The 71,224-nt window shown below is 34.0% G+C and overlaps 6 protein-coding genes and 1 long non-coding RNA gene across 21 annotated transcripts; 5 read left to right on the top strand and 2 right to left on the bottom strand.

Moving 5' to 3' along the window:
• The first annotated feature begins 19,477 nt into the window (after nucleotides 1-19,477).
• Nucleotides 19,478-24,516, top strand: LOC146931153 (sorbitol dehydrogenase-like). Of its 13 annotated transcripts, XR_015006610.1 has the most exons (8): nucleotides 19,483-20,026; nucleotides 20,546-20,670; nucleotides 20,953-21,189; nucleotides 22,576-22,639; nucleotides 22,725-22,835; nucleotides 22,960-23,103; nucleotides 23,366-23,617; nucleotides 24,190-24,516. XR_015006610.1 is itself a non-coding variant. In XM_085702631.1 (5 exons), exons 2-5 carry the CDS (start codon nucleotides 20,668-20,670, stop codon nucleotides 23,402-23,404), a joined length of 393 nt encoding a protein of 130 aa, XP_085558757.1. In that variant the 5' UTR covers nucleotides 19,480-20,026; nucleotides 20,546-20,667; the 3' UTR covers nucleotides 23,405-24,516. The 13 variants fall into 13 exon arrangements, 5 of the variants coding, with proteins under 5 accessions (XP_085558757.1, XP_085558758.1, XP_085558759.1 ...); XR_015006611.1 differs by lacking the exon at nucleotides 22,576-22,639 and having other exon boundaries at nucleotides 19,478-20,026; XR_015006609.1 differs by having other exon boundaries at nucleotides 23,366-24,516.
• A 3,397-nt stretch (nucleotides 24,517-27,913) lies between these two features.
• On the top strand, nucleotides 27,914-32,343 carry LOC146931154 (cytochrome P450 84A1-like). Its single transcript, XM_085702628.1, has 3 exons — nucleotides 27,914-28,902; nucleotides 31,440-31,692; nucleotides 31,821-32,343. Exons 1-3 carry the CDS (start codon nucleotides 27,967-27,969, stop codon nucleotides 32,186-32,188), a joined length of 1,557 nt encoding a protein of 518 aa, XP_085558754.1. The 5' UTR covers nucleotides 27,914-27,966; the 3' UTR covers nucleotides 32,189-32,343.
• Nucleotides 32,344-33,201: 858 nt separating this feature from the next.
• MEE12 (maternal effect embryo arrest 12) lies at nucleotides 33,202-37,339 on the bottom strand. Of its 3 annotated transcripts, XM_085702636.1 has the most exons (6): nucleotides 37,159-37,339; nucleotides 36,953-37,028; nucleotides 36,038-36,673; nucleotides 34,829-35,560; nucleotides 34,572-34,705; nucleotides 33,202-33,804 (listed from the first exon to the last, which is right to left on the bottom strand). In XM_085702636.1, exons 3-6 carry the CDS (start codon nucleotides 36,618-36,620, stop codon nucleotides 33,280-33,282), a joined length of 1,974 nt encoding a protein of 657 aa, XP_085558762.1. In that variant the 5' UTR covers nucleotides 36,621-36,673; nucleotides 36,953-37,028; nucleotides 37,159-37,339; the 3' UTR covers nucleotides 33,202-33,279. The 3 variants fall into 3 exon arrangements, with proteins under 3 accessions (XP_085558762.1, XP_085558763.1, XP_085558761.1); XM_085702637.1 differs by having other exon boundaries at nucleotides 36,038-36,639; nucleotides 36,953-37,339; XM_085702635.1 differs by having other exon boundaries at nucleotides 36,953-37,339.
• Nucleotides 37,340-39,506: 2,167 nt separating this feature from the next.
• Nucleotides 39,507-42,570, top strand: LOC146931156 (fructose-bisphosphate aldolase 1, chloroplastic). The gene is made up of 6 exons (XM_085702639.1): nucleotides 39,507-39,757; nucleotides 40,552-40,821; nucleotides 41,128-41,237; nucleotides 41,347-41,437; nucleotides 41,678-41,947; nucleotides 42,053-42,570. The coding sequence occupies exons 1-6, from the start codon at nucleotides 39,575-39,577 to the stop codon at nucleotides 42,329-42,331; spliced, it is 1,203 nt and encodes a 400-aa protein (XP_085558765.1). The 5' UTR covers nucleotides 39,507-39,574; the 3' UTR covers nucleotides 42,332-42,570.
• LOC146931157 (FT-interacting protein 4-like) lies at nucleotides 42,473-46,640 on the bottom strand. The gene is made up of 3 exons (XM_085702638.1): nucleotides 46,526-46,640; nucleotides 46,288-46,367; nucleotides 42,473-45,350 (listed from the first exon to the last, which is right to left on the bottom strand). The coding sequence occupies exon 3, from the start codon at nucleotides 45,340-45,342 to the stop codon at nucleotides 42,985-42,987; it is 2,358 nt and encodes a 785-aa protein (XP_085558764.1). The 5' UTR covers nucleotides 45,343-45,350; nucleotides 46,288-46,367; nucleotides 46,526-46,640; the 3' UTR covers nucleotides 42,473-42,984.
• Nucleotides 46,641-50,532: 3,892 nt separating this feature from the next.
• LOC146931158 (fructose-bisphosphate aldolase 1, chloroplastic-like) lies at nucleotides 50,533-53,483 on the top strand. Its single transcript, XM_085702640.1, has 6 exons — nucleotides 50,533-50,784; nucleotides 51,565-51,834; nucleotides 52,027-52,136; nucleotides 52,265-52,355; nucleotides 52,616-52,885; nucleotides 53,017-53,483. The coding sequence occupies exons 1-6, from the start codon at nucleotides 50,608-50,610 to the stop codon at nucleotides 53,293-53,295; spliced, it is 1,197 nt and encodes a 398-aa protein (XP_085558766.1). The 5' UTR covers nucleotides 50,533-50,607; the 3' UTR covers nucleotides 53,296-53,483.
• A 1,050-nt stretch (nucleotides 53,484-54,533) lies between these two features.
• Nucleotides 54,534-55,276, top strand: LOC146931159 (uncharacterized). Its single transcript, XR_015006615.1, has 2 exons — nucleotides 54,534-54,671; nucleotides 54,773-55,276. It is a non-coding gene; the product is annotated as an uncharacterized LOC146931159 (long non-coding RNA).
• The last annotated feature ends 15,948 nt before the right edge of the window (nucleotides 55,277-71,224 follow it).

Raw genomic sequence — 71,224 nt, forward strand, 5'->3', positions numbered from 1 at the left:
TTTGAAATTGTTTTTAAGTGATAAATAAACTCTTGTGTTAAAAGATTAAGATTAAAATTTTACGTGGTTACTTAATGTGTGCTTTTGAGTATATTTCATTAAGGACATAAATTCAAATCTCACACACATGTTAAAGTCATGCGTCCGTTGATAGTAATCATCAAACTCTTCATGTTTCAAAGAGAGTGCGAATATAATTTCAATTCAAAGAATAATTAAGAAAGAATGTTTATTAAGAAAGCTTGATGCAAATAAAGGATAAGAACAAAGAACAAATATGCGCCCTTAAAAGCCAAATAGCAAATGTCAAGTCAAGCATTTATAAGTCATATTTATCTTTCAAACATGAGTTGAAAGTAATTCCTAAAGAATATGATGAAGAAGCCGATGCTAAGCATGTGTCTTGGAGGACAGACAAGACAAAAGATAAATAAATAATATCTTGGAAAACAAGTATACAAAAATAGTAAAGAAATGATGACTTGGTGAAGATGAAATTGATGAAGTTATATTTTGCATCAAACAAGATAAGTATTTGTGTATCGTCTCCACAGGGAATAGTGCGTTATCAATGACAGTTTAACATCGATTATCATTCAAAGTATTAAGAGTACTTGTTTGTTTGAATTGAAATGTAACTAACTAAACTAATTGCAAAAAGTAAAAGATGAGATAAATAAGGATTGAAACTTGTTAGGAGTAGCGTTCCTTAACCAAGCGTCACACGTAACCTAATGATCCATACGAATTCTAGCTTTGTAAACAACATTATCACAATCAATTCTAAACTACCCTTCGTGTCCAAAGTGATATAATTATTTCTAAGTTATCGTTTAAACATTCGTGTCCAAATTCCTTAAACGATAACAAAGTCGATCGGATAACCTAATCGACCGTGTCCAGCCTGGTTAAGTTATACGAAAGCATTTAGCTCTTGATTATGGTGATTATCGCAAGATTAACAAAGATGTCAAGTAAGTTAACCTAAGATATATTGCTATTCTAGCTCAAGATTCAAGAGTTTGTGTCCAAATCATCTTTGAATCTCATTGAAAGCATTAACACAAGAATAACAACAATATTGAATATAAATTGCTAGAACCATATATTGCAAGATAAAAAGGATTACATGTTTAGCAAGATCAAGTACCTCTCATCCCAACAAAGGGTATTTAGCTACTCATCATCATGGAAGCCATGCAAGGATGGATTGAAAAGGAAGGATTCATTACACTTGTGATGTCTCAACAAAGTATTAAGATCCAACTTCCAAAACCAATCTTACTCAATGAAGAACTACCTTACTTCTCCCTATGAAAATATCTAAACTAAAACCTAAGAGAAGCTAAGAAAATATCAAGCTAAGATATGATAAGATATTTACAAAGAATAGCAAGTGGGCTATTTATAGAATTCCCACTATGCTTGAGCTCGCCTCGCGAGCAGACTTACTCGCCATGGCGAGTGCTGTTTCCTGCACCGTTAAGATTCTGCCACGTCACCCTGGGAGGGTCAAACCGCCCTTACTCGCAACGGCGAGTAGCTCTGCTCGCCTCGCGAGCAAGGGGGTGCTCACGGCTTTGTGGCTTGATTTGAAGCTCGCCACTGCGAGCTGCTGTGCTCGCCTCGCGAGCAGTGTAGTGCTTGCGGCCTTTTGCTCTTTTCTTGGCTTTTTCATGCTTGCTTAGTGTCTTGAGGTTAAATCCTGCACAATTGGGTAAAGTAAGGCAATTAAAGCGTAATAAGGCAATTATCACTTTTATCTCGGCTTTTCCTTAAATTTCTTGCAAAACAAGTAACAAAAGTGCTTAAAATATAACATGAAAATATCACTTCCTAGCACTTATCAAACTCTCCCCAACTTAACTCTTTGTTTGTCCTCAAACAAAAGATTGAAAATCAAACAAGTTAATAGAACAAGACACAAGTACAAAAGGTTTTGAAAACTTTCTCAGATAATGATTCAAAATGAATGTGCGTGCAAGGCTAAGTTTCCAACTAATTTAGAATTCTACTACTAACATGAGATGAGTCCTAAGTACAAAGTTCATGTCAAACATTTCAAAACAATAATATATTTATTTACGAACCACACCTAACACACTTCTATGAAAGTAAATAAACAATTGAAATCAAATGAATGAGGGTTATGAACACACATCCGGCAATCAAGTTAACATTCCAATCAAGTTATGTGTCCATCCAAATATTATTTCAAAAGGCATAAAGAACATGGATCAAAAGGTCTTTGAGGGTTATAACTTGGCTTGGCTACAAAAGAAATGTCATATGTGGGGCAATTGAAATCAAAAAGCCTAACAATTAGGAACATTCCTTGTATCAACCATTAAATTTCACAACCTTTCCTACCAATCATTACAAACCCTTGGTGCTTAAACATGAAGCACTTTGATCTTGACAACTTATTTTCTTTTTGGATTTTTCTTTCTTTTTCTCTTTTTCTTTTTCTTTTCATGTACACATTGTTTTTCTTTTCTTTTGTATTTACAACAACATGTTGTCTTGATCAAAGATAAATTTACACCATAGTACTTGACATAAGATTTACATCTACCTTCTCTCCCCAACTTGAATCAACAAATACCCTAATTGAATGTTCCTCTACTCTAAGGCAAAAGGGACAAATAACATTGAGATTTTAGGGTTCAACAATTAAAAACATATCAGAGTCCTAAAGTGCGTCAAGAATGAACTGAATTTTGAAAAATTTAAAGGCAACTTCATCAAGCATTGTGCTTATGAATTGACAGTTCATAATTGATGACTCCGATTCATTTGGCTCAAGTGGGTTAGCAAATACTCGCTCTTCTCACAAGGTAGGCTATTTGTGGTCAAGTAAGTTTCACTCAATAACAAAAATGTGCCTTGATCACTTCCATGCCTTCACACAATTTAAAACAATTATTGGATTTAACATAAAACAACCGAGTTAAACAATGAAAGCCGGTCTCCTTGCATATGTACAAACATTTGAGGTTTCCTCACTTTTAGCTAGTACTAAGTGGTTCACAAACAAATAAATTATTATAAAGAACTAAATGAAATGAAATTTGCACAAAGTACTCGTTCCATATTCGAGTAAAAACCTAGAAAAACTGGAAACTTGTACCTTGGCTTTGCGCTATTAATCGTAACTATGAATCAATATCAATCATCTGAGAATTGAAATTTAAGCTTTGGCTATTAAAACCACAAGGTACTTGATCATACAAAAAAATATATATGCTAAACATGAATTTAACTAATCATAATACGAAAATAAATAATACTAAGATAAATAAAAACATCACAATACTAATTAAATTAAATGTGCCAACGAAACACAATACAACATAACACAATACGATTGTACTAATACAAAAATAAACTGAGTCATTAGTGCTAAATCAAAACACAAAAGAAGTAACATTGTTCAAAAAGTATCAAAAGAGAAAGCAAATGAAATATAAGGAAGACAGCAAGAAATGAATGAAAGCTTGATAAAATCACTCTATGAAGAACTGGCTTTCAAGACTTTTCCTCCTCCTTAAGATTGCATATCATCATCCGAGCCATCGTGAGAAGATGTAGCACTCGGTACATTTGCTGGATCATCTCTATCATCATCCTCATCACCACCTATATCTTCTCCCATGGTTGCATTCTCATGCCCTGCAAAGTCTCCAACCCCTCCATATGGACCTGGCATGCCCTCAGGCCAATTAACATAGTTCTGAAAAGCCTGTGGTGTCATGAACTGATCCATCACCTCCTGTGGGTAGCCTACTTGCTGCTGCATGACATACTGAGATTGTTGGAAGTAGGTGTTTGCACGGTTTTGAGCTGTCAGCATATTCCAAGTGTGCATATTGCTTTGATGTTGCCACTGAACGTAGCTAGCAAAATCAAAGGCAGCAGTGGGTTGGAATGGCATGGGTTCTTCCTGTGGAGGAGGTGCCCGAGAAGATGAAGCTTGCTTCCCCTTACCTTTATCTTTCTTAGATTCACCCATGATGAAACGGGTGATGAAAATATCATTGATGGGGTTGCGAATTTTCTCATGAACGGCGGAAGGAAGCTTCATACCGGTATCCTTAATGAGCCCCATGATGAGACCAGGGAAGAATAGGCGGGCTGCTGGCTCACCCTTCCCTTGTAAAGCGACTTTCCTCAATTCCCAAGCAATGGTTCGAGCTATGTCCACTGGTTTGCCATTAAGGATATAGTAAATGAGGGGGCACACTTCCACAACACAATCGGACATGTGGCTACTTGGCATGACATTGTAGAGGATAAACTTTTGGATTATTTTGGCCGGGTTAGTCATGAATTTGTATTGGCAGCGGTGTTCTCTCCCGGCTTCACTCTTGTCATAGTTGAAACCCTCAAGCAAAAGAAATCGTTTGATTTCTTCATGAGTTTCATCAACCTTAAAGTGCCCCAAGTTTTGTTTGGTGTGAAATTCATCATACTCATGGTCATGGGTTAGTTCGAAGGGATTGCCAAGGTATTTGTTGATGGCTGCCCTATCAAATTTAATGGTGTGACCCCGGACAACCGTCTCATACGGAAAGATATCAGTGAGGGGGTTTTCAGGAAGAGCATTGGCGTAAAACTCACGCACAAGCTCAGCATTTAGGTTGGTGATGGGGTTACAAAGTCTATCCCACCCTTGGTCTTTCAAAAGTTTAGCAATTTCCCCATAAGGTCCGTTAGGGCTAATGTTAAACACTCTCTCAGCCCACATGTTTTGGTCGAGCAACTCGACATACCTCTCCTGATGAAAGCGGGATTTAAATCTACCCATATCAAAACTTCGGTTTCGGGAGGGTTGGGGTGCAGAGGCTTCACCCTTCTTTCTCTTTTGAGGATTCTTAGGAGCCATACCTGCAAAACAGCCAGGAAATCCATACACAATACAATATAACAGTCAAAAATCTGTATGGAAACAAATCAGCACAATTGGCATCACTAGAACTTCAAACCAGAACAAAAATTTTCAGGTTCTGAAGCTACTCGCTTCGCGAGCAGCTCTACTCGCAGTGGCGAGTTAGCAGATGAATTTCTGGGTTCAAGATGGACACTCGCCTCGCGAGTGATGAAGCTCGCCACGGCGAGTAACCCAGAATTTTTCAAAATTCCATTCTTTTTTCAACAGTTGTTCAGTTTCATGAATTCTAACCCTAAATAAAGCATTTTCGACCCTGGTAATGACCTAAAGATGAATTGAATCATGCCTTTGTTTTGTAATTCGAATTTATGCCACAAAACCCTAATTTTTATTTTTCAAAATTTACAAAAGGGTTAACCAAAAGATGGTGGTTTAGAGAGAAAAGCAATACGAAATTGTGCATGATTCTGTTTCATCTTAGGCATCTGGGTGCTAAATCAGAACAAAAGTTTCATCAACCTTCAATCTTCTAATCCTAGGGTTTACATGCATTCAAAATTGAAAATAAATCTGAAGCAAGAAGAAATGATTCAAACCTGTTGGAAGATTAAATTGATGCAAGTGCAAAATAAACAGAAAAGAATGAGTGGCCTTGTCTTGACTTTGATTGAAACTTTGAAGATTTAGGGTTAGTGATGGTGTTAGAGAGAAGAATGTGAAATTTTTTGATGAGAGAGAGTGTAAAAACGAAAATGATAAGGGAAAGATAAAAATGGGTGGTTTAAGGAAAATAATGGGGGAGTTAATGTGAGTTAGTGGCCTTGGGATGTGTAACTGCCCAACTGAGCTTACTCGCCTCGCGAGCAACACTACTCGCAGTGGCGAGTGATTTGGTCATTTGACCATTTTGACTACCAGTTTGCTCGCAGTGGCGAGCAGTTTTACTCGCCTCGCGAGTTGTAACAATTTTGAATTTTTGGCTCCTGCTTTGGATGTTTTGATGCATGCACATGACTCTAATAACTAATATGCCTTAAAACGATAAATAGACTTACAAAGTTGGGTTGCCTCCCAACAAGCGCTTGTTTAACGTCGTTAGCTCGACGCCTTTTTCGTTAGGGCGGCCAAAATGAAACGGACAATACATCATCCTTTGTACTCCTTTGCTTTGGGAGGAATTCCATGAACTTTAAGAACAGATGATGTGGAGTCCATGACCTCCTTAACATTGGTTTGAACAAGGTGCAAATTTCATCAATGATTCGATCGATTTCAACCTTGTTCATCTTCTTCCCTCTTGTTACCATTAAATCTTCCTTGATTAGTAACCGTTCCTTTTTCTCAACCACCATTGCTTCTTCAATATCAACAGTTGTAACTACCTCATTGTGAACAACAATTTCTTCAACAATCTCTCCGACTCTCTCTAACATGTTTGGATTATTTTCTTGTTCTCTAAGAGTGGATTGATTGTTGGCTTGGTTATCCATGATTTGTGTAACGCCCGTCTTAATTATTCGATTATTTAAAAATATATTTATATATATGATTTACGTGATTTTCATGATTGATATGTGTGAATTTTATGATTCATGAAGTTGAGTGGGTTACATGATTTATAACTGCATAATGTGGAGTATTTTGTTGTGGTGAAGTTGCTAGGTTGTTATGACTTATTTTATTATTAAATAAAATAAGATTTGACAAATAAAATAAAAATATTAAAAATTGGGCTGTGTGGTGAGATGAGCAATTAGTAGTGATAAGAGTAATTAGGAAAGATAAATAGACAGACATAAGTTAAGAAAAGTAGTACGTACGTTTTTGGAGAAAAAGTCAGAAAGAGAGAAGAACCAAGGAGAGCTGCGATTCTGCTATTATCAGGTAAGGGTGAGACTAATTTTCAATATTATTAAGGGTATAATTCTATAGGATGAATTTAGCATGATTAGGTTAAGTTTTGGTGAGAATTGAGAATTAGGTTTAGGATCAATTTTGATGAATGAATCAAGAACAGATGTTAGATTGATGCAAAATTAGTGTACAGACCTTAGATATGACTTAAGATGATAATTAGATGCTATTTGGATGAAGGAATCATGAATATAGGTGAAAAGTTGTGATTTTTAGGTTTCTGGCCGTACTGACATTCATCGCTCGCACCTGCGAGCAAGAACACTCGCATCTGCGAGCTAGAACCCAGAACTCGCAACTGCGAGCAACACAACTCGCAACTGCGAGTGACCTGTGAGCTCGCAACTGCGAGCAGAATAACTCGCCACTGCGAGTAAATACGTAGGAACCCAGAATGCACACTTTGCTCGCCATTGCGAGTGAAGTTACTCGCAACTGCGAGTTAGGCTGTTAGTTGCCCAAAATTGTCCCGATGCGATCCTTTCGCACGTATAGTCTTGAGCTGACCTTAGAAGTAAGAATGGGGGTGATTTAGAATGTTTCCAGATGTTACAGAAGTCTGTTTATATGACTGAAATGATTAGTAATGTTGCATGGATAATGTTATGATGTTTTTATGATATTATGTTGATGTAATCCATTCCTTAAATGATGTTGAGATATTCCAACACTGTTATATGTTGTAAATCTGTTGCTGTTCATTGCTGCTGACCTTTAATGTCTTGAGATTGCATGAGTCGGTCTATGTTGCAAGAAATTAAGAAGTTGTCCATAATTATGAGTCGTATGAGTCGTTCATGATGTCGTCTAAGTTGCTGGAAGTTTGAGTCCATTGCATACTCATTAAAGTTGGGGGCTTTAGGCCCGGCAGCCTTTGTGCTCATTAAAGTTGGGGGCTTTAGGCCCGGCAGCCTTTGTGCTCATTAAAGTTGGGGGCTTTAGGCCCGGCAGCCTTTGTGCTCATTAAAGTTGGGGGCTTTAGGCCCGGCAGCCTTTGTGCTCACACGTTGAAGAGCCTATTATGCTCATTTGTTGTTGATTGGTACCACATGCATTTGCATATCAAGAAGTTCATGATGTTAAGTTGTCAAGTTGTTGTTGAGTTGATAGAGTTGCATGGTCTAAGATGAGTTGTGTTGTCGAGTTGTTGTTGAGTTGATAGAGTTGCACGGTCAAAGATGAGTTGTGTCGTCAAGCTGAGTGTTAAGTTGATTATGATTGTGATGAAAATTAGTAATGATATTTGATGATTGTATTTGTTATGAAATGAAATATATACTGATTGTTAATTGTTGACATGTTATTAATGTTTAAGTTGTTAAATGCATTTTATTGGATTATATGCTTAATGTATTGACTATGAAATCTCACCCCTTCTGCGTATATGTTGCCTCGACCGTGGGTAATGTGCAGGTAATAAAGATTAGAGGCGTTCATGAGTGGACTCTCAGTTGGTGTCTAGGTGCTCTGATACGTAACGGGATGGGGGCTTGCTTTTACTTCTATTCCTTACGTGTCTCTTTTATGAACTAATTTATGAGATTTTCCAATAAGGCCTGCGTGCCAAGACTTTTAGATGTTGAACTATTTTCCGCTGCAACAATTTTAAGATTTTCATGATGTTGAATTGAAAAGATAATTATTATTATCCGTTTTATGATTTAAATGAAGTATGTGACATTCCGTTGTGATCAAAATACTCTGATTTTAAATGAAATTTTTATGTTGGGAAAACGGGGTGTTACAATTGGTATCAGAGCAGGTCGGTCCGTCCGGCCAAGTAGTGAGTCGAGTTGTGTCCTTAGCAGTTGGAATACCACTATTATGATATTCTAAACGTTGTGTGTTGTGCAGAGAAGAGACCTGGAGGCTGCGAATCTTATTTGCTATAAGAGGACTAGAATGGCTGGAAGAAATGATGCTGCGATTGCTGCTGCTTTGGAAGCTGTAGCCCAAGCTGTGGGACAACATCCAAATGCTGGTGCTGGTGCGAATGCGGATGTGAGGATGTTGGAGACCTTTCTGAGAAATCATCCTCCTACCTTCAAAGGAAGGTACGACCCTGATGGAGCACAGACGTGGCTCAAGGAGGTTGAGAGAATTTTCAGAGTTATGCAATGTACTGACGATCAGAAGGTGCGTTTTGGAACGCATATGCTGGCTGAGGAAGCTGATGACTGGTGGGTGAGCCTCCAACCTACCCTAGAGCAGGATGATGCAGTTATTACTTGGGTTGTGTTCAAGAGAGAATTCCTAAACAGATACTTTCCTGAGGATGTTCGCGGGAGAAAAGAGATCGAGTTCCTTGAGCTAAAGCAAGGAAACATGTCGGTGACAGAGTATGCAGCAAAGTTTGTGGAGCTGGCTCAGTTCTATCCACACTACACGGGGGACAATGCTGAGTTCTCCAAGTGTATCAAGTTTGAGAATGGTTTGCGTGCTGATATTAAGCGAGCCATTGGTTACCAACAGATCCGTGACTTTTCTGCTTTGGTGAGCAGATGCAGAATCTATGAAGATGACAGCAAAGCTCATTATAAGATTATGAGTGAGAAGAGGGGTAAGGGCCAACAAGTCGCCCAAAGCCTTACAGTGCTCCTGCTGACAAGGGAAAAGGAAGAGCTAATGATGAGAGGAGGTCTAATAAGAAGGATGCTGGTGCTGAGGTTGTTTGTTACACTTGTGGCGAGAAAGGCCATAAGAGTACTGCTTGTACTAAGGATATTAAACGGTGCTTTCGTTGTGGCAGTAAAGGACATACACTTGCAGAGTGTAAGCATGCGGACATTGTGTGTTTTAATTGCAAAGAAGAGGGTCATATTGGGTCTCAGTGTACGAATCCGAAGAAGACTCAGACTAGAGGGAAAGTGTTTGCTTTGACTGGTACTCAGACTGAAAATGAGGATCGTTTGATCAGAGGTACTTGTTATATTAACAATACTCCTTTAGTTGCTATTATTGATACTGGTGCTACACATTGTTTTGTTGCTTTTGATTGTGCTTCTAAGTTGGGTCTTGCTGTGTCTGATATGAGTGGAGAAATGGTCGTCGAAACTCCAGCTAAGGGTTCGATGACTACTTCTCTTGTTTGCTTACGATGTCCTTTGTCTATGTTTGATCGTGAATTTGAGATTGATTTAGTTTGTCTGCCTCTGAGTGGAATGGATGTAATTCTTGGTATGAACTGGTTAGAGTACAACCATGTTCTCATTAACTGTTTTAGTAAAACGGTGCGTTTCTCTTCTGCCGAAGAGGAAAGTGGAGCAGAATTTTTGTCTACTAAGCAGCTGAAGCAATTAGAACGTGATGGGATCTTGATGTTTTCCTTGATGGCATCCTTATCATTGGAGAATCAAGCAGTGATTGATAAGTTGCAAGTGGTGTGTGATTTTCCTGAAGTTTTCCCTGATGAAATCCCTGATGTACCACCGGAAAGAGAAGTTGAATTTTCTATTGACCTTGTTCCGGGAACGAAGCCTGTGTCTATGACACCTTACCGTATGTCAGCTTCTGAGTTGGCTGAGTTGAAGAAACAGTTGGAGGATTTGCTAGAGAAGAAGTTCATTAGACCGAGTGTTTCACCTTGGGGAGCGCCGGTATTGTTGGTTAAGAAGAAAGATGGAAGTATGAGGTTGTGCATTGATTATCGACAACTGAATAAAGTGACTATAAAGAATAGATATCCACTTCCTAGAATTGATGATTTGATGGACCAGCTGGTGGGTGCACGTGTGTTCAGCAAGATTGATTTAAGGTCGGGTTATCATCAGATTAAAGTAAAAGATGAAGATATGCAGAAGACGGCCTTTAGGACGCGATATGGTCATTATGAATATAAGGTGATGCCTTTTGGTGTGAGTAATGCGCCTGGCGTGTTTATGGAGTATATGAATCGCATTTTCCATGCATTTTTGGATCGCTTTGTGGTTGTGTTCATCGATGATATTTTGATTTACTCTAAGACAGAAGAAGAACATGCAGAACATTTGAAAATCGTTCTGCAAGTGCTGAAGGAGAAGAAGTTGTATGCTAAATTGTCTAAGTGTGAATTCTGGTTGAACGAGGTAAGTTTTCTGGGCCATGTTATTTCTAGTAGTGGTATTGCGGTTGATCCATCTAAAGTTGAAGCAGTATCACAATGGGAGACTCCTAGGTCAGTTACAGAGATTAGAAGCTTTTTGGGTTTGGCAGGATACTATCGGAGATTTATAGAAGGATTTTCTAAGTTGGCACTTCCGTTAACACAGTTGACGTGTAAAGGTAAAACCTTTGTGTGGGATGTTCATTGTGAGAACAGTTTTAATGAATTGAAGAAGCGTTTGACGACGGCTCCAGTTTTGATTTTGCCAAAACCTGATGAACCTTTTGCAGTGTATTGTGATGCGTCCAAATTGGGCTTAGGCGGTGTACTTATGCAAGATGGTAAAGTTGTTGCTTATGCATCAAGACAGTTGAGAACTCATGAACGAAACTATCCTACTCATGACCTTGAGTTAGCTGCAGTCGTATTTGTCCTTAAGATTTGGAGACATTATTTGTATGGTTCGAGATTTGAGGTGTTTAGTGATCACAAGAGCTTGAAGTATTTGTTTGATCAGAAAGAATTGAATATGAGACAGCGGCGGTGGCTCGAATTGTTGAAAGATTATGACTTTAGCTTGAATTACCATCCGGGTAAAGCTAACGTTGTTGCGGATGCCTTAAGTAGGAAGAGTTTACATATGTCTGCTATGATGGTGAATGAATTTGAATTACTTGAACAATTTAGAGATATGAGCTTAGTTTGTGAAATGTCGTCTCGGAGCGTTAAGTTAGGAATGCTGAAAATTGATAACGATTTCTTGGAAAGTATTAGAGATGCACAGAAGGTTGATGTTAAGTTTGTGGACTTGTTGGTTGCTAGTAATCAAACTGAAGATGGTGACTTTAAAGTCGATGATCAAGGTGTGTTGAGGTTCCGAGGTAGGATTTGTATTCCAGACAATGATGAGATAAAAAGGATGATTCTGGAAGAGAGTCATAGGAGTAGCTTGAGCATTCATCCGGGAGCTACAAAGATGTATCATGATTTAAAGAAGCTGTTTTGGTGGTCAGGATTGAAACGTGATGTGGCACAATTTGTGTACTCTTGTTTGATTTGTCAGAAGTCGAAGGTAGAGCATCAGAAACCTGCTGGGTTGATGACACCGTTAGATGTACCAGAATGGAAATGGGATAGTATATCCATGGATTTTGTGACAAGTTTGCCGAATACTCCTAAGGGAAATGACGCTATTTGGGTGATTGTTGACAGATTGACGAAGTCGGCACATTTCCTTCCGATTAATATTAGTTTTCCTGTGGCTCAGTTGGCAGAGATTTATATTCGAGACATAGTGAAATTGCATGGTGTTCCTTCAAGCATCGTGTCAGATAGAGATCCACGATTTACTTCTAGATTTTGGAAGAGTTTGCAAGAGGCTTTAGGTTCTAAGTTGAGATTGAGTTCGGCTTATCATCCTCAGACAGATGGTCAGTCGGAAAGAACGATTCAGTCACTTGAGGATTTGTTGAGAGTATGTGTGCTTGAGCAAGGTGGAACTTGGGATAGTCATCTTCCGTTGATAGAGTTCACTTATAACAATAGCTATCATTCCAGTATTGGGATGGCACCTTTCGAGGCTTTGTATGGTCGGAGGTGTAGGACTCCGTTGTGTTGGTTTGAGACAGGTGAAAGTGTGGTTCTAGGACCAGAAATTGTTCAACAGACTACCGAGAAGGTGAAAATGATTCAAGAGAAGATGAAAGCGTCGCAGAGTCGACAGAAGAGTTACCATGATAAGCGTAAAAAAGACCTAGAGTTTCAAGAGGGAGACCATGTGTTCTTGAGAGTTACTCCAACGACCGGTGTTGGTCGTGCATTGAAGTCAAAGAAGTTGACTCCAAAGTTTATTGGTCCTTATCAGATATCTGAGAGAATTGGCACGGTGGCTTACAGAGTTGGCTTACCACCGCATTTATCAAATTTGCATGATGTATTCCATGTGTCGCAATTGAGGAAGTATGTTCCAGACCCGTCCCATGTGATTCAGAGTGATGATGTGCAAGTTAGAGACAACCTTACGGTGGAGACCTTACCCTTGAGGATTGATGATCGCAAGATGAAGACGTTGAGAGGCAAGGAGATACCTCTAGTGAGAGTTGTTTGGAGTGGAACGACTGGTGAAAGCCTGACATGGGAGCTAGAGAGTAAGATGATGGAGTCTTATCCAGAGTTGTTTGCTTGAGGTAAATTTTCGAGGACGAAAATTCTATAAGTTGGGGAGAGTTGTAACGCCCGTCTTAATTATTCGATTATTTAAAAATATATTTATATATATGATTTACGTGATTTTCATGATTGATATGTGTGAATTTTATGATTCATGAAGTTGAGTGGGTTACATGATTTATAACTGCATAATGTGGAGTATTTTGTTGTGGTGAAGTTGCTAGGTTGTTATGACTTATTTTATTATTAAATAAAATAAGATTTGACAAATAAAATAAAAATATTAAAAATTGGGCTGTGTGGTGAGATGAGCAATTAGTAGTGATAAGAGTAATTAGGAAAGATAAATAGACAGACATAAGTTAAGAAAAGTAGTACGTACGTTTTTGGAGAAAAAGTCAGAAAGAGAGAAGAACCAAGGAGAGCTGCGATTCTGCTATTATCAGGTAAGGGTGAGACTAATTTTCAATATTATTAAGGGTATAATTCTATAGGATGAATTTAGCATGATTAGGTTAAGTTTTGGTGAGAATTGAGAATTAGGTTTAGGATCAATTTTGATGAATGAATCAAGAACAGATGTTAGATTGATGCAAAATTAGTGTACAGACCTTAGATATGACTTAAGATGATAATTAGATGCTATTTGGATGAAGGAATCATGAATATAGGTGAAAAGTTGTGATTTTTAGGTTTCTGGCCGTACTGACATTCATCGCTCGCACCTGCGAGCAAGAACACTCGCATCTGCGAGCTAGAACCCAGAACTCGCAACTGCGAGCAACACAACTCGCAACTGCGAGTGACCTGTGAGCTCGCAACTGCGAGCAGAATAACTCGCCACTGCGAGTAAATACGTAGGAACCCAGAATGCACACTTTGCTCGCCATTGCGAGTGAAGTTACTCGCAACTGCGAGTTAGGCTGTTAGTTGCCCAAAATTGTCCCGATGCGATCCTTTCGCACGTATAGTCTTGAGCTGACCTTAGAAGTAAGAATGGGGGTGATTTAGAATGTTTCCAGATGTTACAGAAGTCTGTTTATATGACTGAAATGATTAGTAATGTTGCATGGATAATGTTATGATGTTTTTATGATATTATGTTGATGTAATCCATTCCTTAAATGATGTTGAGATATTCCAACACTGTTATATGTTGTAAATCTGTTGCTGTTCATTGCTGCTGACCTTTAATGTCTTGAGATTGCATGAGTCGGTCTATGTTGCAAGAAATTAAGAAGTTGTCCATAATTATGAGTCGTATGAGTCGTTCATGATGTCGTCTAAGTTGCTGGAAGTTTGAGTCCATTGCATACTCATTAAAGTTGGGGGCTTTAGGCCCGGCAGCCTTTGTGCTCATTAAAGTTGGGGGCTTTAGGCCCGGCAGCCTTTGTGCTCATTAAAGTTGGGGGCTTTAGGCCCGGCAGCCTTTGTGCTCATTAAAGTTGGGGGCTTTAGGCCCGGCAGCCTTTGTGCTCACACGTTGAAGAGCCTATTATGCTCATTTGTTGTTGATTGGTACCACATGCATTTGCATATCAAGAAGTTCATGATGTTAAGTTGTCAAGTTGTTGTTGAGTTGATAGAGTTGCATGGTCTAAGATGAGTTGTGTTGTCGAGTTGTTGTTGAGTTGATAGAGTTGCACGGTCAAAGATGAGTTGTGTCGTCAAGCTGAGTGTTAAGTTGATTATGATTGTGATGAAAATTAGTAATGATATTTGATGATTGTATTTGTTATGAAATGAAATATATACTGATTGTTAATTGTTGACATGTTATTAATGTTTAAGTTGTTAAATGCATTTTATTGGATTATATGCTTAATGTATTGACTATGAAATCTCACCCCTTCTGCGTATATGTTGCCTCGACCGTGGGTAATGTGCAGGTAATAAAGATTAGAGGCGTTCATGAGTGGACTCTCAGTTGGTGTCTAGGTGCTCTGATACGTAACGGGATGGGGGCTTGCTTTTACTTCTATTCCTTACGTGTCTCTTTTATGAACTAATTTATGAGATTTTCCAATAAGGCCTGCGTGCCAAGACTTTTAGATGTTGAACTATTTTCCGCTGCAACAATTTTAAGATTTTCATGATGTTGAATTGAAAAGATAATTATTATTATCCGTTTTATGATTTAAATGAAGTATGTGACATTCCGTTGTGATCAAAATACTCTGATTTTAAATGAAATTTTTATGTTGGGAAAACGGGGTGTTACAATTTGTGCTTGAATTAACCCAATTTGAAGTGATAAAGTCTTCAATCTTTGGTTGGTATCTTGCATGTTTATCATGGATTGTTGCATGAAGGTATTCAAAGTATTTTCTATCACCTTGTATCTCTCATCTTCATAAGAATGTTGCTGATACTGCGGATAGGATTCATACTCGGGTGGAGTATAGAAGTTGAAGTAACCATGATCAGCCATGATTTTGGCTAGGTGGTGATCCTAAAACGGAAACAACTTACAAGAAACTTTTCTTTGTTTATCAACAAGAGGTTAGTACAAACAACTATCAAGAAATGAAAACTATTTACGGATATGTACGAATGCTTAAAATGATAAATCAATCGTTCTATCTATAATAACTAAACACCATTCCCCGGCAACGGCGCCATTTTGATGAAGTTATATTTTGCATCAAACAAGATAAGTATTTGTGTATCGTCTCCACAGGGAATAGTGCGTTATCAATGACAGTTTAACATTGATTATCATTCAAAGTATTAAGAGTACTTGTTTGTTTGAATTGAAATGTAACTAACTAAACTAATTGCAAATAGTAAAAGATGAGATAAATAAGGATTGAAACTTGTTAGGAGTAGCGTTCCTTAACCAAGCGTCACACGTAACCTAATGATCCATACGAATTCTAGCTTTGTAAACAACATTATCACAATCAATTCTAAACTACCCTTCGTGTCCAAAGTGATATAATTATTTCTAAGTTATCGTTTAAACATTCGTGTCCAAATTCCTTAAACGATAACAAAGTCGATCGGATAACCTAATCGACCGTGTCCAGCCTGGTTAAGTTATACGAAAGCATTTAGCTCTTGATTATGGTGATTATCGCAAGATTAACAAAGATGTCAAGTAAGTTAACCTAAGATATATTGCTATTCTAGCTCAAGATTCAAGAGTTTGTGTCCAAATCATCTTTGAATCTCATTGAAAGCATTAACACAAGAATAACAACAATATTGAATATAAATTGCTAGAACCATATATTGCAAGATAAAAAGGATTACATGTTTAGCAAGATCAAGTACCTCTCATCCCAACAAAGGGTATTTAGCTACTCATCATCATGGAAGCCATGCAAGGATGGATTGAAAAGGAAGGATTCATTACACTTGTGATGTCTCAACAAAGTATTAAGATCCAACTTCCAAAACCAATCTTACTCAATGAAGAACTACCTTACTTCTCCCTATGAAAATATCTAAACTAAAACCTAAGAGAAGCTAAGAAAATATCAAGCTAAGATATGATAAGATATTTACAAAGAATAGCAAGTGGGCTATTTATAGAATTCCCACTATGCTTGAGCTCGCCTCGCGAGCAGACTTACTCGCCATGGCGAGTGCTGTTTCCTGCACCGTTAAGATTCTGCCACGTCACCCTGGGAGGGTCAAACCGCCCTTACTCGCAACGGCGAGTAGCTCTGCTCGCCTCGCGAGCAAGGGGGTGCTCAGGGCTTTGTGGCTTGATTTGAAGCTCGCCACTGCGAGCTGCTGTGCTCGCCTCGCGAGCAGTGTAGTGCTTGCGGCCTTTTGCTCTTTTCTTGGCTTTTTCATGCTTGCTTAGTGTCTTGAGGTTAAATCCTGCACAATTGGGTAAAGTAAGGCAATTAAAGCGTAATAAGGCAATTATCACTTTTATCTCGGCTTTTCCTTAAATTTCTTGCAAAACAAGTAACAAAAGTGCTTAAAATATAACATGAAAATATCACTTCCTAGCACTTATCAGAAATGCAAAAGCAATAAATTAATATATCTTAGCACCTCACTTAATCACTTGAAATTTGGTCTGTGAAGCCATTTAATGACAATCACGTTGTTGATTAGCTGACTTGGCAGAGCCGATTGGTTATGTGGCTTGCTGACTCATCAAGAAATGATGACTTGGTGAAGATGAAATGCAAAAGCAATAAATTAATATATCTTAGCACCTCACTTAATCACTTGAAATTTGGTCTGTGAAGCCATTTAATGACAATCACGTTGTTGATTAGCTGACTTGGCAGAGCCGATTGGTTATGTGGCTTGCTGACTCATCAAGAAATGATGACTTGGTGAAGATGAAATGCAAAAGCAATAAATTAATATATCTTAGCACCTCACTTAATCACTTGAAATTTGGTCTGTGAAGCCATTTAATGACAATCACGTTGTTGATTAGCTGACTTGGCAGAGCCGATTGGTTATGTGGCTTGCTGACTCATCAAAAGATGGTGTGAATGGATCAAAATTTCCCTAAGGGACACAAACAAACTTGAAACGACTATTATACCCCTTCTTTCCTCTTCATTCTCTTCCACCGCCACCAACTTCATGCATCAATTAACCCAACAACATTAGTAACATATATTAGTATCACATGATCTTCTACCCAATGATAAACCATATTCTTCAACCTTAAATTGGGTTTCTCTCAAATTTCTCCTCATTTGCTTCTCAGCCTCAATACTCCTCAAACCATCACCATTTTCGATAACAAGAAGCTTCTCAACGACGACAGAGGATGAAGCCTAGTCACTGGTGCGACTGTCGAAAAATCAAAGATCTGATAAAAGCATTATGTTCTATATGCTAGACAAGATAATACATTTTGGAAATTGTTTCTTTGTTCTCTTTACAATTGGGATAAAAGTAATATGATTATTCAGAAAAACAAATTCCCAAATTTGTCGAATCTGAAATTTTCATAACTCTAATCACAATGAAGAATAAGATCACAATGTTTCAAAAGAAGTTTTCGATAATGCCCTCAATTCCTTTCTTCTCAACTATCTGGTAATCGATTTTGGGATTAGGGTTTTTGGAGAGGCAAAATCGAATTCGATACTTGGAAGGTGAGAGAGGAAGAACGCTATGAAGAAATCAAAGTTGTGTCAAGCAATCTTCCTCTTAACACAAAATTGAAGGTGGGAGAGGAAGACGAAGAAGAAACACTTAACAACGATATATATATATATATATATATATATATATATATATATATATATATATATAGAGAGAGAGAGAGAGAGAGAGAGAGAGAGAGAATGAAGTTGATACTGTCTCCTTAGAGGAAGACGCCTTGTCGAGTGGAAGAACCGAAGAAGAATGTATTTTAAAATAAGAAAGGACTTAAGGGCATTATGATATTTTCACTTGAGCCGGAAAGAACCAGGGAAAATTTCGTCTGTTCACCCTACACTTTGATGACTTAGCCATCAGTTTGCCAATGGATCAATACCTAGTCAGCTAATGAGTGACGTGACTGCCATTAAATTGCTTCAAGGACCAAATGTCAATTGATTAATATTTGCATGTCAGATTTGAAAGGATTAGCAAATTCAGGGACCAAAACACGACCCCTATTTACAGAGACTAAATGTATAAATAAGCCTTATCAATAATAACAATCATAGATCCTCTTGTCACTATTATAAGCAAAAATTCACCTTTTAAGTTGATTAAATAAGAAATCTATGTAGTCTATATTATAAACCACATACACCATTTATTCAATAAATTTAAAAAGTGAATTTTTGCTTATAATAGTGATCGGCAGGTGTACATTACTTTTTTAAGAAACTAAAATAGATCATCGAAATTACAATCAATCATATATTATAGGTGACTTATTGTTTTTGTGAATTATGATTTGAGTTCCCTGTCTGTCAGTACTAAAATTGACATAATATTTGTATAATACATTTACATTATTATACTTGTTATTTACTCCCTCCAGTCACATTTATAACCAATTATTCCTTTTCAAATTTATTAAATAATTGATGTATCAGAACAATATTATAGTCCAAATATATCAATTGTTCAATGAATATGAAAAGCAATATTTGTTTATAATATGACCGGAGGGAGTATTATTCTAGAGACCTTTATTTGGTATTACAATAAATAAATAAAATATCTTTTAATACATGTAGTGTTTTATCTTTATTTTATGCCATCCAGTAATTTACTTATCTACTAACTTATTCTAAACAAAACAAGGCCTTGGTAATTACATTTTTGCCCTCATTTTGGGTACTTTAGGGGCATTCAGGCAATTTCCTTATTGGTGCATTTTCTTTAGTGCCACCTCATTGTTTCCACTAACTATTTATTTAATATAAAAATGTTTTTTAAGGAAGGATAAACTGGTAATTTTACCTAAGGATTATATATATATATATGTCAAACCACATTTTTTCTCTCATTTTCTCTACTCTTCCTCTCTCTCTAGAAATCAGATTCTATTCCTTCTCTGTAAACATCTCACGCCTTCCCTCCTTCTTCCACCCCAATCCATCAGCATGCAAGCTTCAAATCTTGATCCTTGGAACAATTTAATCCTTATGCAGGATTAAAATTCTTCTTTCCTTTCCTCTTTTCCCTCCTAGCTGAACTCAACCACAAGCTCTCAAGTTTTGAACTGTTGCCATCAGATTGTTTATAGAGTAGCAATTAAGTTGTTGTGCTGATTATGACTTGAATTGATGATTAGAAGTAAGAAACAAGGAAGAATGAGGCTAGGGTTTGGTTGTTCTGCTGCTGGAAGAGTGGGTAGGTATGTGTGAATATTTATCCATTGTGGTTTGGTTTGGAAATAGAAACAAGAAATTTGCAGAAAAAGGATTACTGAAAGTTTGGGTCAATGCTGGATTTTGGAGAGTTGAGTAGAGAAATTGAAGTTTTGCAGAAGGCAGAAACTATGAGCTGGAGATACGCTTAATCTGATTCAGAAGGTTATGGTAAGTTCTCTATTAAACTTGAATTTGATTAGATAGAGAAGGATTTGTTAGTTGGTTATGGTATAATTTTAAGAAATGTTGGTTAAAATTCGTATAGACCTACTGTCAGAAAAACGGTCATAAATACTTGTGCTGGCATCGTTTTTGAGTGAAAATTGAACCATTGGAAAATAGACAAAATTTAACACGAAATAGGCTCTGGAAGAACTTAATTATGTTATTCTATGACTGAGAAAATTGAGTTAGAAGTTTGAGCTGCTTAAGTAAAAATCTGAAGTGTTGTTGTTGGAATGTTCTGTCATATCTCTCTGTTCATGCACCAGTTTGAAATGTGACTTATACCATTAGAAAGAAGACATAAATTAACTTGAAATAGGCTTTGGAATTGCTTAATTCAATTATGTTATGATGGAGAAAACTGAGTTACAAGTTTCAGTTGTTGAATAAAAAATCTGCTCTATTGTGGTTGGAATGTTCATGTTAAAATATTCGGTTCACTGCCTGGATTGAAATTACAAGGACTGAAGCATATGTCTGAAGCTATGGTTTTAAGAGCAAGAGAAGAGAAGAGGGCTGAAGGGATAGCAATGGCAAGAGCTTTGAATTGGAGCATAATCTATTGAGAGTGTTTAGAATAAGTCATGGTGAGTTCGTGGCGCTTTCGTTTTTTGTTGTTGGTTGGTGATTTTGATATTTTGTTTTCATGATTTTAGGGTTTTTGCATGTTTCTGTTACATCTGATTTCAATATTCAATGAGAAAAAAAAGATACATTTAGATTTGATGAGTTTTAATGATTTTTTTCTCCAAATGGTTTCCTACATAATTTGCAATTTTGATTCAAGGGCTATATCCTGCATTTATCTTTGTTCTATAATCTATTTAGTAAAAAGTATCGTCTTTTATTGATTAGTTTATTACTTTCAGACACTAAGATGTGCAGATTTTATAGTTAAGGAACCAATGGTTATTGGTCATGAGTGTGCTGGGATCATTGAAGAAGTTGGTGGTCAGATAAAGACTTTGGTGACAGGTGACCGTGTGACAATCGAGCCTGGGATCAGTTGTTGGCGTTGTCATAATTGCAAACTTGGTCGATATAATCTATGCCTTGATATGAAGTTTTTTGCTACTCCACCAGTTCATGGCTCACTCGCTAATCAGGTCTGTTGAAAGAATCCATAAATGCTCAAAGTATAGTTCTTTGTTATGTCCAATTCGAAGTACAAAAATCTAAAAATATGAATTTCAATGTTGCAAGTAGTGGCTATAGCATATTGAAATTTGAAAAATGACATTGCAGCCGTAGTTGTGTTATAGCGCTTTAGTGTAGTGGAATTTGAACACATTTCTATTTTCTTTCGTGTATTTTAACTTTTCTGCTCTCTCTACAAGTTGAATCCGAAACTAGATTCCTGTGGTAGAACATAAAAAAATTAGGTTGTTTTGCATGATTAGAAATTCCCCCAAATGAATGCATTGATTTTTTTATTGTTATTACTTGATTTTCTATGTTTCTATATGTTTTTTTGTTGGACTGAAATGACAAGAATTGCTCAAAGTATAATATGTGGGAAAGTGCTGAAAATTTGTGTAGAAATGCATTTGATTGAATTTGGCAAGGATGTTAAAGTTAATATTATTAGCGAATAATACTGTTATATCATTGTATCATAGTAATAATGTCTTAGATTAAGAAAGTATATGTAGAATCAATTGAGTTAGTTAAAGAGAGAATAGATTGAAAATTCTGCAATTTGCAGCTTGGCTACCCTGTTAGTAAATTGATCATACATTTTTATACATAGATCATTTGAGAGTGAAACTTGAACCTTTGTAAAGTAGACAAAAATACCTACAGAATAGGCTCAAGAATCGTTGAATTTCATTGAGTAAAGTATGAGAAATTCATGTTGTAAGTTGAGTAAAAGTTTATACCCTGTTTCTGTACCTGTACATGTTCTTTAGGAAAACTGTACAAATTGGAGAATTAAACACCAAAACTAAAATTATATTTATAATCTTGGCATTCTAAGCTTTCCAAGGAATGTTCGTTTAGTCAATTCGGACGTCGTTTGATATTTTAATTAAATTGACAAAGTTGAAATCTGTCTACTAACAAAACTGAATTTTTGGATTGGTTTTGTAGAATTGTACGCACGTATGATGTTTGATGAAATGCTAATACTTTAACACAGATAGTTTTTTGGCATAATTAATGACATAGAAAATTGATTGCCTGTTTAGTTATATCATTTGTACATGTATGTTTAGTAACTAAGCTAGCTGGTAATTAATTATTTATCTGTTGTATGTATAACTTCATAAACATTTATATTTTTAGTGCATCCTTTTATGTTTAGTAACTAAGCTAGCTGGTAATTAATGGCAAATAGTGCATTGTGTTCTATGAAAATTTATCATTGCATATTACTTACCATAAGGGAGAGGAACTTTTCTAATGGCATCTTCAGGATCTGAATCTTCTGATCTCTGAGTGATTGATAATCATTTAGCGTTACCAAATTCATTATGCATATTGTTGCGCAGGAGATTATGTTTGAACCAAATGTCATGTGTGAGCCTCTTGACAAGAAATTAACATTTGAAGAAAGTGAGATTTAGTACATACCCAGTTGGTGCACACTAAGTTACAGTATAATTGGCTTTTTTATTGATTTCTTTTTCCATGAATGCAGTTATAAAATGGTGATATTATAGCCTTTCAAAAAGCTTCTACTAAGGTTAATGAGAAACATTTTGACTATCCTCATGTGCCTTCATACTTGGAATATGTGCACAATCGCTAGGTATTTTCTTTTTGATGTTTAATTAAAGGCAATTAGTTTCATCGAACATGATGAGAATCGCCAGGTATTATTTTTGTGTTTGTAAAATTGACTAAAATTGGTGATGCATGAATTGTTTACCAAGAACCCTGGTCATGAAGTCTACTCCGGCTCTACTGTAAAGCAAGGAGAACTCGAGGCTATTGTAATTTCTACTGGTGTGCACATCTTCTTTGGTAAGGCTGCTCATTTGGTCGACAACACTAACCAAATTGGTCATTTCCAAAAGGTACTTAACTCTTACTCTTCTGACTTCAATAATGTTGCAAAATTTGTTCATTAATATATGCTGATCACTACTAAAAAAGGTTGAATTAATGACGAAAAATTAGTACATAAGTGTATTTTGCTTAATATATCAAAAAAGTTGGATCGACGTCGAAATGTGATTCTAATGTTTCTTTAATATGATTTTTCTTTTGCTTATTTTTGTTGCACTTTTAGTACTAAACTGCAATTTTATGTCCATGGCTATGATCATGTGTTGACAGCCATCGGTAACTTCTGCATTTGCTCAATTGCTTTGGTAATGATCATCGAGATTGTTGTCATGTATCCTATTCAGTGCCGCAAGTATAGGAGTGGAATTGACAATCTATTGGTGCTTCTGATTGGAGGAATTCCTATTGCAATGCCAACAGTTTTGTCAGTTACAATGGCTACTGGTTCACATAGGTTGTCTCAGCAAGGTGCTATCACAAAGAGAATGATAGCCATTGAGGAAATGAAATGTCAGATATCTGGTCTGTTACTTTCTGCAAGTTGCACACTTCAGCTGGCTTTTTCATATATATCTGTGTTAACAATCTCTCTTCTATAGTAAACCTTTCATTTTGCTTTATGCTTTCCTGAAGAAGTGCTTCTAGGTCTACATTGATGGTTTTTTCTTTCAAAGCAATTTCTTCCAGTATTGAAGTAATTTGAACAATATTATAACAGTTTCTTACAATTATTTATCGTGTCTTTTTGCAACTACCATCCAATGATTCCTTCTAGGTTTTATAAATATGATTCATGAATATTTTCTGTCGAAAGTAATTCAACAGAAAAGAAGAAACGTAGTTGGTATAACTTGCTTGGGCAATAGTTTGTCCTTGATTCATAACCCAGATAAGGTCAAGGCAAATGCTTTCAATTTGAAAATTTAACTTCAATAGCACTCAATTCATAGAAGCATGGCTCTCATAAGATATTGGCATAGTCGTCATTTCTGTTGTTTATTTTGACTTGAATTTGTGGCTTATATCTTTGATGGCATCATTCGGTTATGTTTGAAGATGAACCTGAGACCATTACATGATTTTTTCTGTTGCAGAGTGGAAACTGTTATGAATAGATGAGGGAAATATGGCGTTGAGCAGTAGGATACTGGTTTTGTGCCTGCTCATGCACTCTATAGAACAATGAAGACTACAGAACTCATGTTTAAAGGGAATGCTACGTTCATTTTGTCGATAATATGAAACTAATATTTCAATTCCTCCTCTGCTTAGTATTTTCCAAATGAGGCGTCAAGAACAATTTTGTTGGTTTAATGGTTTCAGTTAATATTATGTAAATTATAATGTTGTTTTCTCAAAATGTAATATGCTCTTCTAATGCATCAAGATTTTATGATTAAATGGCGGGTATTTACTAAAAAGATGCAACTATTATCCGCAATTTGATCACTTTTTCCTTGGAACGAAATTTCTATAAAATCTGCAAATTTAACCCGTGCGAAGCACGGGTTTGTAACTAGTTTATTTTATTAAAATGAAATGCAATTCTCCTTTAATTATGTCAGTGATTGACATACTCTATCAATGCGAGACATGACTTGACATGATCATTATTATAGAGAAAATAGTTGAATATTTGTATAAATACTTTTAAAACTCTTTTGGACTGATAATTCAACTACCATTTCTCTATCAAGTGAGAGATTCCTACATGTCTCTATACTCCACTCCCTCCGTCCCGGAATAACTGACCCATTTTCTAAAAAAAAAGTGTCCCAAAATAACTGACCCATTTCAATTTTCAATACAACTTTCATCATTCCCAATACAATATAACACTAAATAATACTACTTTTATCATTCCCAATACAATATAGGTTTAAATGTGTGTTTAGTCCCTGCACTTTTACCATATTTTGGTATTAGTCCCTACACTTTTTTTTGTTTGGTTTAAGTCCTTGCAGTTTGTATAAAATTTGTTATTGGTCCTTCTGTTAGTCTAAGGTTAAAAAAAGGTTAAAACTAACAGAATGCCACGTGGCCCAATTATGTCACGCCACGTGGCACACTAAAAGACAAATTTATTAAAGTGTTAGGTTCCTTGTTTTTAATATGGGTCAATATTATTTGTTTTATTAATTTATATTTTATTATTGAAAATTAAAACAGAAAGAATTGAAAAACGTCCATGTACAGGACATGTGCAGAAAAGGGGAAAATTGAAATTTAGGGTGTCAATTCAACCCCAAATTGAAATTGAAGTTGTAACCAAATATGAAATTTATCATACAATTTTACATCTATATTGATTCCCATCTTTTACTCAATTCTTGTTTCTCGTTTTCACAATTCCTGTTTCTCCTTTTGATTTTTCTTCATTAACGCTACCAAAGGTTGTCTTATTATGTTGTAGTAATACTGTAAGGGTGGATTTCTTTAAGAAATTGGAGTTCAGTGTTATTGGATTATGATTTAAGATAGGAGAAGATGAAATTGGAGTTGGTGTTGATGGATTATGATTTACAAGTGAAGAAGAAGGTGAACTTAAAGTTGGGTGTTGATGGAGTTTGGAGAAGAAGTGGACATATGTTAATGGGGGACGGTGGTGAAGGTGAATGGAAGAAGATGTCTCACAACCTAATCTGTCAGTGTAGAGGATTTTTTAATTAAATTTTCTTAAATATTAATTTATATAATATTGACAATAAAACTAATTAAAAAATAATTGTTTTATTTTCCTTCAAAAAAAAATTGTTTTATTTAACTTAATTTAATTTGAGTAATTTGTCTTTTAGTGTGCCACGTGGCGTGACATAATTGGGCCACGTGGCATTCCGTTAGTTTTAACTTTTTTTTTAACCTTAGACTAACAGAAGGACCAATAACAAATTTTTTACAAACTGCAAGGACTTAAACCAAATAAAAAAAAATGCAGGGATTAATACCAAAATATGGTAAAAGCGTGGGGACTAATTACACATTTAAGCCTACAATATATTCCACTTTCCCCTTTATTTATACATTTTTCTTAATCTGTGTGAAAAACCAAAGTAGGTCAATTATACCGGGACGGAATCAAAGTAGGTCAATTATACCGGGACGGAGGTAGTATCATGTATTCTCTCTCTCTCTCTCTCTCTCTCTCTATATATATATATATATATATATATATATATATAGACACACACACACATCCATTGTTTATAAGGAAGAAAATATATTTTCTTTCAAAAAAAGGAAGAAAATATCTTTATTTTTTCAAACTAAGGAATTTTTTTTTTTTTTGTATTGAAACATTACCAAATAAACGTTTCCAAAAATAATAGTAGTAAATTCTTGCAAAAAAAAATAATAGTAGTAGTAATATTTTGATAAATGTGTATTTTGAAATATGTTATTCATTAAAAAAAATTGGACATGTATTGAAACACAAATGCACTAATATATTTTAATTTCTTTACATCTTTAAAGTTGTTCTTTTATCAACCAAAACTTTAAAATATTACACATGCGTTTATCCTTTACTTTAATAATTTCCTTAAAATTGTTCAATAATTTTTAAGTTAGTTTTGTTTAAAAATAAAAAAAAACAAAGTATTTTCTTTTGTACATTTTTTTAATAAAACCCAAATCCATAGCATTTTTTTATGAAACTTTTTCTAATAATCTTTTTTGGTGATAAAAGTAATAATAATCTTCTATACTTATATAAAGAGAATACATGAATTTGGGCAAGTTTATTTTAATCTTATAATAATAACAACAGTAATAATTAAAACCTGTGTATAAAGGAAATATAAATGTTTTGTGTTTTTTTTTTCTTTCAATTTTATCCTTTATACAAATTATTTTATTTTCTATATAATTCTTTTTTATTTAATTAAATAATAAAAAATATCAAATATATATAGCTTTACATAAAAAGATATTAATTTTTTGTGTAATATTTTTCTTCCATTTTCAATCTACACTTATTTCATACTTTTTCATTATTTTATACTTCCATACAAATCAAATAACTCAATTTTTAATATAATCAGGTAATGTTTTTATCATTAAAAGAAAGATGGACATGTTAGTCTCCATCTTGATGATGATGATGATAATAATAATAATAAATCTCCACAATAATAATCATAATAATAATAATCAGAATATTAAACTTTGAAATGGAAACCCCATTAGAGCAAGGTACGGTGGTTTGCTTCGTCACCCCTTCAGGATTTGGATCTCACGTTTCTCATGACTCCTTTCAAAATTTTCTAAAATTCTTCATGTTGAGCTTTATGTCATTATCAGGGACTCTTGTTGTCTAGACATATGCACCACCATGAAGTTATTTGTTTCACCGACTCTCTACATTGCATTGTTCTTCTTCAAGATCAAACTCCAAAATTTCACAAATTTGCTACATTGATCAAAGGCATAAAAAAACTTCTACATCAAAATTTGGCATGTCCGCATCGTCCACACTCTCTGAGAAGAAAATAATTGTACTCATTTTCATGCTAAGCTATGCGCTTCTTCCAACATTGGTCTCATGGTCCATCAAACTCCTCTGGTGGTTAGTCTCTTTGACCTCCTCAACTCGGATTCTATGCCTATTTCCATATAGTGTAGTTTTTTCTTTTCTTATTTTTAACCTTTTGTCCTTTAGCTTTGTAAACAAAGAAAGACCTTCAAATGGAAAGAAAACTTGAAATTTTTACTTTCCTTTTTTACTTTTTGTCCATTAGCTTTGTAAAAAAAAAAAAAAAAACCCTTCATATGGAAAGAAAATCTCAAAATTTTAATACTAATTAATAAAAGCAATTATTCGATCCTTATAAACACTTCCCTTCTTCTCTTTCTACCCACACACCACAATACCAATGGAGTTCATTTTGCAATATGTTGAGCCTTCAACTCTTATTTTTCTTCTCATCTCTCTCGCAACTTATGTTGTCTTCTCACTTGGCCTCCATAGAAAAAAACTCCCATACCCACCGGGCCCAAAAGGACTACCCATCATAGGGAACATGTTGATGATGGACCAACTATCCCACCATGGTCTGGCACAGCTAGCTGAAAAGTATGGTGGATTCTGCCACCTCCAAATGGGTGCCATCCACATTGTGGCCGTTTCGACTCCGGAAATGGCCCGCGAAGTCCTTCAAGCTCAAGACAATGTTTTTGCAAACCGGCCGGCCAACATTGCTATCACCTACTTAACATATGACCGGGCCGACATGGCGTTTGCAAATTACGGTCCATTTTGGAGACAAATGCGTAAGATCTGCGTCATGAAATTATTTAGCCGTAAACGGGCTGAATCATGGGCTTCCGTAAGAGAGGAAGTCGAGGCAACGACTAAAACCATTGCCTCGAAATCCGGCTCTCCTATTAATTTAGGTGAACTAGTATTCTCTCTTACGAGGAGCATCACATTTAAGGCCGCATTTGGATCCAATTTGAAAAAAGGGCAAGAGGAATTCATGGGAATCTTGCAAGAGTTTTCCAAACTTTTCGGAGCATTCGACATTGCCGAATTTATTCCTTGGTTGGGTTGGTTTAATGGGCAGGATTTCAACAAAAGGTTGGCTAGTGCAAGAAAAGCACTTGATGTGTTTATTGATGAGATTATTGATGATCATGTGACAAAGAGGAAGAACAACATGGAGAACAAAGATATTGATAATGAAACAGATATAGACATGGTTGATGAACTAATGGCGTTCCTTGATGAGAGTAATGGTGATGGTGCTGTTGCAGAAATTTCACAATCAGCTCTTAAGCTTACTAGAGATAATATCAAAGCTCTTATTATGGTAAGTACGTACAGTAGTTTATATTTTGTTGTTTGAATATATTTTTTATCAAACACTATTTACCAATCATTCATTTCAAAAATATTGATTTTTGTTGTTTAAATATTTTTAATCAAACACTATTTACAAATATTTTATTTCAAAAATATTTTATTAAGTTATTATATTTTCGAAGAAATTAACTATTTTACTATTTAAAATATAGTAACACAAAACCCACTTGGGTTGGCCTAGTGGTATTGGCTTGGGACCTGAGAGTGTGCTCCTCCTCGAGGTCTTGGGTTCGATTCTCACCGGTGGTCAATTTGGGTGGGCGTCAATTTGGGTGGGCTAATTTAGTTTTGAAATTTAGCTTTTTCAAAATCAAGGTCTCGGGTTCGATTCTCACCGGTGGTCAATTTGGGTGGGCTAATTTAGCTTTTTTAGCTTTTTCAAAATCAAAAAAAAAAAAATATAGTAACACAAATGGTCAATTTGGGTGGGCTAATTTAGCTTTTTCAAAAAAAAAAAAAATATAGTAACACAAAAATAACTCATAATTTTTTGACCAACATTTAATCTTCTTCAAAAAAAAAAATAGCAACACAAAAATAAATCATAATTTTTTGACCAACATTTAATTATAGTATCTTATATATTATTCTTTTTGACTAAATATCTTTTTATATTATTGTTTGTCTTAATTTATTGTTTTATACATCTTTTTTATATACTTTTTTGACTAAATATCTTTTTATATTATTGTTTGTCTTAATTTATTGTTTTATACATTTGTGCAAATTATCGTCTATATTATTTGTACTTTTATATGTTTATATATTCACCATTATTTTTTTTCCTTTTCTTTCATATGTTTTTTTTGTGATACCTTTTTCTTTCATATGTATCAACAAAGAAAAAAATATCCACTATTATTTTTATAATAATAATTAATGCCTGCCTTTTATAGGAGAAATATTAAACTAATCATGTCAAAATTAAAAGAAATCAACATAACAATCACTTGTATTATTCTAAGAGAAAATATGATACAAACTCTTAAAAATCACTACAAAAAAACTTAAACTAGTTAGGAAAATTTAGTCCAATATAACAGTAGAATTGGAACAGTAGATATTGATTCAGAACAGCAAAAAATCTTGAGCAATTGGTGTTAGAGAGGGTGCAGAGGTCAAGATACGGTAATTTTTTTTTCCTGAGGAGAAAGGTCAAGATACGGTAACATAAAAACCATAAATATTTAAAAGGGTTAATAGGTCTTTACCTCCTGTAATATAGGTCATTTCCGGTTTTCCCCCTCTGTAATTTTTTTTTTGATTTACCCCCCTGTAAAAAAAATTTGTCCCCCTAATAGGCCAAACAAAAACCAATTATTATTTAAAGTTAATAAGTTTGCACTCATTTCTCAGGGCTAGATCCGCCACTGTGTAGAGGATAATTATAGAATATGTATATATTTTCTTCGATACAATATAAATTAAATACAATATAATTTTTAAAAACACACACACACATATATATTATTAATTAAAGTTCAAAAGTTTGAACTCCCTAGTCCAGGGTCCTGGCAACGCTACTGCTCATTTACACATTCAGGAATCAAAAAAAAATCCGATATAGGAGGAGTAAGATGTTTTAGACAAATATAGGAGACATAGGAGTACGGTCCAATATAAAAAGGTCCAACATAGTGGGTGATTTAGACATGTAGGAGATGCATATATCATATACGCATTGTATAAAGATTCATCATTGGACTCAACTTCTTGTGCCACTATATCTTCTCTAAGATTACCAAAATGGGAGGAGCTATTAGCACTCAACCTGTAGTTGGTCTCAATAGTACAGGATTGATTCTAACACCTAAAACAAGTCGTAAAATCATTTTATTTTTCAATCGAATTTTCTTTACTAAAATGACCAGTCTTTAACTTGTACATATAAAGAAAATTCGATTGAAAAGAGAAAATCAATCTTATGAGTTTAACAAGTTTCATCATAAATTAGTTTTTCGTACCTATATGATTATAGAAAAACACTACCCACACTTTGTTCAAAAAAAAGAAAAACACTACCCACACAATTGTGACTTGTATTCTTTAATATTTTCATGTCTTTCTTTAGTTGATAAAGTTTTTAACACGTGATTTATATCTTGGTGTGGGATTGTACTCCATGCTACCACTACAACGTGATGTACTTTCTTGTGTTTGAGTGAGAGGCCTCGTTCAATTATTAATTATTTTTATTTGGACTCTTTGATCATAAAAAGAGACAAGAAGTGCAAAAATAGTAGGTAAGCACTGTAGCAAATCAAATATATACCCCAACCATCACTTTTTATAAACCCCATTTTTCACATACCGAAAGGGTGTTATTTTATTTTTTGTCTTGCTAACAAGTATCCTAAGTCTTCAGGAGTTGAACATAAGTCCTCAAATTTCATTAACTATTTCCATCATTCAAATTTTTTCATTTTATTTTTCAAAGTTTTTAACTTCATTCATAAAGGTAAACAAAAGTTTTAAATGGTATAGGATGTGATGTTTGGAGGAACTGAAACAGTAGCATCAGTGATAGAATGGACAATGGCAGAGCTAATGAAAAGCCCCAAAGATCTTCAAAAGGTTCAACAAGAACTCACCGATGTTATTGGTTTAGGTCGAAAGTTCAATGAAACCGATCTACAAAAATTGACTTATCTCAAATGCATTATCAAAGAAACATTGCGACTCCACCCTCCAATTCCCTTACTTCTCCATGAGACAGCAGAAGATACTACCGTCTCAGGTTAACTATCATTTTTTTTAAATAACAAACGTTAGTTGTTATTTTATTAGTAAAAAATATTTTTTATTTTATTTTGTCAATGAAGTTTAACATGTAACCTTCTTATCACTCAAACTCTTATGTCGCAGGTTACTTTATCCCAAAATCAACACGTGTTTGGATAAACGTGTGGACAATTGGACGCGACAAAAGAGCGTGGGACGAGCCAGAGACATTTAACCCATCAAGATTCTTGAACGAGGGTATGCCGGATTTCAAAGGAAGTAACTTCGAGTTCATTCCTTTTGGGTCAGGAAGAAGGTCATGTCCAGGGATGCAACTTGGACTCTATGCTGTGGAAATGACTGTGGCAAATTTGCTTCATTGCTTCAAGTGGGAGTTACCTAATGGAATGAAACCAAGTGAGCTTGATATGAATGATGTGTTTGGTCTCACTGCTCCTAGAGCTGTTCAGCTTGTTGCTGTACCTAGTTATCGACTCAATTGTCCTCTTTGATTTATTTTCTAGTTGGTTTTGTAGACTGTTTCATGATTTTAGCCAAAAATAATGTAATTGGAGTCTCAAATTTTAATATGTTTGAACATTTTAGACTCTTAATAAATATCATTATGTCGTGAATCGTATTTATCAAATATGATTTATTTCTTTTATTATTATTTTTTATAGAAAAGATTAATTTATTAACTCAACGTCTATGGATAAAAACCACTAGCATCACACATTGCAATAGGCCATAAACAGGAGCTGAGTGCCCGCATTGGGTAAGCATATGAGCACAACGATTTGCTTCTCTCGAAGCATAACAAATTGAACACGTCCGGTCTCTACTATGAAGTAGAGTATGGATTTCATTGAGCAGAAGAATCAAAGGAGTATAAAATGGTATGACCTTTCATGACCATATGAGAAAGAGCAAGAGAAAACTTGACTAAAATATATTATTTCTTTTATTATTTAAATGTAAGTCGCAATTTCAATTACATGACTTTTTTCTAAGACATTTTTTAAATGAAAGATGTTAGTAACTGAGTCTCACTAAAATATACTCCTGTTACTAACATTTAATGAGACTTACATATTTAGTGAGATAACATAGTAGCACTCCTGTTTTATTTGTTGAGAATAGAGAAGTGTATTGACAAAAATATTTTTAAAAGGAAATAAAAAATTGAACAAGCAAGAAATAGAGTTGAGATTCTCTAAATTTTTCAAAAAAAAAAAGATAATGGAGTTTTCTATTTTGAAAGAGCTAAAATTTCAATTATAGTGTAAGTTCAGTTGAATTCATTTTACCTTTGGAATTGATTTTAATTTGAAGCTCGTTTATGTAACATTTAACTTCAAAAGCAAAATCACTTCACATTTAAATTATTTTTAACTTAAAATCAATTTCTATAACGGCAGAGCCAAATACATGTCTAGTCTACTTGTCAAATTATTTTCCTTTTCTTAGTGTTTAATCATTTGATGTTGTTATTCTCAATGTCACTCTTCTGAATTATTAGATATTAAAAGTAATGAAGTATATAATACTCATTTCTATTTCAGTGATCAAATCAAACTACAAAAATAGGAGAAATTAATTTTCAATTCAAGTTTGATAGTTCATCTTCATCCATCATATGATCTGATCCATTTTCAGTGGCCCTAACACTACAAAACTCACAACAAATATTGGGAGGCTTCAAATGCAAGCATTGACCAATCCGTTTCTCCAGCCAAGCAAGTCTTCTTTCAAGGTTCAAAACACCAATATGCAAAATCCGAATGTCATCAACATGCGCAACTCTGGCAAAAGCCCGAAGCAAAATGTAATAATCAGCATGAGCAACATAGGACAGGGCACCTTTATCCTTCTTTCTGACATAGTGAACATAACCAAGCTTTTCCTGCTTGACACTAGGTGGTATGTAACAAAATCTGTTTTCCTCCATGTCTAATTTCAACTGTCTAATGGCTTCTGGCAAACTTCCTGAGGGATTATCATCACTCAAACATTCTCTTTTCTTCTTTTCCTTTTTAGATGTCTTTCCCACACATCCTTCATCTCTTGACCCTGTTCCGCTAAAAGAAGAATGGTATTGATTCTCAGATTCTGATGGTTTAGTATTCTGAAAAAGAAAAAAAAATATCATCAATGAGAATTTATTTTGCCAGGAAATCTTCATAATGTAGTCGACCGAAAAAAGGAACTCTCATAACATACAGATCGACTTGAGTTAAAATTTAATTTAGTTTGATAAAATATGCTCAACATAATTATCAAAGACTGGACATACACCCTTACGCCTAAGATTGGACATCTGGAGCATGACCCAAGTGGCATGATAACAGGTGGTCCAACAGATCTAGGATAGGCTCCAATACCATATTAGGTTTTTATAATGGGTCTAACTCATCCTTACAAAACCGACTTGTAAGGTGAGGTGTGTCACTCTTTATAAACTTATTTCATGCCCTACCTTTATCATGTGGAACTTGGGTTTTTCCCAATACTATATAAGCAGAGGAGGAAAGGTAACATGTGGTGTAAGTTTTCCTAATAAACATCATCAAAACAAAAGTTGTTAAATATTCGAAGCCTCCTCATTTTTGCAGGAAGAAAATTCCTTCCTTTATTCATATATTTGTACAAAATTAGCCCATAAACAATATTTCATTCTCCATATTACTTTTTTGTTCTAGTTTGGCGTCATTCAAGAAATGGTGTTGTAACAAATATAAACTTCACAGTTAAGAATTCAAAATCTAGATCAGCAAGGCAATTCAACTTCTTCACCCAAAGAAGACTAGAAAGAAGCTGAAAGTAATTCTAAGATATTCTAATTCCAAATGTTTGTGCATGCCTATGTAATAATTCATTAAAGTCTTCAATTACCTCTTCATTCTGATAATGTTTCCATAGGATTTCCATCATATTTGTTTCTTCATAACTCCCTAAAGATGGTTCTAATCCAGCAAACACAACATCCTTACAGTATTTGAGATATGTAGGTAAGTCCTTGGAATACTCTGTCAAAAACACAGCATGTTATGCTAGCTAGATAGTCATGAAACTGTTGTCAGAAATAGGAGGAAAGAGAATATAAGCTCACACAACATAGGTTGAACAAGATGATGAGTAAATAACTTTACCATGGGTGTCTGCAATCTCATTATATATTGCATGAAGGTGTTGGAGAAGCCCCGTACAATCCAATTCGTGTTTCTGATGTTCTACTGGATCTTTAGCAGAATCTTTGGCACTACCATTATGAGATAAACTTTTCTCCCATTCTCCATAACCATTGATGTTATACAAAATCCTTATTGCTACCACCAGAACTGATACAACACAAACATGAGTAGGTAGCCTAAAATAATCCTTCGATAAGGATAACCACAAATCTGGAGACATTGACCATTCATAAATGCGGCATGCGTATGGAAGAATCTTTTCAACAGGAAGAGATAATTTTTCAAGATAACGATAAGCAAATGCATAGAAGTTCACAGGAGGTAACTCCAAGCCTATAAACTGAGCAATGGATGAAGCACATGACTCTAGTTTATGTACCGAAAGAGCTCGCTGAGGCCTGAACATTAAACTTGAACTGATAGGACAGGCAACTGGTGGTCCCATGCGGCTTTCAAGTTCGACAAAAGCAGAAAAATATGGAAGCTTCCCTTCACAAGTCCACTTAATCATGTCTGACGGCATTATGGCTTCCCTGGCAATATGACATGCCAAATATGAAACAACAATAGTACAAACTACTGGAATCCTATTCCTTAAAGACCTAAACCATATAAACGCAGCTCGCTGACCAAACATATTGTGGGGTTCTGATTTGTATTTGCCACGTATGTTATAATCTTCTGGTTCTCCTGCGAACAAAAAAGAAATAAACATAACGAATTACAAGATACACTTGAAAATAAGTCAACCATCTTCAGGGTGCCCAAAAAAACTATAGTAGACACTTGATTAACACGAAACATTAGGGTAAATTTCAAGTCCATCCTCTCATCATATTGTTCTTACCGTAAATTTAATAGTTACACCTAATCAGATACAAGATGCAAGTGAGAGTAAAACTTTCAGTTAAATATCAGGTTTCTTAGAAATTAAAAAGAAACAAATCAATACAAACCTTTCATGAACAAGACAATGTAATATCCCCACATATGTTGCAAGCAAATAAAAAATAATAATTAATTCGTACATTATGTTCCAATCAAAACCAATAATATGCATTAATATCAATGTTGAGAAATTGAATTCTCCATACAGAAACAAATAGGGATACACTTGTTGTAATGTAGCAGAAATACACACGAGGAAACTAAATTTGACATTATTACCTTCGTTTTGCATCTCAGAGTCATGAATTGCTTTATCAGCCCAGTCATCATCGAAAACACCAGTCTTTGAGACAAACCTCAACCAAATCGGTCCAACCAAGCCACATATTAACGGGGTAACCTTAAACTCCTTCACCAGTGCTTCACATTGAAGCTCAATCATCATCTGCAACCCCATTATGTACCGCAACCTTATCTCCTTGTAGTACTGTTCAATGCTTACAACTGTCGAGCCTCCAAAATCTGCGGGATTCGAGGGATCACACTGGGATTGGTCAACATTCTCGGCTTTTACTTTAACCTGGGAATCATCTTCTAGCCCAAGTTTCCGAAGAAAATTGGATTGGGATGGGTTACACTGAGAGATGGGTTGCACGTAAACTGCATCAGTAGGAGCAGCTGCCCGGCGTTGGTGACTGGCCAAGTAGATACCGGCACCGATAGCGTCTTCCTCTTCGGCGCCAGTGTCGACAACATCAAGATTCTTTTCTCCACAGGCAGAGCAGTAGTAGAAGCCATCCGATTCCAAAGCTTCACCCTCATAGGTACAGCTTTGACAAGTAAATGTAACGACATCAGCCATTGCAGGAGCAAAACCTTTGCTGGAAATTTTTAGATTTCAGTATTATTCTGAGCCTGGATATACAGGGTTGAGAAACAAATAAGAGAAAATTAAAGAAAAAGATAGATGGGCACAGAAATTTGATTGATAATTGTTGTTTAGTCCCCTAAAATTGCTGAAAACCCCCCCATTTATCTACTATAATTGAAAGCTTTCAATTTTATACACTAGACATTATTGAGTGAAGTTCCCTAGGTCATAACATTAACATTTACTATGAACAAATTCGGAGGCATAAACAAAACTAATACTAGCAAGAACAACCTGTAAAAAAATGAACAAGCTGCTATTACCTTCAATGGAAAGATGATGATGGAGATTGAGCGAAGGTAGAACTAATCAATAGTGTAGCCACAAGCATCAATGCAACTTTGTAGGAAGCCATTGTAGAAAATTGAAGAAGAATACAAAATTAGGGTTTATGAAAAAACTATTGAAGCAGTGAAAAGAGGATTTAGATTCACGGCTGTTAAATAAAACTGCTGTCCACTGCTGTCACCTATTCTTGACCATACGATGACCAAATGCAAAAGAGATGGAAGTGAATCATCTAAAAATCATTTCACTGATATTGACATGAACTGAACAATAACAAAACCAGCGGCAGTCCTCTGCAGTCCAGAATTAAGCGGGTTGTTGTTTGTAACCGCGTGATGACGCGTTCTAGACTCAGCCGGGATAAAAATTTGTAGAGAAGGGCAATGGAATAAAATAATTTAACCTGGTCGAGCTGTTTGTATGTTAAACTAAATCAAATTGTTTTAAACTGAACCAAATTGTTTCAAATTGAACCGAAATGTTATTATTGTTATCGTTGAAAAAAATAAAATAAAAAATCAAATGGGATTGAATTTTAAAAAATTTTAAATTGAACCAAATTGTTCTGAATCATAACGAACTTTTTCGAATCGAACTGAACTGTTTTAAACCGAACCAAATTGTTTAAGTTCCATTCCATAACTGTTAGTAATGGTTCAGTTTTTTTTATTCGGTTTTTTGGTTTTTTTCTCCACCCTTAGCAGTTTTCCGTCGGTTAGTTAGGGTTCTTTCGGAAGATGAAAGAGAATGAAGGGAACCATTTTCTATATTTTTTTTTTGGTGCATTCTATATGTTTTTTTAATGGGATAATTTATGCTTGTTGGGCAGTTTGGGAATAATGTTTTTGATTCCGAAATTCTTAAGATTCGTTTTGATACCATTCACTTCTTCACGAGGTTATAACTTTTTGGAAAATGCTACCTTGTACCGTATAAGTTAAAAAATCAAATATCAAAATTTTTATCCCAGAAATTATACATTTAATACTTAAAAGTTTCAAAAGTTATAGTAAAAAAAAGTTTCAAAAGTTATTTTTCAATATTAAGTGTGTCTTTTAATTTCATTTTTACTTTCTTAACTTGTGTCCCCAAGGCACCCCAGAGTACAAGTTAGTATGACCCAACTTATTTTTATAATTTATAGCTGTTTTTTATAAGTTAATTCAACTAATTTTTACAATTTATAACTTTTTTGACAAACTAATTCAACTAGTTTATAAAGTTTATCTTAATTTTACTTTTTTTATCTTAATTTTACTTGTGCAATCTTAATTGAAAAAAACACGATTAAATATATAATTTTTATGTCATTTGATACTTCTAAATTAGCTCAACCTCTAATTTTATCAAACAATATAAATTCAATCTTTTATAAAAAAAAAAAAAAAATATAAAGTCAGCCAACTAACTTATCTCTTATAAATTATAATAAATTATTCACTATAATCTCATTTGTTATAAGCTAGCTTATTACTTATTCACTATTTTACCAAACAAAGCCTTTGTCTAGGTAAAAAGGACTAGTCCTTCAAAAATTTATTTAAATTATATTCAAAATGAAGTGCTTTTGACGCAATCACAACCTCATTTCATGTAGTTGTTTTCCTCGCTTTAGACTACTTGGGGGCAATTTTAAACGAGTAAGAAATTCAAATTCAGGTTGATATGGTGTGGTGTATGTGGTAGATTGCACTGTTAGTTTCATAAGATAATATTGTTTAATAATCTGTAGTAAGGGTGCGTTTAATAATCTGTCTTTTGTACTATTGTTGCCGCATTCATGTCATCACAACATTAGAGACTATTGGATTGAGATTGGGCGATCTATATTTTATGATTGATATATTTTATTTTTTAGAAAATAAAAATCTATATTGAAATCTAAATCGTCTAATCTCGATCAATAGTCTCAGATGTTGTGACTTGTGACTGCGTAAATTCGGCAAATTGTCTATGGTAGAAAATCAGATTTCATACTAGTAGACCAGTAAAGTACATGGGAATATTCTAGGTTCTCTTTTGCACCAAAAGCAACACATTCTCTTCTACAAGATGTAGAATTTTTTTGGTCTCAACATTCTGCTTCAACATTTAGCAGAGGGAATTGATGCATTGAATTTGAAAGTATAAGTTAAGACATGGCATGCTTTGATGACATGGTTACCCCAATCTCACCAAATCCTGGTATTAAATCAGGACCATATAAATCATTGAGAAAGAGACAAATCAATTAATCAGCAAAGTATATTATAACCTCACACACTAATTTTCCCTACAAACAAACACTATAATTGGTACACTTTTTATTAATAGTAACACAAGTAGAGAAAAATATCTCCCTAATATTATTTTCCTTAGGTTAGAAAAAAACCAATGATTTCAACCACGTAATGGTGATGCATATTGCAGAATGCCAAACAAGCATGAATTATCATCCACATGTCAAGTGAAGATAGGTGAGCTCACATTAGCCGCAAATGAGACATCACTTGACAACTATAAAATACAGTGAAAGCAGTTAATGTTTTTGTGTGGTGAAGAGATTGTTGTTTGAGATAAGATTGTAGTGTGTGAGTGAGTGAGTGAGTGTAAGAACTATGGCTTCTGCTTCAGCATCTTGTTTCAAGTCATCACTTGTTCTTGACAAGTCTGAATGGGTGAAGGGACAAACCCTCCTACGTCAACCTTCTTCTATGTCTGTTGTAAGATGCAACCCTACTGCTCCATCAGGTCTTACCATTAGAGCTGGTTCATACGCCGATGAGCTCGTCAAGACCGCGGTACTTCTTTTTCTCTTTTAAACTGTCTATGTTAGTAATTGTTATGTTAGGAGTGAATATGGAACCCTCCACTTCTTTATTATTCCGCTTCTTAACTCCTCCACCACAGCCACCTTAAAACTAGAAGCATCTCATAGCTGAATTTAGTTCTTCAAACTAACATGCTAGAAATTTTGATTCACGCTTATAATTTGTTTTAATTCTTCAAACTAGCTTTGACAATCAAATTGATACATGTGGCTGCCACTTGTAAGAACATTTTCTTGTATAAAAAATGGTTGCTAGTAGTAAAAGTATAAGATGCTTTTGGATAGACATCTTAGTTGAGCACTTATAGATAAGCGCTCAAGGCTTATCATGTATGTGATTATGTATAAGCTATTTTTATAGCAAAGGATATAATAAAGTCAAAACTGATTTCATACAAGTTATCATCCGTTTTTATAAGCTATCTTGGAGAGCTTATAAAAATAAGTGAAAATAGCTTATAGTCATGTCGTTGTCATAAACTATTTTCATAAGTTCTTACAGTCTCACAATTGCTTATATCAGGAGATAAACTTAAAATAAATGAATTCAAAGAGTCCCAAGGTCTAAGAGAGAGGGAGAAGGACTGTGAGTTGAAAATTTGTTGAAACTCTTAAAGTGATGTGACATAGAATGGTTTTTAAAATTTTGATAAGTAACTCTGCTCAAAATAATGAAATTCTGTTTTTACATCGTTGTTGCAATATTTTATGTTTCATTGGTCTAATTTCTTGTGTCTTGTTTTTGTTGCTTGTGTGTGGATGCAGAAAACAATTGCTTCACCCGGGCGTGGTATTTTGGCCATGGATGAGTCCAATGCTACATGTGGGAAGCGTTTGGCTTCAATTGGGCTAGAGAACACCGAAGCTAACCGCCAAGCATGGCGTACCCTTCTTGTGACAGTTCCATCACTTGGAGAGTATATATCTGGTGCCATTCTCTTTGAGGAAACTCTCTACCAATCTACAGTTGATGGAAGGAAGATTGTTGACGTGCTTATCGAGCAAAACATTGTTCCTGGTATCAAAGTTGACAAGGTAAAGCCATTTGGAATTACATTCTGTTGTTACTAAAATGAAATTTCAATTTTTGCTATACTGCATAATTGATGAAAAGAATAAGCAGGAGTGCTAGCCGATGTATATTATTATGATTATGATGACTACTTATGTTTAATTCTAATAGAGTGATATCATTTGGATATACTTGTCAGTGAGTCCATACATAAAGATCTGTCATGTATGCCTGACATAAACAATAATATGAAATGATTATATCATTTAGAAATGAACATTTAGTCAGACATGATGTTTAACGTATGGTTTATGTGTCATGAACAATAGGGTCTGGTGCCCCTAGCTGGTTCCAACGATGAATCATGGTGCCAAGGTCTGGACGGTCTTGCCTCTCGTTCAGCTGCATACTACCAACAAGGTGCTCGTTTCGCCAAATGGTGAGTGTACCCCTGCACGATCCCCCTATGGAAGCAAAATCAGAATTTCAGCTGTATACTAATTTTCATGCTCATTTTTTTAACCACACAAATTTCAATTGCATATTAGGCGTACAGTTGTGAGCATCCCAAACGGTCCCTCTGCTCTGGCTGTCAAGGAAGCAGCCTGGGGTTTGGCTCGCTATGCTGCAATTAGTCAGGTGAAAAAACCATTCAAATTATATAAGTGATTTATTTTAATTCATAGTTATTACATCAATAACTTTTGAAAAAGTTCCATGACCCTGATTATCATGCAACGTCAAGATTTTTTTGTCTTAGCAGCTGCATTTACCTATGTACAAATTGTATTTGACTAGAATGTTCTTTGGTAACATTAATCATTACATGAGTGTGATTTAAAACCTTGGCTAAAATATGTCTATTTAATGGTTTATCAGGACAACGGATTGGTCCCAATTGTGGAGCCAGAGATCTTGCTTGATGGAGAACATGGTATTGACAGAACTTTTGAAGTAGCACAAAAGGTTTGGGCTGAGGTTTTCTTCTACCTTGCTGAGAACAATGTCCAATTTGAGGGCATTCTCCTCAAGCCTAGCATGGTTACCCCAGGAGCTGAGTGCAAGGACAAGGCCTCTCCTGCAACAGTTGCTGACTATACCCTCAAGCTCCTTCACAGGAGAATTCCCCCAGCTGTCCCTGGTATCATGGTATGTGACACTAACCAAATACGTAACATTATTCTTTCTTTGTATTTCAAATTTCACTCTTTGTTTGTTCGCGTGCTTACTAAAGCTGTATTTGGCTATGTATAGTTTTTGTCTGGTGGACAATCTGAGGTTGAAGCAACCCTCAACTTGAATGCCATGAACCAATCTCCAAACCCATGGCACGTGTCGTTCTCATACGCAAGAGCTCTCCAAAATACCGCATTGAAGACATGGGGAGGCCGCGCAGAGAACGTGAAGGCAGCTCAAGAAGCGCTTCTTTTCCGCGCCAAGTCCAACTCAATTGCTCAACTTGGAAAGTACACTGGTGAGGGTGAATCCGAGGAAGCCAAGAAGGAATTGTTCGTCAAAGGCTACTCTTACTAAAAATGTTGGTAGTGAATATGATGATATATGTTATGTTAGACAGCAGCACTAGCAGTTAATGATGGTGTTGACGGAGGATGAATATTATTCTGTAAGACTAATTTGTCAAAAATGTGTAATATTTTATAGTCTTGGAGACTATTTTTGATTTTTTTTTTTTTGTTTTTTTTTTGTTTGTGGTTATATTACATGCACCTTTACGACTTCAATAAAATATTTTGCTATGAGTTTGTACTTAACTATGTCTCAACATACACCCAAATGTTTAAAATTTGGCAGTCCACGAAACCCAATTAAAAGGAGAGATATAAACTTATAGCCATTTACTCGAAGTTGTGTTCCTCATAGATGATGATCCATGGAAGGAATCTAGCAGCATGATCTATTATTTTCTTTCTGAACTTAGTCCTACACATGTTACATAATCTGAACTAGATATTAAATTAGCAACTCTTCTAAAAATAAAACAATAAAAAGACATTGGTATCATAATTCTCTTGAAAGTGCTCCATTCCATTGATTAATCTAGATAAAACAAAACAAATAAATTTGAAAGACAATGTCATTTCTGAAATACACAAAGCAAAATTACGGAACATAAAAACAACAACAACCAAACAGTAGCAGAAAATGCAGACAAATCAACTCATAAGTCATAACATGCCATCTGATTTTGCAGGCATCCTCCTGAGGAAATTTTGTGGAAATGCAGGCATATCAAAGCGAAGCCTTGGAGGTCTTAACACATAAGTGACTGAAATGAAGAGCATATATCGAAAAGGAACGAAATAAGTCAAAATGGCAGCAATCAAACAGAAAATTAGGAACAAAGCCGTTGCTCTTGGATCCCTCCAGCTGATAAGAGACTGAACCCTCTCTCCTTGAGTTGCCAAATCACCCATCACAGCAAGCACTCTTCCTGAAATGCCTCTCAATCTATCATACCTTTTTTGCAGATTACCACCGCTAAATTTAGTTGGAAAAGGATCAAACTCTTCTTCAAGTTCTTCAGTAGTAGCTGTATCAGCATGAGACAATTTAATATCCATATGAGAAGGATATCTTGGCCTTATTCGGTATTGCCAAATCCCATTGAGGAGAAAGAATGTAAAAGTTAGCGGCAAAATAACTCCCGGCTTGTAAGTGAAAAGGCAAAATATTGAATAACCACCTATCGTTGTAACTGAATTCTTCCAACTGTGAATCTCCTCAAGTTGTTTAACAATTGAAACAAAACCACTGAGAAGACTGGCAATCCTGTAAAACTGAGCTCTCCCTCTCCTCATGCTCCACACATTTGCCCTCATATCTAGCATGAACTCAACAACCTCTTTACTCAGAGGTGGTTCGGCCCTTCTGAACCTCAATATGGTGATTGCGGCGGCTTGGTTTCGCAGACTGTCGATCTGAAACATCGACAATGGACATATGTAGTGCATTTTTGGGAGCAGAGGTTGAGCATAAGTTTGCAAAACATTCAACAGTGAAGGACAAGAGAATCTCACTGCCAATTGAATTTCTCCCATTTTCTTTGCTCCTTGAGTATGCAAGTTTATAAGTGGATAAGAATGAGTATAAATCCTATCACTTTCGAGTGTTGAAAGCCTGATCCTTACCTTGCCAATTCTCTTATCAACTCCTCCATCACCATTTTTCCCTCCAACATTATTCTTACCTCCTCCATGTAAGTGTCCATTATCAAACACCACAATTGTGATAACTGTGCAAGGATCATAAACTTCCCAAGTATATTGCTCATTCCACCTTGGTGAAAGACTATCAACAATAGTCCTTGTTCTCACCCATTTAGAACCATACTTAGCTACACAATACGCGTCTGTTCGATCCTTCTTCATCGGGGAGAGTCCCACAGCATTCAAGATTCCCAATTCCAAAACACCAATACTTGGTTTGTTCAAATACTTAGATGACGGTCTTAGATCACTACTATAGTGAGTGGCCTCATCAAGAACATGGTACCCTCCATCCAAAGAGATTCTCAAATTCAATCTAGTACTAAATTTAACCTCTTCTTTACCTTCAAGTTCTTTAGGCTTTTGAAGATTGTACCAAACACTAGCTGTTGGAGTTGCATCTATCCTTCTCTCTACATCTTTAAGATGAATCACACAACTTCCCAAATTTTCATGCTTGTTGGAATTCCCTTGCCCCTGTTCAATGCTCAAAAGCAAGGACTCGTCGAAAGGTTCTGCTGCAACAAACATCAAATCCTCATTCCATACAGGGTTTGGATTAATCTTCATCGGACGGCTTCTCAAAGCTAAGTTCCCTAGAACACCTTGGATAAAGATCTCACTGTTGCCTTTGAGCAACAAATCTTGGGCTTGAATCACATTAACTCTAAGATACCAAAGTCTAGGAGAAATATACACTTTTGAACGAGTGTAAGTGATGTTTTCAACACTAGTAGTTGTTGCATCTGAATGCCAAGCATCAGGGAAACTTTCATCAGCTTGAGTTCCCATCCAAACAGACACCATTAACTCTCCTTGATCAAGCTTCACCATATTTTGACCCTCAAGCTTATACCATTGTGGTGCTAAAGGACTATCGGGAGGAACCCTCATAGGAATATCAGAAATTGTGAATGCTACTCGGCCAATGACATTAGGGTGATCAGCAATGGGATCTTTTTCCTTCACAACAATCTCCAAAACTTGTTCTTGAATCCTCTCTTTAGAAAAAGCAAAAACTTGGTTCCACTCAGGGTTTGAGGTTTTCTCAAAGACCTTTGTTGTCCCTACGAAACTTCCAAGTTTCACTTCCACAAAAGGGTTGCAAGTATCAGACTTACCGGTTTCTGGTAAGTCTTTGGCTCTCAATACCCTTGCAAAAAGAAACTTCATTTGTTCAACAAGATCAAATGTTATTGGAAGCCTATCACCACTTATCACTCTTCCAGCATTGATGTTTGGTGTTGTCTCCTTTAAATCAAAATCTTCTTTTTGCTTCCTTTGGTTTTGATTGTGATTTTGGTTCTGGTTTGCCATCGCTTACTCTACAAAAATAAGAGTGAACACAAAATGTAAGCCTAAGTGCAGAGTCAAATCATCATAGACATCTGTATCTATAGCAATATGTAATAAAGATACACAACTAAACACAAAGGAAATGCGGCAGACATGTCAGTGCTCTTGAATTATGAAGAACTTGTAGATATAAGCTTTGCCCATTGCACTAATATCTTGAATATTTAGTTTGTGAAAACGTTAAAAGAATAAATAACTTCTGATTATTCATGGAGTAAAGCTGTTCCCAACCAACATATAAATTGAAGATAAGAATATGAAACATAGGTTGACATTAATAAAAGTCTACAAGTAAGTTTAAACTCACATAGTGAGAGCACGAGGAATGTGAAAAAAAATTCTGAAATAGAAAACAATAGAGTTAAGGACTAAGGTTGTTCACATCTCTACGTCTATGCTGGAGTAGAAGATGAGTTATTTTGTTGAGAATAGAAAGCATAATCAACCAATTCTCTGACTTTCAAGAGCACATGCATAAATGAAAATGAGAAAATTTATATATGGTGTCTTGTGCAAAGCAGAATCATCCCATCTCCATTGACAAAGTAAAATAATATATTTGTAAATAAAATCAATGAATCTGAGATAAGAATGCTAACACAGTGGATAATAACACAAAATAATGACCTAATTAACAACTATAAAGGAAAAGAGACATAAAGGCCAAAAGATACATTATGAATCAAATATCAAAATTGACAGCATAGAGCATAAAGACCTAATCATATACTATAGGATTCTATCATTCTATAGTCACTTCATGAACAATGATATTACAGTTATAGATAAAATTTCATGCTATATATTGTGTTAAGAGGTTTATAATCGTATTCACATGTATAATGCAAAAATGAAAAAGATAAAGAGAGACAAAAGTTAATAAGGAAGAGAAAGTAAAATTCATACCACTAAAAATCAAAGCTTCGTGTAACCGAAAGTGAAACAATATTACTCGCCAACTTCTTGATTTTGAAGGTGTTATGTGACTGTAGAAAAACAAACTTTAGAAGCATTAGCATTTGAAAAACAAACTAAGAACAAAGATTTTGATGAAAAATGAAAGTTAGTTATCAAAACATCAACGCAAGGCGGTTCAACTTCATGTGTTCATGTTTTCGTACAAGCACACAGACAAAGAACTTACCAAAAAAATGGAGCCACCTTCGAAAAATGCTAACAATGTCTTTTTTGGAATGTTTTTTCTTTTTTGAAGCTTTGAAAGAGTGAGAGTAGTGCGGTTTTAAAATGAGAATGTTAACTGCTTTTTTGAGTTGATACACAAAGATAACAACTACTTAATGAATCGGTTATCATATTATTTTTGTGATAAATGCACATTCAATTATATTGAATTGTTATAATGTGCAAGGATATGTATAATTTGCATGATTACTGTCAGAAGAAAAAAATAAGTATAATTTGCATGATAGTTAGTTCGATGCTATTTTGAAAAATGATTCAACTGTAACGGTTTTATATTTTCATTGCTGGATGGTACTGGAAGTTGACGAAGGCAGTTTATTCCATTTTTTCAAGGTTTTTTCAATGCTAACAAATAACAATCCCATGAGAATGTAACGGTTTAATTTTTTTTTTTTGGGTACAATATATAGTTAATTTTTTGGGGTCAAATAGTTTTTTTTTTTTTTTTTGAGGGAGGGGTCAAATAGTTAGTTAATTTCTATTCCCATGAGTGTCATATTTCTGCTCTTACACATGAGAATAAAAAGTGAAGAAATCATGTGTATCATTCCTTAGAATAAAAAATACCTATGAATAATTTTTTAAACCTTTGAAACAAATGTGGGAATATTGTATTTTAATTCTCATATTCTCATGAAATATGAGAATAACATTAGAAATTCTCATATTCCCATGAATAACATTATAAATCTTGAAACAAACACATTATGACTTTTTTTTTACAAGAATCATTTTTGTAATTTTATAATTCATCATCAGTTTATTAGGATGTGTTTAGATGGAAGCAATCTTGATTCGACAAAAGTGTTTAGATATTTTAAAGGACGAGGCTAAGTTGGTCACTCTAACTCAGTCAGCAATGGTAGAGAAGACAATACATGTTATTATCTTGAGTTTTAGAATAAATTTTTGGTAAAATATGTTTTTTTTTAAATATGGTTTTAGTCCCTATAAATATACTAAGATTTTGCTTTAGTCCCTTCCAAAAGTTTTCAATCACCACTTTTAGTTCATACCTTTTTTTGGTAGTGTCATACAATTAATTTTTTTGGTAGTGTTTTAGTTCATACTTTTAAGTCAACTCATGTGTAACCTTCATATTTTTTAATGAAATTTTGCATGAATGTTTAGAATATTATAATATCTTTTTCCCTCAAAAAAAATAATATCTTTAAAAAAATAGATTTTTTTAACAAAACATGAATTAAACATGAATTTATTAAGCGCCAAAACATAAAAAATTATATTTAATTCATATTTTGTTAGAATGATTATTATTTTTTTGAGAGGTTCTTATAATTTTTTAAACATTTATGCAAAATTTCATTCAAAAATATGAAGGCTACACATGAGTTGAGTTAAAAGATGAAGAAATTTTTTAGAGGGACTAAAATGAAAAAATTAGTATATTTATAATGACCAAAAATGTATTTAACCCTAATTTTTTTAAGGAAGTCGTGAAGGAGAAAACTGTGGTGGAGATATGGACTAAATTAGAATAGTTGTACATGATTCATTGACATATCATTATGCATGAAACAACAACTCTATTCTTTCATGATGGTAGAGTCAAAATCTATTGCGGAGGACGGAATTCAACAAAATTATTGATGATTTGTAGAATATTGTATTAGTTCTTGATCATGAGGATAATGTTTTACCCTTATTGTGTTTATTACTCTCTGTGTCTCACAATATTAGTCGTTTAAGGTTTGTGCACGATTATTAAGGAAATGATTAATTGTGTTGATTTCAATGGTAAAATTAGTAGCATTTAATAAAACATCCTTATTAATTGTAGTTAGTGGAGTAGTTTAATTGAATGAAATTCAATAAATAAGGGTATAATAGTGGAAAAAAATAATAAATAATGCATTGATATTGTAAAGTGACAATTATTTTGATAAAAAAAAATGTTAAAGAGACAATAATTGTGAGACGGAAGAAGTACCTATCTTTTGCGCATTCCAAGGATGAATTCCTTTATGAAAAGGAATACATTATCACCTTGAAGGAGGTCCAATCGATCATTAACACCAAATAGTTAACCAAGCTCAAAACTTGCAAGTGGAGGATAGGAAGGAAGCCTTGAGTGTCTCAAGAGGAAGAAGTGAGAAACGACAAAGGGAAGAAATTTATGTCTAAATCCAAGTCAATGGGAAACGGAAAATTTAAGTACAAATACTTCAATTTTCAATAGATAAAAAAGGGGCAATGATAGTATGCAAGTTACGGTTGCCTTAGAGGATGGTTATGAAAGTGCAGATCCACTAGTGGTGACAAGTTAGGAAACATAAAAAACTTGGGTCATGAACTCTAAATATTCTTTTGTTTCAAAATATTTTTTGTGACAAATGTTATTAAAAAATATGTCACCGTTATAAAAACTCATTTTTATCTTTTCATAGTAATTTGATTTCCGTTCTAATCCCACTCATAGTGAAAAATAATTGTCTGATAAAGAATTGTTCAATTGTTTCAGGCCTTAAAGAATTGTGCAATTGTTTTTAGGGGATTTTTTTAAAAAAATTAGGTCACTCATTAGTACAATAAAAATTTAAAAAAATATCTTTTAATGAGTCCACGGGCCAGCCCACCATTGACGCTTTTCAACGTGCTAAATGAGACGGGCCAACTATAGGGGATAGATTCAAAACCTCAGCTTAGTCCGACTAAAATGATGGGTTAAACTGACCGACGCGACGGATCAGACGCATTTTGTCACCTTTAGTTCAACCCCAAGCAAATTCTAGTTTTCAATTTAAATCCGATTTCTTTTTTCTATACACTCTTCTGATATTTAAGTGTTATATGATGTTTGCCACTTTAAAAAAAATGAGAACTTCTTATTGTCAAAATCAATTTTACACACATTTTTGAGCCCTCAAAACTAGAAACACATTAGAACACTCAATTGAATAACACTTTTATAGCTTTAGGTTGAAAGAAGTGATAAATTGCATGCAGCTATTCTCATCAGGCCATTTCCTCTGAATGTTGACACTACTTCAAGGGTGCAGTGTTGCTTGTTCGTTGCTTCATTGCAGGTTTTGATCAAGTTCATTTGTTTGTGGTAAATGCCAACTTGTTTTCTATTTATGTAGGTTACTTTGCTTGGTAGAAGAGACTTTAGCCTTTATGATATGTGGTACCAAAATTACAAACAAACAAAAGAAGGATAAAAAAACAAAAATAATGGTGGTTGTGCACACAGTTCAAAATAAAAAGTTACTAAAAAATTCTCTATTTATATATTGTGAATCATGTTGAGGTCTTGATAAATGGTCAACATTGGTACATATACTGGTTCGGTTATATCTTTATGCTTTTCTGTTAACAACTTATTCCTTATTGATAATGAACTTTACACTATAGAGGGGACTTCTAGGTTCTCTTTTTCACTACTACGCAATACATTCTCTTCTACAAGATGTAGAAATTTTTTGGTCTCATCAACTACAAGATCAGCATATTCTGCCTCAACATTTAGCAGATTGAATTGATGCATTGAAAATCCATGTTTAGACTTTAGACATGGCATGCTTTGAGTCTTTGATCACCTCTTTACCCCAATCTTACCAAATCCTGGTATTAAATCAGGACCATATATCTTTGAGAAAGAGACAAACCAATTAATCAGCAAAGAAAATTATGACCTCACACTTATTTTTCCTACAAACAAACAACTATAATTGTTACTCTTTTTGGTGCATGTTATACACTTGTACTACTAGTAACACAAGGAGAAAAATACATACATAAATCTCCAAATTATAGTTCATTTTTTAAACGGTTAGAAAAACTCCATCCATTTAAACCAGCAATGCAGAATACCAAGCAAGCATTGTTATCATCCACATGTCAAGTGATGATAGGTTAGCTCATAGCAGCCTCAAATGAGACATCACTTCACAATAATAAATAGTTAAGTACACTACAGAGAAAGAAGTGCATAAGTTGTGTGGTAAAGAGGTTCATTGTTTGAGGGATAAGATTGCTGCAGTTCTTGTTAGACAGTAAACAATGGCCTCTGCATCAGCATCTCTTTTCAAGTCGTCGATTGTTCTTGACAAGTCTGAATGGGTGAAGGGACAGACCCTCCGTCAATCTTCTGTGTCCGCTGTACGATGCAGCCCCGCCGCTCCATCAAGTCTCACTATCAGAGCTGGTTCTTATGCCGATGAGCTCGTTAAGACCGCGGTATGATACTTAACTTAAAAAACTTGCCGATTAGTATAACTTAAAAAACTTGCCGATTAAACACATATGCTAGAAGTTAAATATTCATATCTATAAGCAAGTTTTAATTCTTTTTTTTGCGTAGTGGGATTCTAGTTTTCAAACTAGCTTGTTGGTTAAACCATGTATACTAAGTGGCCGACCACTTAATGGGATAAGGCTTGGTTGTTGTTGTTGTTGTACTATTGATGAACTTCAATTATTATTGTCCATGTTTATCTACTTAGAGCATTTTCAATAGTGTCTAGTTGAGCTCTTGAAGTTAGGAACAGGTTCTTATTTGGTTATACCACTAGAGTTGGTTGAATTTCATGTGGTTGTCACATTTAACAACTTTAGTGACTTAAATGAAAAAGTAGACTTAAGAAAGTGGGTGAAGGAAAAGGAGTTGAAAGTGAGATAAGGTGTGACTTGTGAGATACATGTTACACCATTGGAATAAAATAAAATGTTGAAATTCTTAAAACTGATGTGGCATGGAAAGGGACATTAAAAATGGATGAAGCTACTATGATTCTATTCAATGTTAGACAAGTTGTAACTTCTAAGTGATAACGATATTCCACTTTCGCATTGTTGATGCAGTGTTGTATGCATCATTATATTTTTTTCTAGAAAGTATGGGATTTTTGTTGAGAATTTGTAGATGCTCTAAGTAATGATATGACTATTTTACATTGTTCATGTTTCTTTGGAAAAAATAATTGAGTCTTATTTTTTGTTGCTTGTGTGTGGATGCAGAAAACAATTGCGTCACCAGGTCGTGGTATTTTGGCCATGGATGAGTCCAATGCTACTTGTGGGAAGCGTTTGGCTTCAATTGGGCTAGAGAACACCGAAGTTAACCGCCAAGCATGGCGTACCCTTCTGGTGACAGTTCCATCTCTTGGAGAGTACATCTCTGGTGCCATTCTCTTTGAGGAGACTCTCTACCAATCCACAACAGATGGAAGGAAGATTGTCGATGTACTTATTGAGCAAAACATTGTTCCTGGTATCAAAGTTGACAAGGTATATTTGGAATTACTCTATGTAACTACATTTTTGGTTAGATAATGAATTTTCAATTTGTGCTATGCTGAACAAATAATGCAAAGAATAACACCGAGTGCTAGTTGATACTATTATGATGTCCGCTTATTTCTACTACCATCCATACTTATGTGTCTACTTATGTTTATGTTCTGTGACTATGAACAATAGGGTTTGGTGCCCCTTGCTGGTTCCAATGATGAGTCATGGTGCCAAGGTCTAGACGGTCTTGCCTCTCGTTCAGCTGCATACTACCAGCAAGGTGCTCGTTTTGCCAAATGGTTAGTGTCTATTTGATCCCCCTGTGGAAGCAAAATTAAAATTTCAGGCACTTATTTGTTTTTTTATACTGTTAGTATTACTTGTCATGCTCATTTTTTTAACCATGTGAATTTCAATCACATATTAGGCGTACTGTTGTGAGCATCCCCAATGGTCCCTCTGCTCTTGCAGTCAAGGAAGCAGCCTGGGGTCTGGCTCGCTACGCTGCAATTAGTCAGGTGAGAAAACCACTCAAATTATACAATTGATTTCTTTTAATTCATGCTTATTACATAAATAATTTTATCAAGGCTTTAAAAAAGTTTTGTGACCCGACTTTAACCGCAACATCAAGGTTTTTAATGTCTTGGCAGTTGGCACCTGCAGTTACATAATATTATAAGTTGTATTTGACTAAAATTTTCTACAATAACAATGATCACTACATGAGATTGATTAAAAACCTCGGCTAAAATTTATTCATTTAATGGTTTATTAGGACAACGGATTGGTCCCAATTGTGGAACCAGAGATCTTGCTTGATGGAGAACATGGTATTGACAGAACTTTTGAAGTAGCACAAAAGGTTTGGGCTGAGGTTTTCTTCTACCTTGCTGAGAACAATGTCCAATTTGAGGGCATTCTCCTCAAGCCTAGCATGGTTACCCCAGGAGCTGAGTGCAAGGACAAGGCCTCTCCTGCAACAGTTGCTGACTATACCCTCAAGCTCCTTCACAGGAGAATTCCCCCAGCTGTCCCTGGTATCATGGTATGTGACACTAACCAAATACATTGTTCTTTGTATTCCAAATTTTTATCTTTGTTCATACAATATGTAGCAACGACACTGACACGTTCATATGCTGACCAAAGTTGTATATTGTATTTTGTTATGTATAGTTTTTGTCTGGTGGACAATCTGAGGTTGAAGCAACCCTCAACTTGAATGCCATGAACCAATCTCCAAACCCATGGCACGTGTCGTTCTCATATGCAAGAGCTCTCCAAAACACCGCTTTGAAGACATGGGGAGGCCGCATAGAGAACGTTCAGGCAGCACAAGAAGCACTCCTTTTCCGTGCTAAGTCCAACTCAATTGCTCAACTTGGAAAGTACACTGGTGAGGGTGAATCTGAGGAAGCCAAGAAGGAATTGTTTGTCAAAGGATACTCTTATTAAGATGTTAGAAGTCATACATGCATGTTAGTAAGCAGCATCAACAATTAATGACGGAAAATGAATGGAAATGCAAGACAAGTTTGTCAAAATTGTGTAATGTTTTTATAGTCTTGGAGACTATTTTTGTTTGTGGTTATATGCAACTTTACAACTTAATAACATCTCTTGGTATGAGTAGTTGTCGTGTACTTGAATGTGTCTCAACATAAACCAAAATGATAGAACATAAACCAAAATGATTTCTTTTTAACATCCATTTTTAAACAAACTTTTTAATTGATTAAAATTTACATAGATAATAATTTATGTGAGATTCATTTAATTTGATAAGGACCGTGTGAGTTTTAACAAATTAAAAAGAGTGAGTTAAAAAATGTGTTAGAAATTTTGCTAGCACCTCTCATAAATTATTGTCGAATTTAAAAAGAGTGTGGTTTCTATAAAGATTTAATGAAGCAAATAGTTTCCCGGCAAAATCAATAAGAAGTTAAATTTGAGTTATAAGTCGGTTTAGTGGTTTAACAGGAAAACAAAGAAAGAATTTCTTTTTTCATCCTCTATACTTCTCGTGTGCCCTTCAATTTGACGAAATTACACCCGTTCAAATTTTATAAGCTAAACCATTTTTAAGAATTTTTGGAGTATATAATCTGAATTTCCTAAAAAAATTAGAAAACAAGTGCAAGTTGTTGACACAGTTCAGATAATAAAATAAATTATAAGTAAGACTTAAAAAAAATTACTAGTATAAAATTCACCTTAATAGTGGTCCATAAATCCTATTAATTATTTTAATTTTAAAACTCATGTTTTGATCCCTCAGGTTTGCCTCATGTGGTTAAACTTAACAATCAGAGATTTATTTGACCGACGGAGGCAAACCTGAGGGACCAAAACATGAATTTTATTAATTATGAGACAAAAATGAAAATTGATCAGAGGACAAAATAACCTATTAAGCCTACTTTTAATTAATATATGTCTATTAACAACTCTTTGATGCATCACTCAACCCTATAATTAATTTTTAGGGATTTATCTCATGTCTATCACAAAATCATAAAATAGAAACAACAACAATAATAAAGAATTAGTAAAACAAAAGAATGAGGTCCAATGACCATAAGATTTTTATGCGTGATATTAATTAATGTAGCATGATCAATTCAATGGTTTATAAAGACATACACAACACTTTGTTACTTAAAAGACTTTAAACAATAATTCTAATTTTAAAAATGAGAATTTTGATACTATAAATGATCGTACAATTTTCTATTGTTACATAGGAATAAGGAAAAATATGGCTGAAATTCTCAAATTTGTTTATATTATGATCATTTTTCTTTTCATCTTTATCACTGAAATCAAAGGCTGTAAGTCAATACTCTGTTTTCTTTCTTTCAATTTTTTTTTAAATATTATACACAGTTTTATTTCTATTATTAACATTTATTTTTTATTGACATCACAACAGATCACTTTCCTGAAATCACAGCAGATCGCTGCCGCTCTATTATAGATTGTCCTCAACGCAAGTGTTTCCCTCTGCTAACTTTAGTATGCGTAAATTTTGTTTGTGATTGTTTGCCCGTGTAGCAAATAAAATCAAAAATAATTCCCTACTTCTTATAATATAATTGGATTTGAAATTATATAGTTTTTAGTCCTCGTGAGCTTAGCTCAGTTGATAGGAACAATGTATAATATATGTAGGTTGGGGTTCAAACCCCGACCACCACAAAAATAAATATTATATAGTTTTTACTTCTATGATATTTTGTTTGTGATTGTTTGCCCGTGTAGCAAATAAAATCAAAAATAATTCCCTACTTCTTATAATATAATTGGATTTGAAATTATATAGTTTTTAGTCCTCGTGAGCTTAGCTCAGTTGATAGGAACAATGTATAATATATGTAAGGTTGGGGTTCAAACCCCGACCACCACAAAAATAAATATTATATAGTTTTTACTTCTATGATTTCTCTCAAACATCAAGATTTGTTCTTTGTCTACATGAAACAATTGTAAAATGGTCATTAGTACCACCGTAATTATTAATAATTTTTCCCTCAATTTTTATGTACTAACTATGAAACTTAATTATCCGCAAAAACACAATTATGTCTTATTCTAATCATTTGACACCTCGTCATTTTTTACCCATTTGTGTCTTTTATAAAAGTGAGAGTGAATATGAAAAAGTATGCACTAAACTTGTTCATTTTATAGGTTATTTTGGAGGAATGTGAAAGGGATAAATTCAATTAAGATGGTTTAAGATGTGAATGGCCAAAGGAGTTACTTCATCCGTTTCACAATACTTGTCCATTTTGAAGAAATTACACATATCAAAGAATCAAATAAATGTTGTCATTTTTTATGAAATTCTTTGTGTTTTTTCTATAATACCCTTACTCATTTATTATTTCATTCTAATATTTCTCTCTCTACAATAAATAAGTAAGGGTATTATTGATAAACCAATAATTAATGTTGCATTGAAACAAAATTATTCTTCAAAATGGACAAGTATTGTGAAACGGAGGAAGTACAAAAATAACTTTTATCAAGAGTGGAGTTAGAAAAAAATTAGAAAGTCATTTGGAGTTACATTTATATTGGAACATATGAGTATGTTGAAGTGGAATGAGAAGCATTTAGGTATGATATATGTCACCAACCTCTAAGCTTAGAACATGTTTTCTTTTTTAATTGTTGATATCAGTTTTTTTTTACAACGAAATGCTTTGAATTTATATGTTTATTATTAGATTAAATAAGAAAATGTGAGAATTTATTAATGTGATAAACAAAGTTTATAATGACTTGTGTTTAGTTTACATTGAAGAATTTTTAGAGGTGCACATAGGCACAATCCTAACATTAAAATGAATAAAGTTTAAAATTCAAAGGTATATAGATAAATAGATAGATAGATAGATAGATAGATAGATAGATACGTATTATCATGTAGATAAGATTTTTTTAAAAAAAATCATGTAAATAAGACTTTAAACAAACAACCATTACACTATTAGTATAACTTATACACTTTATCATATTTAAGGTTAGGATATAATCACGGAAGGATGTTTTCATGTAAAAATAAAAAGGTTAGGTCGTTAGGATATAAATTATAATCACCAAAGGATTCACATAAAGAGACATGTGCAAATTTCAAAGAAACAATTACCAAAGGTTATATATAACTTATGCATAATTAATAGTGAATATAATCAAACAAATAATTTTTTTTTAAGGGAATTAAAAGAATAAATATATGTAAGAAAAGAACCACACCTGATAATAGTTTATTGAAAAAACTCAATCACCAAGCATATAGCAGACAAAAACACATCCCACATGAGCAGAACACCTATTCTTCAATCATAAACCATACTCTATCATCTCTAAATCGTGTCTATGGTGAGGCTGCATCAAATCCCAACATAATATTCAGCACAAAAGAATGCAAGGAACTATACAATATCAGGTATCTATGTAGACTACAAACAACACCCAATGCAATTGTTAAAACATAATTACCGGTTTATCAGAATGATACTTTTCTTATTTCCTGCATATCATCCTCCACTCATTGCATTAAACAAAGGTATAGGAATTGTGTTGACATATTAAAAAAACTACAAAGTTAAAACATAAGAACATAATAATATATTAAAGCAACTACTTAAAGCTCACATACCTTGGGTAGAGTAATTTTATCTTCTTGAGTGCAAACTTGGTAGTAGGGGTGACAAAATGGATGGATTAGATGTATATGAATTTGAATCCTAATGGATGGATCAAAAAAGTTCCATTAGTCCATTACAATCCACTATTTTTTTTCTTTAAAAAAACCATCAAATCCATCCAATTAGAATAAAGTCTATCAAATTCATCCATTATTAGATTTTAATGGATGGATAATCCATCCGATCCATAAATCAAAGTGTATTATTTTTTTTTAAAGTGTATTATTTATTTTTTTATAGATGTATTATTAATTGAAGTGTTTTATTCAAAACAGTTTATTATGATCTCTTTTAAAAAAAACAGCTTATTCGAAACAACTTATTTATACAAAACAACTTATAAGAATCTCATTTTTAAAACAACTTATTCGTAACAACTTATTTATGCAAAACAGTTTATAACGATCTCATTTTAAAAAACAAATTATTCAAAACAGCTTATTTATGCAAAACAACTTATTACGATCTGATTTTCAAAAACAACTTATTCAAAACAGCTTATTTATGCAAAACAGCTTATTACGATCTCATTTTCGAAAACAACTTATTCAAAACAGCTTATTTATGCAAAAACAACTTATTACGATCTCATTTTCATAAACAGCTTATTCAAAACAACTTATTTATGCAAAAACAGCTTATTATGATCTCTTTTAAAAACAACAGCTTATTCGAAACAACTTATTTATTTAAAACAACTTATTAGGATCTCATTTTTGAAAAACAACTTATTCGAAACAGCTTAATTATGCAAAATAGCTTATTACGATCTCATTTTAAAAAACAACTTATTCAAAAGAGCTTATTTCTACAAAACAGCTTATTACGATCTAATTTTCAAAAACAACTTATTCAAAACAGCTTATTTATGCAAAACAACTTATTACAATCTCATTTTCAAAAACAACTTATTCAAAACAACTTATTAGGATCTCTTTTTTAAAAACAACTTATTAGGATCTCTTTTTTAAAAAACAGCTTATTCAAAACAGCTTATTTATACAAAACATCTTATTAGGATATCTTTTTTAAAAAACAACTTATTCAAAAATGCTTAGTTATGCAAAACAACTTATTACGATCTCATTTTTAAAAACAGCTTATTCAAAACAGCTTATTTGTACAAAACAGCTTATTACGATCTCATTTTCAAAAACAGCTTATTCAAAACAGCTTATTTGTACAAAACAGCTTATTACGATCTCATTTTCAAAAACAACTTATTCAAAACAGCTTATTTATGCAAAACAGTTGTTTTTCAAAATGAGATCTAATAAGTTGTTTTGCATAAATAAGCCGTTTTGAAAAAGTTGTTTTTGAAAATGAGATCGTAATAAGCTGTTTTGCATAAATAAGCTGTTTGGAATAAGTTGTTTTTGAAAATGAGATCGTAATAAGTTGTTTTGTATAAATAAGTTATTTTGAATAAGTTGTTTTTGAAAATGAGATCGCAACAAGCTGTTTTGTATAAATAAGCTGTTTTGCATAACTAAGCTCTTTTGAATAAGTTGTTTTTGAAAATGAGATCGTAATAAGCACTTTTGTATAATTAAGCTGTTTTAAATAAGTTGTTTTTGAAAATGAGATTGTAATAAGTTATTTTGCATAAATAAGCTGTTTTGTATAAGTTGTTTTTGAAAATGATATCGTAATAAGCTGTTTTGTATAAATAAGTTGTTTTGAATAAGTTGTTTTTGAAATTATTCGTTTTGGTATTTTATTTATGAAATTATAAAAAGTGGGAGAGAGATGATTTAATTAAAAATAATAGTTTAGTTAAAAAAAATAAGGTGATAATAAAAAATATAATTATTTAAATAAAAAAATTAATATTTTTTGAAGTTATCCATTATACTTTTTATTTTAAAGAGGTGATTGAAGGTGAGAAAAACACAAGAAGGGGGGTTGAATTGTGTTTTGAAAAATTCTTCGTTTCTCCTAAAAACTGAACACACTGGTCAGAAGCTAAGTGAAACAGCTTCTGAAGTGATAATCAGAATCTGAACGCAGCGGATAAAAACAGAGAGAGAGAGAGAGAGAGAGAGAGAGAGAGAGAGAGAGAGAGAGAGAGAGAGAGAGAGGAAGAAGAAAGACACAAAGCAATTATACTGGTTCCTTCCACAATCCGGAAGTAGTCCAGTCGCCCTTGCACTTCCAAGGAGATTTCACTAAAATGTAATATCTGATTACAATTGCTCAAGCACACAACAAGAGACTTCCTTTGCTCAAGCACACTTCGCAAGAGTCTTCCTATGCTCAAGAACACAATCAAGAGACTTCTATGCTCAAGCACAACTGCAAGAGACTTCCTAATCAAACAAGATTACAAAGAAAAATGTTTGAGATTGAACACTTGTTATACAATCAGAGGTGCTCACAATACAAACCAGATACAGACTCTAAGACTTAAGAATTTCTAAGATGTGAACTTGAAAACAGAAATTCTAAGTAACTTTGAAAGCAGAACAATTTCAGCAGAGTTTTGGCGCTTGTAAATTGTAGTTGAGTCTTATATCAAACTCTAAGTCTTCACTCCTTTATATAGAGGTGTGAAAGAGACGTTGTGAAATTGCCAGCACATCAAAAGAGTCGTTGTTGAAGCTTGATCTTTCACCAATGATCTTTTGCCTGATTTGGTTGTTGTCCTATGAAGAACCAATTTGAAATCCATTCCCATTGTGAAGGAACATCTTTGCAGGCGTAGCCGTATTCTGGAGCTGTTTTCTTGTCTTGTAGCGTGGACAACTGCAGAGTAGTGGAGAAGGTGGTTGTACAGTTCGTAAATAGTACAATGTCAACGCTTTCGTTCCTTTTGCAAGCAAATGACTTCAAACACTTTTGAAATGACCGTTGCAAAGTTCCATTAGTCTTCTGCTGTCTTTAGATGAATTTCGATCCATGAAACAACTCTTGAATCGTTGAATTTTGCAAATCCAGTTGATCTTCAGCTTCTGGTGAAAAACAGCTTCTGATGAGCTTCAGCTTCTGATGAAGTCGCTTCTGAACTACTCGCTTCTGATGACGTCATCATTATTCAGGAGCACTTTGTCTTCAGGAGCACTTTTAGTCTTCAGGAGCACTTCTCTTCAGACGCTTTAAAGCTTCCTTTTCTTGATTCCTTAGCTCTCTTTTTGTTCTTCAGAACCTTTTTATGATGTAAATTTTTAACTATGATCCTGTACACTTGAACAGATATTAGCTAGTCTAATTTACAATTTTTAATACCTTGTTATCATCAAAACTCTTTAAGGTTCATTGTTAAACATATTTTGTTCCAACAGTGATCCATTGGATTTTTGAAATAAGGTGGATGGATCAAATTCATCCATAGGTTTTAATGGATTGATCCAAACCAATCCATTAACAAATTTTTTTGTTTGATGGATGGATTGGATGGATTTTGTAGTGGATGGATTGGATGGATATGGATCTCATGGATCATATTGTCACCCCTACTTGGTAGGCAATAATTGGATTGTCGCCTAATAAAAAGATGTAAACCATAAAAATCAAATAAACCATAGGAAAAAAAAATGAAACTGTAGCCACACAAAATTAAATATTCAGCCCAGTATAAAAAATTATCAGTTTTAAAACCCAATTACATGAATAAGAAAACAAAATTAAGGAATAAGAAATGAAAGATTTTAAACTTGTTCTAATCAGAGCTTACATGGATTTGGTCATGTTGCTCCTTCTCAGAGTAGTTTCATGGGAATGAAAACTATTCAAGTTAACCCCTACAGATGTTCTTCCATTGAAATGAGTGGGGTCTCCTAAAACTAATTTTTGAGTCGTGAGTATTTTTAAGGATGGATAGACATTTGCAATTTTTTAGTGAGGTTAATGCACCAAATAATGCTGAAAGTGGGCTTGTGAGTAGTTAATCCATAATTTTAGGCGGAATTAGTTAAACAAAACCAACTTATATCAGGTAGTGGAAACAAAATTATATCACTGAAACAACTATTGGTTTAATGGTCAAAATGCTTAGATGGAACTATAATGTTGCTAGTTTGAATCTCTACAAAGATTTTTTTTCATAAAGATTTTTTAAACCCCTAATAAATCGAAGAGAAGTTAAGGGACCAAAATAAATCGAATTTTAATTAAGGGATCAAAGTGATACTACCTAAATAGTTAAGGGACAAAAAAATTCAATTTAGTGGGGGTGTACCTCTAATTAATGGGGGCACATAATTATGTGAACGAAGTAAGCACTAGAGGAAAAATATATATTGATATATATTTTATTATTTGGAAATGATAAATTAAATAATTAATTTAATCATTATTAGAAAGTGCTTTCTTAGTCCCCAAGTTTTGCTAAAATATTTTTGGAACGCAATCTAGAATATTTTGGAACACAATCTGAAATATTTGGGTAGGCAATCTAATATATTTTAGTGTTTGATCTGAAATATATTTTGGTACATAATATAATATATTTTTGTACTAAACATAATATATTTTGGTACTCAATTGAGATATTTTTGTACTAGATCTAATATGTGAATTACTTAATGACAAAGTAACGTATTACTTGTTTCCAAAGTTTCTCACTTATTAGTTGTGAATTTTTTCTATAAATAGAGAGCTCACACAGTGCATTCCACACACCAAAGAGTTTCATTGAGTTGTCGGGAACTTTTTCTCTCTTCTCCCTTTCTTGACTTGTGTTGACGAGTCTTTCCTCTCTTCTCCCTCCTTCGACTTGTTTAACAAGTCCTTCTCCTTTTTCTACTCCTTTCTGTCCCTTCGGAATTAAGAGTGTTATTAAGATCATAGTCCCTTTTCCGGTTTAATGTCCCATCGGAATTAAGAATGGTCTTAAAAACATAGTCCCTTCAGTAATATATGTCCCTTCGGAATAAAGAGTACTTTTAAGATCATAGTCCCTATTTGGAATAATAATGTCCCGTCGGAATCAAGAATGATCTTAACGGTACATAAATATTATAACAATAATTTTCTATTTGAGGAGAAATGGTGGTAACACCATATTTGAGTGGTCATAGTATCATATTGATAGTTTGGAGAACTTAAAGGTTAGAATGGTGGAAACACCATATTTGAGTGGTCTTAGCACCATAATAGAATGGTAATAATACCATATTAAAGTGGTTTCAGTATTAAAAGAGTGGTCTTTGTACCATATTGGAGGTGTAATTCTCGAACGGTTTTCTACAGTGCAGTAGTTAACCGCACAGTTACCGCACAGTTGTAGCTGGGCTTGTTTTATCCTGGAGGCGGCGTGGTTGATAGTCTACGTTGCACAATTTTGGGTAGTGCCACGAAACGTCTTAAAGAGAGCGACCTGGTCGTGACTCAACCTAGTAACAACTTCGGTAGATAATAGAATTTGGAAATCCAAATACAACAGTTTGGAAATCCAAAAACAACAATTTTAAGACGTTTCTATATGCTATGTCTACCGAAGAAGTTACTTATTGAGGTACAATTGTCCCTAAATACAAGAAGGATAAATCAAGCTATATGAAATACATCTTTCGACTGAACATGATGAAGTGTTTGTTAAATCCACATCTCTCCTTTTTTGATAAGTGTGGGTAATTATTATAAATGTCCGTGGACACATCAAATCTCCAATTCCATAATTTTCTTATGATACCGTTGCTTCTTGTGTTAATTGAAATAAGCATATGGTTTTTATTTTTTGATGCGGTGATGGTTCATACGTGATATTTTTAAGATTTGTCATTAAGTGAAAATTGAAACTATTGACAGATTGCAACTACTTCACTTAAAAAACGGTACCAAGGAAGGTATGCTTCTAACGATAGTTCAAGGCCCCAAGTTAAGCGCAACAACATTGTTGGAATATTGAGCATAATGAACCATAGACCCATCAAGAGCTCTGAACCTATAATTTTACGATAAAGAAAATAAATGGAGTTGTGGAATTGTACTTTATGTCCAAAAAGAATCTGAATTTCAGATTTTATTGAATAAGACTGAGTTTTCTCAGACTTAAAGAGAGACTTCTGTACCATTCACTCTTGTCAAGGAAAGACTTCGCTTTGATGTTCAAAATTAAAATTCTCCTTCTATTTTAGTCGTGTGATTTTAATATTTGACATATCAAAATTGATCACGAACAAGTGTTTAATTTTAAACTTGAGTAACTTGGACTTAATTCCAACGTTATATGATTAGACAATTTTATTTATTGCAGTCAAGATATATGAACCAAAAGTTCATATAGATCAGAATTTAGAGAATATGAATCTCTAAACATAATAAATTATGATATGTGTGAATTTGATGACACATAAATTAGAAATGATAAAATGATGTTTTTATCATGTTTATTGATGACTGTGAATTTTGGAAATTAAAATTGATATGCTTGAATGTTCAATTTTTATAACAAAAATTGAAATTTATAGAGTACCAAAGTCTAAGAACAAAAATTCTAATTAAGAAATTTTTGAAGAAAAGACAATCCAACTTGTCTTATTTTTTGGGATTGTCTGAACTATATTTGGATTCTGGACCCCGAGAGTTGAACTCACTAGTAGAGCCTATGAATGTGTATTCATCGGGTATGCGATAAAATAACAAAACATATAGGTTTTATGACCTAAATGTTAAAGTGATCATAGAATTTAAAAGATGTCAATTTCTATGTAAATGTTTACCCCTTTAACTAAAGAATAGTGGGGGCACTAGTGGGGGCTCTAATGGGAGCACGACATTAGTGGGGGCAAAATAAATTCCCTTCTAAAAATTAAGAACTAGTGGGGGCACTACATCTAATCACATTCATGTAATTAGAAATAGTTATGAAAACATCTTACGAGATGTTATAGAACCTCAAGGAGGTAAGAAAGCTAAAATTGCTAAAGAGTATGAACTTGGTTTATACATTGGAAGAAGATTCATTAAGCCTTAAAGAAGTTATATCCTCATTGGATGCTGAATTATGGCAAAAAGCAATAAACGATGAAATGAATTTTCTAGAGTATAACAAAACATGACACTTGGTTGACTTGTCTCATAGTTGCAAAACCAATCGGTTGTATTTGGATTTTGGAAAAAGGAACTAAAACCTGATGGTACGGTTGATGAATACAAAGCTCTCTTTGTAGTCAATGGTTTTAGACAAAGAGAAAAATATAGACTTCTTCGACATTCATTTACCAGTCACGAAAATCATATTCATAAGAGTACTAGTCCCTTTAGCCGCCGTTCATAACTCGATAGTACTCCAAATGGATGTGAAAGTTGCCTTTCTTATGGTGAATTAGAAGAAGAAATCTATATGAAACAACCTGAACGTTTTGCGATTCATGGACAAGAAAACAAAGTCTGTAAGTTAGATAATTCTTTGTGAGGTCTAAAATAAACTCTTAAGGAATGACATGAAAAATTTGACATTCTAATGTTATCGAATGAGTTTAAAGTGAATGAAAGTGACAAATAATATTTGCACGATCATATGTCTCTATGAAGACGACTTGCTCATATTTGATTTAAAGATTCATGTTATGAATTATGTGAAATCATTGTTTATCAACAACATTGATAAGAAAGACCAAGACAAAGTTGAAGTAATTATTGGTTTCAAGATTACTAGATCAGAAAAGAGAACTTTTTTGATAAATCTCACAAAGTTGAGAAGATCTTAAGGAAATGTAATTATTTGACCGTAAACCTGCAATCATATATTATGATCCAAGTGTAAGAACACTTGAGATGGAGTTAGAAAAACAGAATATGCGAGCATCATTGGCAGTACTTAGGTATGCCACTGAATGTATTAGACCCGACATTGACAATGTCGTGAAACTCTTGTGCAAGTTTACTAGTAGACGGATGCGAAGCATTGCCATGCTATAGAAAGAGTCATGAGGTGACTTAAGAAGACTATGACTCTTAAGAGTAAAATATGAGGAGTAACCAATTGTACTTGAATGGTACAAGATACAAAATAGAACATCCTTCAGATGAGTCTTAAAGCGACCATTGACTGCACATTGAGCATCATTGTATGAGTTGTTTGTTGAAACAAATGATATTGACCCAGTCCACTATGGAATGTATCTGGGATGAGAACACTAGAGAAAACTAGTGAAGAAACAAGTTGATAAGATACTTGCTAGCTGAGAACCCTTAGTGGGTGAAACCGTTTTCAGAAGTGTTAATTTGTTGTGATAGTCTGCAGCTATTACAAAATTGAGAAATCGTTACCACAATGGTAAGAGGCGATTATTAAGTCACGAACACATAAAGTATTGGAGAGCTAGCTACTCTCAAAAGGAACGGTTGAAGTAAATCATGTACGTACTGATAAAGAATTAGTCAATCCTTTGACGAAAGGAATTACTAAAAAGAAAGTTCTAAACACATCCAATAGGATGGGACTAATGCCTAAAGGTCATAAGTGATGGTAACCCGACCTACATGACTGGAGATCCCAAGAAATAGGTTCAATGGGTAATAACAAGTCACAAGTGATAGAACATGCTATGTTAAAAGTAAGAAAGCATGATTCCTGTAGTGACAGAAGGATGAGATAATAGAAACTCTTAATGAGATCTATACTCTATTTGGAGTGGAGTACATAGCTACAGGAGTACTCTTGATAGAATCACCTATACGAATGTGGAACTAAGGGCCGGTTCCTATGGGATTCGGGGCAGAATACCTAGAGCATTCGTTAAAACCGGGATACACGTGCAAGGCTATAAACGCACGGGCTTTTAGAATACACCTTATGAAAAGGTTTGTGTGTGGGTTCTATGTATGAGATAGAGTTCAATGTTGTAAGCAACTCTTGTTAATCAAAATTTTACTCGCTATGCAAAGGTTCAAGTTGTAGGCGACACCTTTGTTTACTAGCAAATCGTATGGAGACGTCTTTGACGTTATTTCTGAAACCATTTTTTAAATTCAAGTGGGGGATTGTTGGAACATGTGTGGAAATTGAGTTAAAAGACTAAACACAAATTCCCATGTTGGGTAGAACTAGTGTTGTGTGAATTGAAAAAAGTGGAAGTCCCACATCGGATGGAACACACACATTAGTAGTGTTTATATAGTGGGGGTGTACCTCTATTAATGGGGGTACATAATTATGTGAACGAAGTAAGCACTAGAGGAAAAATATATATTGATATATATTTTATTATTTGGAAATGATAAATTAAATAATTAATTTAATCATTATTAGAAAGTGCTTTCTTAGTCCCCAAGTTATGCTAAAATATTTTTGGAACGCAATCTAGAATATTTTGGAACACAATCTGAAATATTTGGGTAGGCAATCTAATATATTTTAGTGCTTGATCTGAAATATATTTTGGTACATAATATAATATATTTTTGTACTAAACATAATATATTTTGATACTCAATTGAGATATTTTTGTACTAGATCTAATATGTGAATTACTTAATGACAAAGTAACGTATTACTTGTTCCCAAAGTTTCTCACTTATTAGTTATGAATTTTTTCTATAAATAGAGAGCTCACACAGTGCATTCCACACACCAAAGAGTTTCATTGAGTTGTCGGGAACTCTTTCTCTCTTCTCCCTTTCTTGACTTGTGTTGACGAGTCTTTCCTCTCTTCTCCCTCCTTCTACTTGTTTAACAAGTCCTTCTCCTTTTTCTACTCCTTTCTGTCCCTTCGGAATTAAGAGTGTTATTAAGACCATAGTCCCTTTTCCGGTTTAATGTCCCTTCGGAATTAAGAATGGTCTTAAAAACATAGTCCCTTCGGTAATATATGTCCCTTCGGAATAAAGAGTACTTTTAAGATCATAGTCCCTATTTGGAATAATAATGTCCCGTCGGAATCAAGAATGATCTTAACGGTATATAAATATTATAACAATAATTTTCTATTTGAGGAGAAATGGTGGTAACACCATATTTGAGTGGTCATAGTATCATATTGATAGTTTGGAGAACTTAAAGGTTAGAATGGTGGAAACACCATATTTGAGTGGTCTTAGCACCATAATAGAATGGTAATAATGCCATATTAAAGTAGTTTCAGTATTAAAAGAGTGGTCTTTGTACCATATTGGAGGTGTAATTCTCGAACGGTTTTCTACAGTGCAGTAGTTAACCGCACAGTTGTAGCTGAGCTTGTTTTATCCTGGAGGCGGCGTGGTTGATAGTCTACCTTGCACAATTTTGGGTAGTGCCACGAAACGTCTTAAAGAGAGCGACCTGATCGTGACTCAACCTAGTAACAACTTCGGTAGATAATATAATTTGGAAATCCAAATACAACAGTTTGGAAATCCAAAAACAACAAGAGCAAATATAATAATTTTTGCATTGGTTTTTTTGACTTGCAATTTCTTCTTTTGGCTTCCATAACCAGTGCCCCCGGGGCACTGGTTAACATGACCCTAAATTTAACCCTCCATGATTCCAAATATATCGGGAGAGGATCCCTCCGGTGAGAAATTCTTCAATTTTATGCGGTTATTAAATCTCACCATTAATTACACCCTCTCTCTTTATTTAATACTTCATCCGTTTTAAAATGAGTGTCACTTTAACCAAAAAGTTTTGTTTCAAAATGAATGTCACTTTACATCTCTAACACAACTTTAATTTTTTTCTTCCAACTTTATCATCAATAAATACTCCAACTTTTCTCTCACACAATTTTCAATGCAACTTTAAGTTTGTATTATTCTTATAAAGTAAGGGTAGTTTAGTAAAAATGTTTTGTCTAATGATTATTTCATTTCATTCCTTAATTTGTGTGTAATTGGCTAAAACGACACTCATTTTAAAACAGAAGGAGTATTAAAACATGTTATCTCACATTTTTAATATATGGTTTGGATTACATATGAGGAAAAAGTCACATGAGAGAATCCTCCCCCCAAATATACATTCTACTATTTATATAAACCATAAATTTTATTGAAATTGTTAGACAGAACATTGTGAAAGGGGTTTGAACTCTAACTCATTCATTTGTGTGAGTTTTAATTGCTTTTGTTATTTCATTTAATTTATCTATCTATCTATCAATCGGGTAAAAATAAAGTTTGAAACAAGATCTACTCACTTCACTACTGCACTTACTTTACTTCAAAGCCTGATTGAATTAGATTCTGATTAAAAGAGGAAATTAAGCTGAGCAATTATGAATATGTTACAACGTGTACATCACTCATTTCGAGTTCTTAGGGGTTACCTTCACGCTATATGCCAGTGAGTGACTAATATATATCACTACCAATATGACAATTGATTATCTAAACAAAAAAATATATCACTACCAATATATACCTGTAAGAAAGAGTTAAAATGTGTTTTAAGCTGTCTATAAAATTGAAATGTTTTTAGTTTAGTTCTTATATAAATTTTATTTAATTTTGAGATTAATTGACATACAATGTCGTGTAAAGTTATTTCACGTGGCATTTACCATGAGAAGGTCTAATCATTTCCCACCATGGGAAAAGCTGATATTGGCCATAGATATATTATTAAAAAAATTGAATGGCTGAGATTGTTTACCTTTAACCTTTTCTTAACTTTTTGTTTTTTGACATTTTACAAAAATTTAGACCCCACATAATATATGGAAAATGTTATTTTATTTATTGGGTTTTGTACACAATTTTACTCACACCATCCTCCTCTCCCAACAACTTTCCGGCCACCACAATCACCTTCATCTCACAACAACTTTCCAGCCGCCACCATCACCCTTCTCTCTCGTGAAATTTCCGACCGCCACCATCACCGTCCTCCGTCACAAACTTTTCGGCCGCCACGAGCAGGAATTTCGTTCAACCCTCTTGATTCTCTCAATAATTTCAATTCCTTCTCAGATCGAAATTTCAGAAATCACAACTGAAAAAAGTGACAAAAATGGCCAAAAATTTCAATTCCTTCGCTAAGCAAAAAGTGTTGTCATCCTTTCGTGTGATTGAATTGAAAAATCCTGATCCACCACAAAATCAATGAAATGGACAATTCACTTTTAATTCAAAATTCATTATAGGTAACTCAAAACAGGTAGAAATTATATAACAAAGAAATTATTCATAAAAGACCAAAATCAATTATTTCCTTTTATAACAAAGAAATTATTCATAACAGACCAAAACCAATTATTTCTTTTTATAACAGATAGAAATCAGTTCGAAATTATTCTTAAAAGACCAATCAGATCGAAAGTTTTCCTCCATAAGTTTTACACAAGCTGTACCAAATCATATATAAATGGATTTACAACTTGGGTATGCAGATCTGGCTTCAATCTGTTCTTCAAAGCAGGACAAGCATTTTCGGTCTTGTTGTTGAAGGTGTGTTGGGGGTGAAATCTGAGAATGTAACCAAGTGACTATGTGGTCTGAGAATGTAAAAAGGGGAGGTGTAATCCAAATGTTAGTTTAATATTTGCACAAAATTCTGTTTGTCCAAACTAATACTCCAAAAAAATCTCATAAAAACCTGTTTCACTGCCAGCTGTCCGTAAAATCTAACCTTTCCCATGGTGGGAAATGATTAACCTTTCCCATGGTAAATGCCACCTGGAATTCAATCATAACTATTTCATTTGTTATATTATGGAGTTTTTAAATAAAAGCAATTATGTATTTTTTTTTATTGTGTTGGCAAATTATGATTGATTGCTAGTGTAGAATGAATTTACACAAATTACATGTTCAATTTTGTCTTTAATTATAGTTTCTATTTTAAAAACTTTTTACAAGATATAAGTGTTTTGAGCACTGCTATTTCTAGCAAGAAATAACACTGCGAAAATTTCACGAAGCACGCCCATCATAGGATTCTCATTTAGCGGAAAAAATAGGTGGTGGGATGGAAAAAGCCTAATATGATACACTCTTTGGAATGTATTTGCAGTTGAATTTTTCGTTATAACAAGCATTACCAAAGTGTTTTTAGTTCATTTATAGAAAAAGTCAAAAAAACAAAATAAGAATGAAATTGAGTAAATTAAAAAAATATCGGGAGCTCTATGCCAGAAATCCCACATGAAACTCATCTCTTTATAAAAGGCTTTACTAGTCTTTATTCTGAGTTTTGCTTTTTCTTCATCCCCTTGACACTTTTGCATGTGCTGCACCAGAGGCGTTAGTTATGGAATTCTGAACTAGCTTTTTTTACGTTAGACTTCATACCAAAGCTTGGAAATTAATTTACTTTCAATAGTAAACTACATTCACTAAAAATGTCACCCCCAATGGCTCTTGAGCCTATTGCACGTACACCCCTAAAATTGAAATATCCAAAAATGTCATTGTTTGATCATGGGGATAAGTAAACAAAAGACACATATGTTTTTTTGCTTTCCCACTAAGCAAATACACGTACATTAACAAGTGACTGTATGATGTTACAATTTAAAATGTATTAGCCTATGCACATGTTTGTGTGTATGAACACACGAGGTGTGTAATCTTCGCGCCTATTGACTGGATTCTACGTCTCTAGTTGTATGCTCATTTTTTAAGTGAAGAGGGTGTATCTGTAAAGTCACTCTGATGTCAATGTATGAAAGGGTTCTAGTCGATAGCTAGTAAGGTAGCGGAATAACGAGTGATCATACCTTGGTAGTGAACATCATATTCATAGAATTACTTGATTTTAATAATACTTTCCATGCAGTTGTGATCTTTACTAAGTTGATCATTGTGATTGTATCAATATAAGTGATACCCTTCAACGTAACTGAATAACTAGATATGTGGAAGTTTAGGGTTGATAAAAAAGTATATGTATCATACTAAATAAAAAATTTAGCTCATATCGTTCAATGAAACTCACAATTTTTTGTCCTCTTCTAGATAGTCTATCGGCAAAACGCATACATAAAACTCATAAATTTTATTCAAAAAGAAAATACATTGTTAGTATTTTTCTTTCTAGCAAGCAACTAGAAAATAAAAGTGAATATGAATAACATTCATGTTTGATGTTAAATGAACTCAATCTAAGTCGTAATGGAAGTTTTTTTATCTTTCATAAATCAGTATCTGTCACTTAGTTTACAAGTTCTTAGTCCTTCAATATGAAGCAGAAATGAAAATCCAAAATGCAATAAGCCATTAGGCCAGTGCAACAATCAATAGAAATATTGTCTTTGACTCATCCAACAATTGTACAATCCTTTGTAGTTTCGTTTTTCTCTTTT

Source organism: Medicago sativa, chromosome 4 (assembly GCF_051527215.1).
Source record: "Medicago sativa cultivar Bolivia chromosome 4, Bolivia_mono, whole genome shotgun sequence".
Lineage (NCBI taxonomy): Eukaryota > Viridiplantae > Streptophyta > Magnoliopsida > Fabales > Fabaceae > Medicago > Medicago sativa.

Bases quoted from the DNA above. Each gene is read 5' to 3' on its own strand.
- LOC146931153 (XM_085702630.1), top strand. The intron at 21,190-22,959 runs GTCTGTTGAAAG...TTGTTTACCAAG, and splicing joins ATGGCTCACTCGCTAATCAG to AACCCTGGTCATGAAGTCTA. The intron at 23,104-23,365 runs GTACTTAACTCT...ATGTGTTGACAG, and splicing joins AAATTGGTCATTTCCAAAAG to CCATCGGTAACTTCTGCATT.
- LOC146931154 (XM_085702628.1), top strand. From the start codon at position 27,967: ATGGAGTTCATTTTGCAATATGTTGAGCCTTCAACTCTTATTTTTCTT. The intron at 28,903-31,439 runs GTAAGTACGTAC...TAAATGGTATAG, and splicing joins ATATCAAAGCTCTTATTATG to GATGTGATGTTTGGAGGAAC. The intron at 31,693-31,820 runs GTTAACTATCAT...CTTATGTCGCAG, and splicing joins AGAAGATACTACCGTCTCAG to GTTACTTTATCCCAAAATCA.
- MEE12 (XM_085702636.1), bottom strand. From the start codon at position 36,620: ATGGCTGATGTCGTTACATTTACTTGTCAAAGCTGTACCTATGAGGGT. The intron at 34,706-34,828 runs GTAAAGTTATTT...TGTTTTTGACAG, and splicing joins TGAGATTGCAGACACCCATG to AGTATTCCAAGGACTTACCT. The intron at 33,805-34,571 runs GTAATTGAAGAC...TTTCTTTTTCAG, and splicing joins AACATTATCAGAATGAAGAG to AATACTAAACCATCAGAATC.
- LOC146931156 (XM_085702639.1), top strand. From the start codon at position 39,575: ATGGCTTCTGCTTCAGCATCTTGTTTCAAGTCATCACTTGTTCTTGAC. The intron at 39,758-40,551 runs GTACTTCTTTTT...GTGTGGATGCAG, and splicing joins ATGAGCTCGTCAAGACCGCG to AAAACAATTGCTTCACCCGG. The intron at 41,238-41,346 runs GTGAGTGTACCC...ATTGCATATTAG, and splicing joins GGTGCTCGTTTCGCCAAATG to GCGTACAGTTGTGAGCATCC.
- LOC146931157 (XM_085702638.1), bottom strand. From the start codon at position 45,342: ATGGCAAACCAGAACCAAAATCACAATCAAAACCAAAGGAAGCAAAAA.
- LOC146931158 (XM_085702640.1), top strand. From the start codon at position 50,608: ATGGCCTCTGCATCAGCATCTCTTTTCAAGTCGTCGATTGTTCTTGAC. The intron at 52,356-52,615 runs GTGAGAAAACCA...ATGGTTTATTAG, and splicing joins GCTACGCTGCAATTAGTCAG to GACAACGGATTGGTCCCAAT. The intron at 52,886-53,016 runs GTATGTGACACT...TGTTATGTATAG, and splicing joins CAGCTGTCCCTGGTATCATG to TTTTTGTCTGGTGGACAATC.